Below are 72,089 nucleotides of genomic sequence, written 5' to 3'. Positions count from 1 at the left end.
AAATGGATCGTATTTAGGAAAAGAGAACACACTGTATGTGTAGTAAGCATAGTAATCAATGCATACGCGTTAATATTTGCTGAAAAAAATGCAGTCATTTATAGTCGTTGCTGTAAATATATTTTACGCTATAGGAGCTGCCCGATCTTCCCTCCAAAATCAAACACAAAAACTGATTAATGCCATGTTTCCGCCACTCCCCAGAAAATAATGCTATTATATGTATGTAATGCAAGTGTCAACGTAATAATCAATGTATATTATGCATCAATAATTACCGATAATTGCTGCAAATATAGTTGCAGCTGTCTGTCCTGCTTAAAACCATTCAAACTGGTTGACAGCGCGGAGTTGTTTGGAACTATGCTACATGAACCACGTGACAGCGTGGCGGCGAGATAAAAGAGTGTCGCAACCCATCATATTTAACGGCTCTGCTGGTTACTAGTGTGAAGCTTCCTTTAATTGTGCCAAAATAAAGCTTAAATCTGAATCCGGTCGGTTGCAACCATAAACTGTTAAAAAAATGTTAAAACAAAACCCACAAGCGTAGAACATAAATAAATAAATAAGTAAATAAATAAAGTTACAAGCACTTCCACACGCGTATGAGAGGTGGAGCCAGAGATGAGACCGCAAACTCTGCGTCAAATCGGGTAACTACATGAATGGCTGTCAAAACCACAGATATACAAATCTGTGTTCAAAACTGTCAGTCACCTTGGCAATATAATGATGGAAAATGAATTGTCTGTGTCATTAAATGAACCACATCTGTCCTATCAAAAATCATCCTGACTTTTAGAATTCACTAAGGAGTCATGTCATGCCAATGTAGTGGCAAGTTGTTTCCACACAAAATCGGCATGCTTGAAGTGTCTCTAATAGTGTTGTCACGGTACCAAAATTTCAGTATTCGGTACTGATACCAGTAAAAATCCACGGTTCTCGGTACCAATTTCGGTACCAAAGCAAAACACAAAAATATGCTAATTAAAAATAAAAATAACTTTTTAGCACTAAAAATAAAACCAATGCCATTCTTTATACTTATTTACAACTGTGTTTAAAGTTTTTCTACAAGTTATATAATTATGAAAAACAGTAAACAAGTTTCACCCAAATTTAATTTGTCTTTTATTTTTTTTAAATTTAAACACATTTTATTTTTGGTAAATAAAGGGGATTTTCTATTAAAATTAAAACATGGAAGAAATATTGTGATTTATTTCTTTAAAAAATAAAGTATTATAATTTTTTTCAACAGTAGTAGCAGTATCACATACATTTTACTAAATAATAGTAATATTTCTAGCACAATGCCTTGATGTAAAAATTTACTTTTAGGCCTAGCTAATGAATGCATATTTGTCATTTTAACTGAACTTAAGACTGGTGGTGATGCTTAAGATATTTTTGGTCATTGAGGGTTTCTGTAAAAAAAATAGTAATAGATCATATTAATTATTATTAAAAGACAATACTACTACTAATTCTACTATCATACCAATGTATATACAATGCACTATGAATTGATGAGCTGCTGGGTTCATGAATATTAATCACGTTGTCTGCGTTCGGTCAAAATGATTTGCTGAAATCAAAACAGGGACGGTAAGAAATCAGCGCCAGCCAATGAAATTGCCATTTGCGCATTTGCTCCGCCCACTACCGGAGAAACCGGTATGTCTTCTGCTTGTTCGAAAATAAATCTGAATAATTCTATATGAACCGCATTATTTTGACTGGAGAAGACAACAAAGAATAGTTTACATATAGCGTGTCGATTCAGCATGGTAAGACTCTCGCTCTCTCTCTCTTTGCATGTGTGAGAAACAGCGCTATCAGTAAAGCGACGGTGAGTCGTGCGTCTTCACAAAGAGTTTACAGAGCATCTAATACAGGTGCGCTGTGCGTCCATTGAGATGAACTGAAAAGTTCAGATCGCTTGATGGAGAGAGAACTCTGAAGCTCAGATGCTGAAATTAATGCAAGCGTCATGCGCTTCGGTCTATGTAGTAAACAAACCCGCACGTCTCTGCCATTCATTAATTCACACAGAGACGCGCAGAACACATAGCGCGGAAATCATAGCGCTGAACCGGGTTTGAACGGGACCTCGGTACTACCGGTACTTAAAGAAACCTGGTACCGTCACATAAATTTTTTTTAGTACCGACTTGGTACCGAAGTACCGGGTCTTTTGACAACACTAGTCTCTAATGTAAATTAATATTGAAAAGAAGCACATTCTAGTCTCCACTTTGGGATTCCGCCACGTTACGCGTGATCGCTAACATTGGGAGTTTTCCTTGTGGGAGGGGCTCTGGCGCAGGACCGTGCGGAAGGCGGGGCTTAGAGTCAGTATAGTGGAATACTATTGGCCAGTGAGTTTGCCTATCAACGCAGAAGCGGCGTACGCATAGCAATAATGGCTGATTCTCAGTAAGAACCTCTTACATTTTGACATTTTATCTTATTTTCTACTACTACTACATACACACATATATGTATATATTTAACAATTGTTGTTTCCAAAACCCGTACGCGTCTGTTTAATGTAATATCTGAGGTTGATAGCAGACTGTGTATTGACTGCAGGCGGGATGTTTTGTTTATGTTATAATGGAGCGTCTCTGACTCAGTGGCCAATATCTGCGTTATATATTTAGATGTGTTTTGAGGCTCTATTTGTACTAGTTTCTTTAAATCGCTCTCATCTAGCGTCTTTGACCCATTATTATTCCGTCGAGGTGTTAATATATTATTCTCGTCTCAGTGTCATGGCTCATCAGCGCTGTCAGGAGAAGACACCCGTCCAGATCCTGCACGAGTATGGCATTAAAATCGGCCGCGCGCCCGTGTACGCGCTCCTCCAGTCTGACGGAGACGCGCACCAGCAATCCTTCATCTTCAGTGTCACCATAGGAGAAATCACATGCAAAGGTCTGACACTCACACACACATGCTCATTTAAATACCACCTAGTCAGAAAGTAGAGTATTTAGTGCACACTAGGATTCTAAAACATACCATTTTGTTTTTAAAGGTCGGGGAGCCACTAAAAAGGCTGCAAAGCATGAAGCTGCAGAAGCCGCATTGAAGTTATTGAAACGAGACACCCGGCCAAAGTAAAGTAGACACTGTAGATAGTGATATGCGCTGTTATAGATCAGCTCCTTGAGTTAAGACTGTTTTCTGAATCTTCCACAGTGATCAGAGAGATGGTGTTTCTCCTGAAGCCGGAGACGCATCCAATCCTGTAGGAGTCCTGCAGGTACTGTACCTCGTCAAGCACCAGCCGATGATGATGTTGGCTCGGGAAAGTCAGGGAGCTGTTTAAAATTTACTAAAATTCTAAAAATGACAGTGTTCTATTTGGATGTACTTTCAAATATAATTAATTCTGTGAATTTTCAGCAGAGTCTCCAGTCTTCAGTGTCACATGGTCCTTCAGAAGTCACTCTAATATGCTAATTTATTATCAGTGTTGTTGTGCTTGATAGTTTTTTTGGAACATGTGATACATTTTTCAGTTCTGCCTGCGCTTCCTCAAGCCAATATAAAGTTGGTCTTAACTGAGTTTTTTTCAAATCTAGTTATTATTGTGGCAGAGAGTACAGTGGCATGCGAAAGGTTGGGAACCCCTTGAAGAATCTGTGAAAATGTGAATAATTTTTAAGAAATAAGAGAGATCATACTAAATGCATGTTATTTTTTTATTTAGTAGTTTCTTGGATAAGATATTTTGCATAAAAGATGTTTGCATATAGTCCACAACACAAAAAAATAGCTGAAATTATTAAAATAACCCCCTTCAAAAGTTTGGGTACCTTTGGTTGTTAATACTGTGTGCTGTTACCTGATGATCCACGACTGTCTTTCTGTTTTGTGATGGTTGTGCATGAGTCCCTTGTTTGTTCTGAACAGTTAAACTGAGAACTGTTCTTCAGAAAAATCCTTCAGGTCCTGCAGATTCTTCAGTTTTCCAGCTTCTTTGAATATTTGAACCCTTTCCAGCAGTGACTTTATGATTTTGAGATGCATCTTTTCACACTGAGGACAACTGAGGCACTCAAACACAACTATTAAAAAAGGTTCAAACGTTCACTGATGCTCCAGAAGGAAACAAGATGCATTAAGAGCTGGGGGTGAAAACTTTTGGAATTTGAAGAAATTGCACTTCATTTGTGTTCCGGGAAACATACAGTACAAGTATCTTCTGTTGCTTCCGAAGGGCAGAACTAAATTGGAAAAAAATATATTTCAACAAAAGAAAAATTTGGCCATCTTCATCGTGTTCAAAAGTTTTCACACCCCAACTCTTAATGAATCTTGTTTCCTTCTGGAGCATCAGTGAACATTTGAACCTTTTTTAATAGTTGTGTTGGAGTGCCTCAGTGTAATCAAAATCATCTCAAAATCATACAGTCACTGCTGGAAAGGGTTCAAATATTCAAAGATGCTGGAAAACTGAAGAATCTGCAGGACCTGAAGGATTTTTCTGAAGAACAGCTCTCAGTTTAACTGTTCAGAACAAAGAAGGGACTCATGCACATCCATCACAAAACAGAAAGACAGTAGTCATGCATATGTAAAAATAACATGCATTTAGTATGATCTCTCTTATTTTTTTTAAAAATTATTCAAATTTTCACAGATTCTGCAAGGGGTTCCCAAACTTTCGCATGCCACTGTATGCGTTTGTTTCGAGTGTGTTTGAATGCTACTGTGTGTTGTCAGGAGCTGGCCATGCAGAGAGTCTGGTGTCTGCCGGAGTATGTGGTGTCTTTGGAGACCGGGCCGGATCACATGAAGGAGTTCACTGTTACCTGTCGTCTGGAAGGCCTGGAGGAGTCAGGTGAGGTGACGTTAGCCGCTCTTCGTATTGTGATCGCAAGCTACACTCTAAGCGGAAATTAATTAATGATGTGCTTTTGCTCTTCAGGCACCGGCAGCTCCAAAAAGCAGGCCAGACGAGCAGCAGCCGAACGCATGCTGGGGAAACTACAGAGTCTGTCCGGATCGCCCGAGATCACATGGGTTAGTGACATCCATCTGTTCACTGATGCATTGGGAGTCTTTCACTAAAACCATCCAGGAAAGTTCACAATTAAACATTTAAGAAAGATGCATCTAGAGTGGATAAACCACCCAAAGATGCACTCATAAAGAGATAAGTGTGCACTTTAACATACCTGAGAGCCTTTAGATTCAAAGACAAGGACAAAAATAAAGAATATGCCTTATTTATGGACACTGGAGATTTTTTAATCTTTCTGTATATTGAAAATGAAATAAATAAAACAAAAATAAAAACCTTTGAGAAAATGTATCATGAGCAAATCATAACTGAAAAATATGTGCTGTTGAATTGTTTAAAAAAATCATAATTAATTATTAATCATGCCTTACATTTATTTTCTAATTATGCAGAAAATATACAAAATAACAAATATAAAGTATTTGTTTGATGTGATCTTTTTTACTAAGTAGCAAAACTATTATCACTGATACTAGTACTGATGCCCCTGTTAATTATTATTATTTTAATTTATTCATTTAAATAAAGACTAACTTTATGAAAACTGCCAAAAGATATTAATGCAAAGATATGTGCAAATAGATAAAATGTAATAAACTAAACATCAAATGTGTATTTTGGATGTTTTCTAAACACTAGTCATGTTATGGAAGCTAAATAACTCAAAATTGACCAGTGCTTGAAAAAAACTGGTTTACATAGCATTTCTATAACAAGTAAATGATGAAGCCATGGTACAAAGGCAGTTTTCACGTGACCTTTATGTGTAAAAACAAAGAATATAAAAGAAAAATCAGCCCCTGGAACATTTAAAGAGCCTGAAGGTGAAGGAAAGACTCTTAAATGGGATTTGATGTGTCACCTTGGCTCATAAATGATTTGTGCTCTTAAGCCGATTCCATTAATATTTCAGAACAAGGAATTGTTTTGGAATTGAATGAGTCACCATCAAATCATGAGGTGCTTCCACTCACAAACAGAAAATGATCAACAGGGGACAGTACTGTGGAGGAGCGGGGATTTAAAGGGATAGTTCAGCCAGAAATTAAAGTTCTGTCATGAATAACTCACCCTCATGTCGTTCCAAACCCGTAAGACCTTCGTTCATCTTCAGAACACAGTTTAAGATATTTTTGATGAAATCTGAGAGATTTCTGAACCTCCATAGACAGCAAGGTAACTACCACATTCAAGGCCCAGAAATGAAGTAAAGACATCATTAAAATAGTCCATGTGACATCACTGGTTCAACCATAATGTTATGAAACTATGATAATACTTCTTTGTGTACCACAAAAAAAAAAAAAAAAAGACTTTATTTAACAATTTCTTTCCCGTGAGTTCCCATCTACTGCCATTATAACACATGGACTATTTTAATAATGCCCTTACTACCTTTCTGGGCCTTGACTGTGGTAGTTACCTTGCTGTCTATGGAGGGTCAGAAAGATCTCAGATCTCATCAAAAATATATTGAGTTCCAAAGATGGTTTTGAATGACATGAGTGTGAGTAATTAATGAAAGAACTTTCATTATGGGTGAACTATCCCTTTAAATCAGATCAGATGCGCTCACATGTCCAGTTTTGACCCATTGTCTCTTGTGTGGTCCCCAGAGCCCTCCGTCTCGTGTGTATGTGGAAAGCTTACGGCAGGCCACAGGGGAGAAGATGTCCCTCCTGAGGAGGACGCCGCTCAGCATCCCAAACACAGACTACATTCAGATGCTGCTGGAGATCTCACTGGAGCTGGGCTTTCAGGTCACATACATAGACATCGGTCGGTTCTCGTTTCTCAGTTTGTGTCATTTTATGTCACCAGGGCTGGATATGTTTGAGATATACTGTATGTGTGTGTTTTGCAGATGAGCTGACAGTGAACGGCCAGTACCAGTGTTTGGTGGAGCTGTCCACCCGGCCGGTGACGGTGTGCCACGGGACAGGGATGACCAGCAGTAACGCCCACAACACCGCAGCACATAACGCCCTGCAGTACATCAGGATGGTCGCTAGTAAACTCTAACAGCAGGTCTGGGATCAGTGTGCACATGATTTCTGACCTGCACATCCTGACCCCGAGCCTGTTTCACACAGCACACACAAAACACATACTGACCGAGACCCGACTCGCTGATGAAAATAAATGAATTTCTGGATCACAACACTGAGTTTATTCTTGGATGTTGAAAACCGTTACATTGACATCTGAATATACAGTGAACCTCAAACTGGATGTACTTGTTTTTTTGATTGTCACTACATGAAACCTGACTGAAATACTCATATAGATTTTTTTTTTTAATTGCTTACACCCTCAAACCATTCACTCATATACCATAACTTCAGACCAAGTTACAATCAAAAACAATCTGACCACAAACAAAAAATTCCCCCTTGCATTTCTGCTTACAGTAATTTGTAAATCTATTCTGAATATGCACACAAGTCAAGTCACCTTTATCTCTAATGCTTTATACAGCGCAGAATGTTTCAAAGCAGTAGTAACAAATTCAAACAAGCCTATACTGTCATTATACAGATCAAGTTAGTTCAGTGTTGATTCAGTCCAGTTTTATAACTAATGCTCATCAGTTGTGCATATTGTATTTACAGTGTATTCTTACACACACGTGTGTGTGGGTGCTGTGACAAACACTTTACAATGAACAGGCAAAAGACACAAGATAGTACTTTACTTGCAAAAGAGTTGCTATGCAAAAACATTTTTTTAAAGGGACTGTAAGTAGGAATTACTCCCATCTAGTGGTGAAATTGTATTTTGCATTCAAACTAATTTTGCTCTCCAGCGCCTCGCTTTTTCAAATGCGCGTTGCATCTACGGTAGGCGATATGTACCAAAAAGCTTTGACAGGATGTCTTCTAATAGCACTTCGTTTTGGCGACGATGTTTTCTTCTCCTGTGGCGCGGCATATGTATGGTCCATAATAAGAATGCAATCCAGACTTAAACTTGCCAGTGCAGTTTCAAGCGCCTCTCACTGCTCTGCACCTGCGTTTCTTGCTCTGACCGAAAACGCATTGTGGAAACGAGTTGGCTTAGTACTTTTTGTCCCTCTCTGCTATTATAGTTTTGCAAGATGGCGGAACTACATGGAAGCCTCCGTCGACCTACCCATCCCATGTATATAAAGATAATAAATTCTTCATTTATGAGGATTAGTTTAAACATTGGCATAGGTATTTGTACACCATTGAGGGCATATTTATGAATAAAAATATTGATTTTAGATAATAAAATACCTAAAAAGTTACTTATTGTCCCTTTAAGTTAAAATAGTTTTGAAATAATTATTTTGATTTTGCATGATATGTTTTCTGTAGAGTGTGGCGAAAAGAAGCCATAGTTTCAATAATTGTGTAAGCAATTAAAAAAACATAAACTGTAAGGTTTACAGTGCGTTCCCGAGGCTCGGCATCTACTGCATGCCGCTCAGAGCGCAGTGAACGCTTTAAACCGGTATCTGTGATGGTTAAACGAAGCTTTGCGATGCATCGCTAAACGTTTTTCACTACGCTGCACGGTGTGTCCACCTACTGGTCATTACTGTGTATAGCACACAACAAACTTGCATCCGCTGGTTTCATCAGATTTGCTTCTTTAACTGATTTCTTTTATTTAGACAAGTAGAAGTGAATCTTTTATTTATTTTATTTTAGTTATTTGATTATAACTACAACAAAATTTGTTTGGGCTTAATATATTTGGGGAAACAATGTACTAAAGAAAACCACGATTAAGTGTGAATACTGTTACATGAATAAACGTCTTCTTCTTTTTTTTACACAACAAGCTTCACTACATGTTGATATGGGTGCCGCTGTGTGAAACAGGCCTTCACGGAAAAATACATGGACTGCACTCATTTGGCAAATAAAGATACATCAAACCTATGAGTCTTCAGTTATGGTTGCCAGTTGTTTTTTTTCCGTATTATAATCTCATATCTAATTTCATAGTCCCGCTGCAACAACCTTACTCGTATACGATTTTATCTTCCCTTTGTATTTTTTTCTGTATAAAAACTGTTTACTACATTGGCCGTGATGTCATTGTCATGTGACCTACCAGCATCTGTTGCATTGCTTCACTAAAATAAATAGTAAAACAAGAAAATATATATTTTTAATTAAATATATATTAGCTCTCTGAGGGCTACACCATGCCATAGAGGGCTAATATAAATAATAAAAATAATTTTATTTCGTATGCTCATTACTTTGGGCCAGTGGCAAAGCATGGGACCTTCAACATCAAAATCGTTTTAGCCTCTGTCCCACCAAATAAAGTTCACGTGGAGCCACAAAACCTGTTTGATCCCTAAAATGAAGGTTTTATAGTAAGTTATGTCACAGGTCAGGGGCTCAGCAATCATTTCATAAGTGAGGGGGACAGAAATTACAAATTCAATAATAATAATATTTAATAGTATTGACTTTGTCCAGTCATTAATCAATTATGTCAATAAATCCTAAAAATAAATCTTAAGCTAAGTGTCAGTTTTGGAGTAATGGCCCGGCCTCCTCGGGACGTCTCTTTAATCTGAGGTTCTGAGTTCTAGTTGCATACTGAGATTGATAATAAACAACAGACACAGGTCCTGACTTAGAACATAAATATGTATTTCTTGCAATGCATTTAAATGTGAAACAGCAGGTCTGGAGAGTGTCCTAATAACACGTCAGCAGTGGAGCACTGGAGCAGCTGTGAACAGAGAGAGATGTCACCGTACAATTGCACTTGTTCAGAGGAAAGCTGATCACATGAATAAAACTCCCACACACAGTGCAGGACGTCTCAGTGAGGATATCATGAGATTGAAATGAAACGTTCGTTTTAATAAGGCATCACAGATCATTGGCAGGCTTTGACAAGTGTTCATGCAATGTTGAGAAACTAACAGCAGATGTACTCACTACAGCGTCTTTCCCTACAAGAAACTCAACCTGCTATTTTTTTCCCATCATAGGTTTGATCTTCTCTATAAGCTTCAGAAACATTCAGTCAGATGAGCTCCAGATCAGCAATCATCTCATCTTAACAGAAAACAAAACAACAACAACCGTCACAGAGAATCTGCAATATAAGATGCACGCCTTCATTTCCAGCAGTCTGTGTTTTATGGTGTCTTTTGGGCTCTACAGGGTCTTACTGGGGGGAAAAAAGTGCATCAGTGTGCAAAAGATGATGTTTTGTGGATGGACTGTCCTCCAGTAGAGTGTGTTGATATGGTTTCATAAGTGTTAAGGCACAGTGAAGGACACTGACATACAGCACAACTAATGGGTTCTTTTCAATCTACTAAAAATCTTTACAACTATCTAAAAAATTAAAATCTGCTCAGTTGAATCAAATGCACCATATTACACAAGAATGCTTTCACGAATGACTTTGAATGTTTGTGTTTGATGAATGAGCTCCAGATCAAATGTAATAAACGATGGCCGCTCGCACTAGAATACTAGTGTACTACATACTGCATACTTCGCTGAAGACTACTGACCGTTTAAAAAAATTAGTATGGATAACAGCATGCATTGTGCAACACTAAACATTTAGAAATGTATTCTGCTACATCGATGTTGTCGCATGATTCATCTCAGCATGTTTACTTCAAGAAGTGATATCTAGGAAATAAAAATATTCTTTTTTTTTTTATGCAATCCCTGTAGAAATATCTTCCCTTTCTGTAGTTTGCATAACATGCGTGTTTTCAGTATGCGCTGAACATATGACCGATTCATCTGGAGTTTTGAATTCGTAACGCATACTAGAATACTACATTTACTACTTCTATATGTGAAAAAAAAAATTGTAATTTCCGTGTCAGATTAACCGCAGATATTAACATATTTATTAACCAGTATTTACTCAAGACTTCCAAAAGTCACATTTTTTATTCTAAATATTATCATTTATATCCAAGACTTCGTTGAATTAAACACATGGTGAGGTCACGTGAAAATGCAGTACATTACACGAAATGTTACAGCATACTGTGTAGTATGCACACTACTGACATCCATTTCCTATTTGTAGTTAGCAGAGATGTGGGGCACTGAAGTATGCAGTATGCAGTAGCACTGAGCGGCCTGCAGAGGCTGCTGTCGCTTTTGTCATGAAGTTCATGTTTAGAACAGAGAGTCAACAGAAAATACTGTGTAATGTCTGCTGGTCACTGGTGCAATCAAGGTATAAATCACTCCACATGTCTCCTAAACCCATATGACTTCAGTCAATCTTTGAAACACAGATGAAGATATTTATAATGAAACCTGAGAGGTTTTCTTCTTTCCACTGAATGTCCAGGTCACCAAAAGATCCAACAAACAAAACAAGCTCATAAAGGCATCACTTAAGCATATTAATAAGATAACGAAGATTGTTTTACAACAGCTTTGTAACCTTTTTGGTTACCTGTATTTATCAATGGAGGGACAGAAACCACACAGGTTTCATTAAAAATACTGTGTTTTGAATCTTTATGGGCATGCAACAAGGTGTGAGTTTGGAGTGAAAACTAGCTGAAATAATCTGTTTCGCAGGGCACTGACTAGTTTTTCTGAAGGTGGCGAGTGCTTGTAGAACCTGCTTGGAAAAAAATCATTTCTTGAATTTGATTTGGTGCCATTAGTGGTGCATAAATGTCCCGTTTGCTTTAAAAGAGCACTAACGATCCAGAGATCCAGGGGTCTGTGAGGGCTTCTGGGTCCAGGATCTCTCTTTCATGCTTGATTCTTTGGAAAGGTTTGAAAGGTGGCGCGCCACTGACTACGAGGAGGGACAGTTCGACTTCAGTCCCAGCTTTGACTTCCAAAACAATTCCCTTCTTTCGGTTGTTTACAAAAATAGAGCTAAAATTGTCAAAATGTAGTTTTGACGAGTTTACGTAACCTACTGCCGATGAAAGCTGCTATCTACACATGCAGAATGTAACCAAGAGCAAATTCAGTCCGTCTAAACCAAGAAGTTGAGGGAATTTCACTAAAAGCGTAAAACTTGTTGTTGAGAAGTGACTTCTTAAGGCAAGCACTTAAGAGGAAGCACGACCGGCTTCATCTGGACAGCACTGTCTCTCTTTTACTATGTAGAGGGAGACTATTGAGACAGAGCCTGCCGAAGTGATGAGGAGAGAGGCTTTTTATACATTTATTTTCAGTCCATTTCTGGAGATAAAATCCAAATCTAGAGGGAGGTCCTGTTCTGCATAGTAAGCGTCTGCAGTCAGCAGTGAAGACGTCTGGATCTACCACAGCTCAGGGTTTTCTAGTTTGAGGAAGCCGGGGTCCTTGCGCAGTTCCCAGTACTTGTTGTTAGACACCCATCTCTCCCTCTGGTGACTGTGCATAACCTTCCTGTTACACAGAGGAAGCACAGCTTAAACTCACATTTGGTTAAGTCTAAAATATTTTCTAAACCCTTGTGCTGTGCTGAAAATGCTTTACCTTATTTAGTGTTTTCCCGGTTGAAAAATGGCCATCCTTCGTGTAAATCTCTCATTATGCTATATTATCACCAAACCTTGGGTTCAATCTTTTCGTCAACTTGTTTTATTTGCATTAGCACAGGGTTTGTGTTTCTTTTTGGAACTGACTGATTTTTTATTTTTTTTAAACTCAAAACAGGCTTTTTCATATTTTTTAAAATGATGAGTTTTGCCCAAAGGCTCTAAATTGGGTGAATCCTGTAAAAGCTGAGCACATGAACACATCAATACATTGAGAAGGTCCTGTCTACATGACAGGAGTTCAATAGCAGAAGAAGAAGAGGTGAACGGATGAAGTGCACTCACTTAAAGAATCGCGGCTGGTGTCTGATGTTGTTCTCCTCCAGCCACTTCCTCCTGTTTCTCTGCTGCTCTTCGATTCTTTGTTTCTCAGCGGCTGCCATCTGGACATTTCCTTCCTCCAGACACCTGTGAGACACATTAAACCAGAGCTTCACCACAGATGATTACTCAGCGCAAGCTTTGCTCCACTGGTTTCTAGGAGTGTGGAAAGAGCTGAACTAAGCCAGAAACTCTCTCAGGGAGCAGAAAACTAAATGCGATACAGTTTAAAATTGAGTTTAATTACAAAGTGACATGAAAGACTAAGCATTTAATTAGTTCTCAATATAACTCAATATTTCAAATAGATCAAATGTAAGAAAAAAAGACCAGATTAAATTTTGGGATTATTTATATACTATCATAGTATTTAATAATATTTTGGTTTAGGTTTAAACTTTTTATTTTAAGTTTTTATACAGTTTTATTTTCAACAATTTTGACATTTTTATTATATATATATAAATATATATATATATATATATATATATATATATATATATATATATATATATATATATATATATATATATATATATATATATATATATATATATATATATATAATTTTAGTACTTCAACTCAAAGCCAACATTTCTATTTTCATTTAGGTTTTGAAAGTTTTTAATCTAAAATTTATATTCATCTAATATTTGTATTGTATTTTATTTCAGCTTTATTTAAATGAACAAAAAATATGCATATAGTTTAAGCTTTAGTTATAATAAACAACAAGTTTTTTTTGTGACTGTACTAAAGCATTAAAAATACCATTAGTTTTTGCAGAAAATTTGCATAAACATAAGTTCACACACTTATTTCTTTGAAAAAATATGGTTATTCTACTTTGAATGTGTGTTCTGTGTCAGAATGTCTGTTTTTGTTTTGCTCTGTGATTCTGTCCTCTGTCAGTTTAACCAATAGAACATCAACACCCGGGTTGCCAGATGGCACAAAACTCAGCGTATTGCAGCTATAGAAGCCAGCAAATGAACTAAGTGAGAGATCACAAATTCTGCTCAACCTAAAAAGTCTTCCATATAAATCGCTCTGTGACCAGAAGAATATTAAAACATGGATAAATAAACTCATCAGCTTACAGTTTAAGGCTCATTGCCTTCTACTGTCAATTGCGCTCGTTCTCGTTGAGTGTCATCAATCTGGCAACCCGAATGAGCATTGAGTCTGAGGAGGACTGGCAAGAGAATTGACTTTCTCAAATATTTTAAATTTGGACTGCAGTACCTATATCAACTTCTAGCTGTCAATATTACATACTGCACCTTTTAACTACAATTTCTGTCTCTTCTGGTACGCAAGATTTAAGTCACTCTTCCTAAAGCCACCTGCCAACCACTAGTATTAGCAAATAGTTTATAGCTTATAGTCATAATACCAAGTGGTTTTCTGGTCAATTTGTTACAAAGGAACTGACTGGAATTCATTCTTTTCATGAACCGTCTTGAAAAGCCACAGCTGTCAAAGCCTTTCAAAGATAAGTAAGGCTTTATGGAGTCCTTCAAAACTAGGTCCAAATCATTTCTAGAGTGACTTCTTCTTGTGAGGCAGTGGATCACTCTCCCGTGCCACTAAACTACAGCATATTTTTACAGTAAGAGTGTAATTTGAGACGATGCATGTACCTCTGGTCCGGCCTGTATCGAGCATCTGTTGGTGGTAGCAGCTCCTTCAGCTCAGGACAGAGCTCATTGAGCTCTATGGCAAACCTGCTGAAGCCGTAGTACAGCTCATAATCTGTAGGCATAGACCCTGAACACACAAACACAACATTGGTTTACACACCGAAGAGAGTCAACACTGTAAGTGGAACATCAGCATTAGCATTAGCATTAGCATCTCACTCGCAAGCATGCGACTGCCTTCACATCATCAGATCTTGTGTTGTGTAGTGTCTGCGAATGACTGCTAAATTTAGAGCATTTATCAACATGAATATTTCCAAATGGCCATTAAAGTGCAATTTATTAAATTACAACAGATCTGAGAGCAGTTTATGTACTTTCTACCACAGCGACTGGGTAGTTACTTCTCAGCCTAAGTCACTCAATCACTTTTTCTCCTTCACTAGACAATAATAATACACTACTGTTCAAAAGTTTGGGGTGACTTTGATTTAAACAGTAAAATAGAAATGTGAATATTGAATACTGCAGTATAAAATGACTTAATTTTCAGCATCATTACTCCAGTCTTCAGTGTCACATGCTCCTAATGCTGATTTGATGTTCAAGAAACAGTTCTTCTTATATAAAAAAACTCATAGGGATCTCAAACTTTTGGTAAATGTGAGATGTAGGTCCGAAAAATTTTACAGCCACTGATTTTTTTTAATCAGCAGACTTAACTTTAACTTAAGGAATTTTTATTACCATTTATATTTTATACATGAACATTGTGCCAGTCTATTTTTGCTAGCAGCTGGCGAATGTCGATGCTGGACCCGTGAGTGTATATACCTGGTCTCCAGATGCATTTGGCTGAAGGTGGGACTCCACAGTACAGACCCTCATGCCATTTCCCAAACAGTCTGTGAATGACTTTCCCCTCCTGCTCCATCACTGATCCATGCACTTCATACAAATTCGAGCTCCAGTAGTTTCCCTTGACCCAAACACACATACGCATATTCTTACCCACCCAACACTTCTTAAAGGTAGTGTACATTTAGTGAAGAGTTCATTACACTAGTTGGTTGTTTTCTTTAAAGATGATGTGTATAAATATATAGAGACAACTGTCAGTCAGTCATTAATAGGTCTGCTCACCAGGTAAAGCTTAACACAGTCAGTCTGTTGTGCTTTCAAAACATTGCTCTGTTCAACTGAGCATGCACATTGTGAGATTACATATTTTACATTACAAACTATGTAAAATAAAGACTGCTCATCCTTTTAAACTTATCTGAAAGCTTTAGTGTATGTGAGTTTGCACAAACACCAGCATCTAAACCACTGTTCTCAGTCGATTTCAAAGGCCCTACAATCTAAGCTGTTCTTTTGGCTCTTCTGCAGATCTGGTCCCAGCGCAGCACTACTGTATAATAGACAGGGCGTCAAAGGTAACGAAAGCGGTGACGCAACTCAAAGTATCCTCAGCTAGTGCACCATTCACATGTTCATTGTGGACATAAACAAACCAGTTCTTATTACAACTATTAAACTAAAATGGTACAAACCAGCATTCAGATGAATAATGAACTGAAAATACTAATTTTAGTGCTGTCAAAAGATTAATTGCGATTACTCGAATTAAAAATAAAACTTTTTGTTTACATAACATATGTGTGTATACTGTATACTGTGTATAATTATATATATATATATATATATATATATATATATATATATACACACAAACACATGCATGTATATAAGCATGTTATGTTTATATATTAAATATATTTATATATAAAATATAAGAATATAAATGTATATACCTGTACATGTAAATATTTTCTTAATATATACTCTATGTGTTTGTATTTATATATACATAATAAATAAACACACAGTACACATACATATGTAATGTTAACAACAACTTTTCATTTTGGATGCGATTTTAATATAAAATAAACTTAAAAATATAATGTTAGTATGTTGTACATCTTTTTGGGTTTTTTTTCAGCATTTTAATCACAATTATTTTAATATAGCTACATTTAAAAACAATTTAAAACTAGTGCCCCCCTAGTGGTTGAGAACCAGGACTTATTTGTGATATATATTTATATGCTGCTGCAGATGTGCATGTACCTTCACAAAGGTGAGTTTGCAGATGCAGGTAGTGTTGCGGGTGTTTCTGATCGTGACCTCCCCGTAATGTTCGATCCATCGCCTCCCGCTCAGAATGTTGTGGACACACGTCGTCACCTTGTTCCACTCGTAGTGATCACCATAACTACTGACACATGCACAAAGCATGATGCTAAGAGTCACACAGACAAAAGGACAGATGCAGGCCAAATAAATAGTGCAGAGAAACAGACCTGGGCAGCATGACATTCACTGTTCCGATGGGAAGAATCTCCATAGACTTCCCCCAAAACTTATTCTTCCATCTGACGTCTGGAGCACAAGCACACACATACTTAAGTGTGATAAAAAGTTTTGCATTTAAAATATGGGAGTGGAATCAGTCTTACCCTGCCAGAAGGTGAAGTTCTGTGACTCACAGTGACAAGCGGAGATGGGCGGATGGTGGCTTACCTGTAAACAGACAGGAAGACATAATCTCCCGCTAGAGTTTATTAATGAAGCACAGCAAGTAGCATTTCTACAGCAAAATGAGTTCACATAAATTAATATAAACTAGATTTGCACTTTGAGTACAGACAGATTTTTTTTAATTGCACATACTCTGTACGCTCAGCTCACACATGTGAACAAGGTAGTAACACTGGCCTGGCCTAATGTAGCTTTCTCTGTCAGCGCTGTGGGATTCACATGTGATAAATGTAGGTGGGGCGTGGGAGGCGTGGTTCAGCGAGGTCTGAGACAGGAGAGAGAGCTGGGAGACGAGTGGCGGTAAGTAGGTCAAGTGCCAAAATACTAACACCTGGGTCTTGTTGCAGTAATTGGTGTGGGGAGATGGTATATAAGCCAGTAGGATACCGGCAAGGAGGAGAGAGCGCTGAGGACTCGTGGGGGACTGCTAAACCGGAATCCAAAGGAATGTTGACGAGTATTGGCCAAGCAGCTCCGGGACTCGTGCCGCAAATGGCTGTTGGCCGGAGGAAGCGACGCCGGGGCAATCCTCAACAAGGTGGTACTGGAGCAGTTTGTTTCCCGTCTGCTGAGGAGGATGGCCCAGTGGGTCCAGTGCCAACGGCCGGCATCGCTGGATCTGGCCATCCAACTGGCGGAGGACCAGCTGGCGGCGTGCTCCAGGGTCGACAAACCTCTCCCCCATCTATCTCTCTCTTAACCTGTCCCTCTTTCTTCCTCTTCCACGAAACCCGTTCCCGTTTCCGTTCCCAGGACCCGGTTTGCTGGGCCACCGACGAGGCTCTTACCATCTCCCCACGCCAATTCTTTGACCCACTTCCTGCCACTAGGGCAGCGGGGGGGCTTGGGCCAGCTTGATGGCATTGCGGGGATCTGGGCCATTTCGTGGATAGATGGTGGAGGTGGGGACATTGGTCTGGATTCCGGACAACCCAAAGGCCCCCCTCGATCAAGCCAGGTTATACCAAATACTTGTAAGTATTAAGGGGGGGTAGTTATCGGGCTTTGGTAGATTAAGCTTGTAACCCGACCTCCATCCATCAAAGCCTATAACTACCCGGGGTATTGGATACGGGGCGCTTGGTTACCGTGAGGTGTGTGCACGGGGATATAGTGGAATACCCGTAAAAGCCATATCCATAAAATTTAGGGGTCAAAAGCATTGTGTGGAGGTGGCAGTTAGCCGCACCTCCGGCATCCACTAATTTTGGGAACCAATTGGCCGGCTTTTGAACAGTTATTGGGATGTTTAACAGCGGATGTCATTGGGAAAATGAGACGGTGGGAAAGGGGGCGAGCACTCAGGTTGGAGTGCCAGGATCAAGTGGGACGATTTCAGAGGAACCGAGCGGCTTGGCGAGGCTAAACCTATCCAGTCGCGATGACTTCCCTCTGGAACAATCCCAAGATGAGACGCTCAAACATGCATTCGAACAGGTCCATTCCATTGATGGGCAGATCCTCCAATCTGACCACGCGCTCTCCTATCCTTATTTTGCCATTATTAAAGACAGGTTGTATCGAGTGACCCAGGATGCTCAGACAAAGGAAGATACAACCCAATTGTTAGTACCACGGAGCTATCGGGAAATGCTTTTCCAGATGGCGCATTGTAATCCGATGGTGGGGCATCTAGTGATGGCAGCGATGTTAAACCGTCTAATGACCAGATTCTTTTGTCCAGGCATTCACGAGAACGTGCGCAGATGGTGTGCGTCTTGTTGGGAATGTCAGTTGGTGAAAAAAGTGCTCGTATTACTTCCAACCTCAAGCTCCAAATTGTTAGCAAAGTGGAAAGGACCCTTTGAGGTCACACAGCGAATAGGCGATCTCAATTATGAAGTAATACGAACAGACAGAGACAATTCACGTCAAATATATCACCTCAACCTCCTTAAAAAATGGAGGAAGGAGGAGTCAGTTTTGCTTGTAATGGCAGTGAGTGGAGAGGAGTATCTTGGGCCGGAAGCGATCGTCAAATCAATATCTCTCGTCCTGGCCCTGGGGGGATCACCTCTCGCCCTTGCAGCTCATTGACATCTCGCGTTTACAATCGGACTTTGCAGATGTGTTATTGAGACCGAACTGCCCGCTCCTGCACTCTCCAAGCTCACCCTTCGCTATTACCTCCCGGAGTGGGAGTTCACCCTCTGTTCGGACCATGCACCCCTGCAGTGGCTCCACCGCATGAAGGACACCAACACACGGAGAAGAGAAGATTTCAGAAATAGTGACACACATTCAAACACTGCTCTTTCGTTTCAATTAAAAGAATAAACAGGTTCTCCTCACTCAGTGACGCACCCACTGAGAAACATGTTGAAAGAGCCCTAGTTATTTGCGATTCTATTGTACGGAACGTGAAAATAGAGACACCAGACACCATAGTCAAATGTTTACATTTTAGCCAATCTGAAGCTGCACTGAAGCTGCAATTTGGACATTCAACCTGTTGGCCACCATTGAAGTCCATTATATGGAGAAAAATCCTGGAATGCTTTTCTCAAAAACCTTAATTTCTTTTCGACTGAAGAAAGAAAGACATTAACATCTTGGAAGACATGGGGGTGAGTAAATTATCAGGAAATTTTTATTATGGAAGTAAACTAATCCTTTAACCTGGCTCACACATAACATACAATCACTTTTCTATAATTCTAATCTGATTGTTAGGCTGCATTAATTAGGTCAACTGGAACCGGGAACACTTCCCATAACACCCATGTACTTGCTACATTGCAAGAAGAATGGCATCTACGCTAATACTAGTCTGTTTTATTCTTATTCCGAGGTCAATGTAACCATACGGATCCAGTCCATATCCAGATCAGATGGTGGATTAGCACCTAGACATGACCTCTACAGCTCTGAATGTCAGCGCAGACCATGTCAACTAGACAAACCCTAGAGACAGATCTGTGACACATTTTGTGAAGACCTCGTGGGCCATCAGCTCAAGATCACGAGAACCAGACGAGTCCCCTACTCAATCTGACATGTGTTATAGCCTGGAAATATACCAAACCATGCTGGTTTCATCTTGCCAGAGGAGAACTGGCCCCCTCGACTGAGCCTGGTTTCTCTCAAGGTTTATATTCTCCATTTTTGTCACAGATGGAGTTTTGGTTCCTTGCTGCTGTCACCTTTGGCTTGCTTAGGCTTACTTTAACTGATAAACTGACTGTTTTATATTGTTCACTTGCATTATCAGCACATGTTTTTCCTGGTTCACACAGTAAAGCTGTTTTGACACAATCTGTATTGTATAAAGCGCTTTATAAATAAAGGTGACTTGACTTGTCTTGTCAGTCACACACATTCTGTGGGAAAGTTCACTGCTGACAAAGACCTTTTTCAAGTCACACAGGAAGAACCTTCGCCAGAGGACTATTGATAGCCTTGCCTACCGCAAACACACACAATGAAAGTGGTGCAGTGCTACAGTGAAGGACAGGAACTCATCTGGAACAGATACTGCAGCTACTAGACGTGTGTGTGTGTTTGTGTGTGAGAGAGAGATGCATTAATTCGTACCTGTTCAGAAAAGAAGCAGAATCCTTTGTCCTCACGGATACATTCATACGTTTCCGCCAGAAGGGGGTTAAAGGGTTTGCTGCCTGCTCTATAATAGGTGGATGAATATCCTGAAACTGCAAACGCTGCAACGATTGCCTGCACACACAAACAAAGCAACCTGTCAATACACTCATTACTAGTGAAACCATGGAGTCCAGATAGACTGTGCTCTTTATACAGAGCAGTGCTTACTGAAACAATATAATGGGATAAATGTGCCTTAAGAGAGCATTATATCAACACAAACACAGTGTGTGCATGGTTTTGGGTCAAATCGAAATATTTTTGTGTGCACTGACATTATTTTCATGAAAATTAACCACATTACCCTCAAAAAAAGTCTCATTACTCTAATCATTAATAATAATAATAGTTATATGATGATGATGATGATGATGATAATGATGGCGGCGCGTACACATCGCGAGGCTCAGCATTTTTCCAGTTTTTTCAATTTTGCAGTATTTTTCCTGCTCATCTCTGGTCTGTTTGAACCGAATGCATTTTGAGACCCTTTTGTAGCTTTCGTTTAACATCTTACACCCGACAATATGCGCGCCACTGAGTGACGTCTGTACTTCCCGGTCAGGGAGCACCTGTCCATCAAAAGCTCACTATCCAATCAGAGAAAATCACTGTTAAGCCCACCCCCACGAGAAATTTGTGTCAAAACACCAAACGAAAAACTGCGAAGCGTAAGCAAAATCTGTGGCAATGCATCCAGAATCCACAATTAGCGAAAACGAATCTTTGAAAAACATTAACAAAGAATGAAGCATATTTCAATTTCATTGTGTTTTTCTTCTTTTGTAATGGCATATTTTTGATAGTTTCTGAAAAAGTTACGTTCGGTTTTATAAAGTTTCTTTCATTTTTATTGAAGCAAATGTAATTCTATATAAAACTAAATGCCCACCAGGTAAATGCCCACCTCCCTCTCCACAAGGGACATGTGTTCTTGCTTCAGGTCATGTTCGCCCTTGCACAAGCCACCTAACAGTTCCTCTTATTTCGCTATGAACTGTATGTAGGTGAGTTCATGAACATTTGTTCCCTGCTGGAAGATCAAGGTAAAACTATATGTAGCTGTATTTACTTGGCTGGTCTATGCTGGTTATTATCTGTGTCAATCTAACAGTATGGTCTTGATGGTTGACCAGCTAGTCTACTGACTAGTAAACTTGATTTGACATGGTGGACCATTGTAGTCAAGCTTGTTACAACGGACAGACTGTCTTGGACCATCAACTGGGTACATTCTTAAAAATAAAAGGTCTCAAAAGGTTTTTTTTTTCTTTTTCTTTTTCGCAGTGATGCCATAGAACATTTTTTAAACCTTAGTGTGTAGAACATTTTGAAAATTTAAAGAGCCTTTTTATGGAATTGAAAGATTCCATTGATGTAAAAAATTATTAATGGAAACATTGATGCCAATAAAGAACCTTTATTTTTAAGAGTGTAGTAACCAACACAGCTGCCATGTTGCCATTGCTCATCCAATAATGGAAATTCTGTAATTATTTACTCACCGTCATGTTGTTCCACTCAATTTTGTTCATCTTCAAAACTCAAAACGTTTGTTTGTTTTTTAATTGAGGGAGCGAAATCTCTCAGGTTCGTTTGTGATTTAAGGAAAAGTCTTATGGGTTTGGAGTCACGTGAAAGTGAGTAATTTAGTGTGAACTGTCGCTTTAAGTGCTGGAGCGTACCATGCGTTCATAGGGGTCGTCGGTGTGAGCTGCTTTATCCAGTAGCTCTGTGTACTCCAGCTCCTCACACATGTGCTGAAGTGTGTTCAGCGGCTCATTCAGCTCCACTGGCATGGACACTTTCGACAGGTCTTTCCCGATGTTGTTCTTCAGGATGTTCCACAGGTTAATGTTGGAAGTGTCAGGGGCGGGAGCAGGGAGACACGTACGCCTACCGTTACGAAACGCACCACTGGCCAGATCACCGTTAGGCACTGAGGGAGAAACACAAGGTTACTCATGGGATACTGGGGTTGCACGATTATAGTTTACTGATACTTAAGCTAAAACCATAAAAAACATTTTGATACTTGAAATAAATTAAACACTAACTGAAATAAAATTCTACAGTATCTTACGTAAATTAAATAAAATGTAACTACTGTAATGTGAATATATGTGAATGTGATTATATGTGAAATGTGATTTAATTTAGCTGAAAATAACATCAAAATACAAAATGTAAACAAAACAAAACAAAACAGAAAGGTAAAACAATCTATTGATTAAATATTTTAATTATTTTTATATATTTTATATTCACATTACAATAGTAATAATTGTACATGATTTACGTTGAATATTGTAGATAATATATACTGTATGAGCTTGTGAGAGGATTTGTCTTTCAGTTCATGTGTGTGGATGTGTGTGTGTGTGTATGTGTGTGTGTGTGTGTGTGTGTGTTGTGTGTGTGTGTAACGCAAAGGTCATGTGTTCCCGTCAGGACGACGTCCTGCTCAAATGAACGGAACAAAACGAGGAGGAGGGAGAGCAATCTTACTCTGTCTGGAAACATTATCTGTGACGCTGGCATTGTCCTCTGAAATGTTATCACTCACATCGCTGATGTAAGACTCATCATCAGAAGCCTGAGAGAGAGAGAGAGAGAGAGAGAGAGAGAGAGAGAGAGAGAGAGAGAGAGAGAGAGAGATGATGCTGCTCACTGTCTTTCATTTTGCGCAGTGCTGACTAACTGTAAAATGTGTGTGTGTGTGTGTGTGTGTGTATGACCTAATGCAGTACATTGTGCAAATAAACAACACTTAAACAAACAGATCATGCTTACACAGACGACACTTAGAGCTGATAAACCCTAACTGATAATTGCAATGATTCACTCGAGCTTGACTCTAATCTTGCTTTCTTATTATTATTTAAGTAATCAAAACTATGAAATAATACTTGTGAAAATATGGGAATAATGTATTTCAGATAAATGGTCTTCTTTTGAACTTTCGGGGAAAAAAAACTTGGTATAATGGTTTCCACAAAAATATTAAACAGCACATTTGTTTTCAACATTGCTAACAGTCGAATTCAACTTTGCCATTACAGTTATAAATTACATTTTAAAACAGATTCAAATAGAAAATTTCACAATAGTACTGTTTTACTGTACTTTCATCAAATAAATTCAGCCTTGGTGAGCAAAAGAGACTTATTTCAAAAACATTAAACAATCTGGATAAACCCACATTTTTGAATGTGGTTTTATTGTGTTTCACTTTCTGCATTCAGCAGCAACATGCATTTCATATCGTTAACATTGACACACAGTTCTCACCTCATTCTCTGATGAACTGGCAGACAGAAGCACCTCTTGGGCATCGAAGAACTCAGACACTGACTCTGACATGGAGAGTCTGCTCTCATTGGCCACCTGCTGAGAGATAGGGATGCCCACGTGGAGCAGCTCATCTTCCTACAAAACACACAAACATACACGATTAAAGGATTTCACGCTTACTTCAATATGTTCCTTGCAGATTTGCATTTTTAGAGCTAAAATGTACCAAAGGCAGTCACTTGTTCCAAAGTCCACTGCACAAAGATATACATCCTGATGTGAGGAGCACAAAAAGCGGAAGGATTTAAATCTTATAGTAAGTGAAAGCCTTGAAACACAAAGTCTGCTGCCAATAGTTAAACACATGGTTGATCAGTACGAGCAGCCTTCTCGTGGGATTCATGATGTCTAATGATTGCTCTGTTTAGTTGTTTTGCAGCCAAAGTGTATGAGGCCAGAGTACTGAGTGTCGCTTTCTATCTGAATCATCCTTTAAAGACCCAAACAAGAGCAAGTGTACAAGAGTAAGAAGTGAGATTTCAAGCTCTAACAGTGAATGGGTGATCAACCCTGTAGCTCCATGCCTTTTTATGGTATTCTCAACTGTATAATAGCATATACTGACCAGCCTATTTTCCAAACAATTTCCAAGCCACAGTGTCATTCACATGAAACAAGTTTCATCATAAAGAACTCAAATTATTGAGAGCAGAGGAATGTCAGACCTCATCCGGACTGCTGATGATGTTCACACTGACGACCGGTTCAGACAGAACTGACTCAGAGTTAATCCGGTTCAGATGGGTCTTGAGCTCAGCATTCTGGGACAAGGCCTACACAAACAGAATCATCCATAACAAGTGAGCAGACGAGTGTGTGAAGGGTCATCTGATTATGATCACATTTTTTCATGTTTTTAAAAAAAATAATTTTCTTCTGCTCTCCAAGGCAGCATTTATTTGATCAAAATACAGTAAGAACAGTAATACTGTTAAAATAACAGTTTCTATTTAAATACATTTTAAAATGGGTGCTGTCAGATGATTAATCGTGATTAATCGCATCCGAAATAAACGTTTTTGTTTATATAATAAATGTGTGTGCACTGTGTATATTTATTATGTATAGATAAATACTCAAACATATATGTATATATAAAAAATGTTTTTTGCATGTATTGTATATATTATATTATATAAACAAAAACGTTTATTTTGGATGCGATTAATCACGATTAATTGTTTGAAGGCACTATTTAAAATGTAATTTATTTCTTTGATGCACAGCTGAATTTTCAACATCATTACTCACTTACTGAATTAAAGTATTAATTTTCTTTAAAAAATGTATATATCTTACTGACTCCAAACTTTTGAACAGTAGTGTAAAAGTCTGTTAAATGTCATGACGTAAAGTCTTACCAAAAACATAAAGCAATGAATGAAGTCATATGCATACTGTAAAAATCGACACAAATAAAAGGTGAACTGTTTTTGTTTATTATAATAGTAACAGTGTATCATGGGCGGAGCTGACCTGTGACAGGGAGCGACGGAGGGTTATAATCAGATTTGATTGGCCGGTCTGCTCCTGTTCCAACAACACCTGTTTAATCTTCTCTTTCTCTATGGCCACCGTGTTGAAGGCAGACTTCAGAAGAGCGTGCACTGCAACAAACACACAAGTTCATGCTGAGTACTGTATGACACCGCCAGGCTTTGTTTGAGTGTCAGTGCCTGTGGCCTGGACCTGTAGCACACTATCACTCAAGAACAGCTGTGCACCTTTTGTTTTTCAGCAGTGTTTCCAACATATCTCAGTGAACCTCTGTGAACAAAAGAATTGGTCCTGACTACATACTTATCAAAATGATGCTCGTTTATGGTTTGTAATACTTGTACAACAAACTTAAACATACATAACACTGTAACAGTAACAATAACAGATTCATAAAGTTCCCAAAATTGCAGATTTTGTGAGAAGATAACTTAAAAACAACTATTTTTATTTTTTACCATGGCAATGTAGATCCAGTGACAATGCTTTTTTCACCTTTTTGTGCAATTATGCAGAAATCTTCCTGCAGTTTGATGTAGTCACTGGCGCTGTCGATACTGTCAGTCAGACGTGTGACTGGGGTTTGAAAATCAGCCAACTCTGCACATAGGTTAGGATTGGAGGAGTGGAGACGCACTTGAGACATGCTTGCACTCAGGGGAACCTGAAACACACACACAAACTACAGTGAGATAGAAGTGATCCCAGACAAATTCTTGGGATAACCAGCAACATGGGCCTCCGAACGCAAGAAGGGCAAACAGTCTAGAGCCGAGTGATTCCATCGGCTGAGGAAAAACCCAACTGGGGACATCTGAAGTCTAGAGTGGATGAGTGTAGTTTAGTTAGATTGCAGTAAAGAGTTTACAGACACACAAAAACACACATTAGTGCAAATCGGTGAAAAAGTTAAGCACACATGTCAACAGTGAAATGAAGTTAATTCATACATCAGCACATGATAGTCATACTAGGTCAACACAGGCTGTGTTAAGTCTTAAAGTGCTTAGCTGAATGTAGAGGTAGTCTGAGTCAGAACAGAACCCCATCATTCAGAGCCGAAGACATCCAGTTTTTTTTTTATAAATTGCTTTTATTATTGTTGCAGCTGTATGCTTCAGATTTAAGATAACATTCTGTTCTCTTTTGGTCTACTTGCTTAACATCTCATTATGGTACAGTACATGCAACTGTGTGGCCTTTCATGAAGCCTTACACTAGCATGCCTTTAGGCCACTGGTTCCCAACCCTGGTCATGGAGTACCCACAACTCTGCACATTCTGTATGGTTATCTAATCAAGCACACCTGAATCATCTCATCAGCTCATTAGTGGAGACTCCAAAACCTGAAATGGGTAAATGTTGCAAAATGCACAGGCTCAGCATTCGATTTAACATTTCCCACTTGTGCAATCTACACGTTATCCAAGTTATTAATTGGTCCCAAGTTTGTCCTGGTCAGTGTGATTCTAAGTGGCAACTCTATCAAGAAGGAATGAATTACTCTGTTCTGGATCTGGAGCTCTGAACAGTTATCTCAGAATTCAAATGGTAAGAATTTGTATATCAATATTCTTAATCTTTGAATTCTGTACATAGAAAAAATTATTTACCTCTACAGATATCAAGGATGGATATTTACACATCCTCCTTCATCTCTGACAAAATATTTCTACATAATTGTATACTTACAAGAAGTGTGGTTGGTCATAATCCTAGAAAAAAAGTTATCTTATGCACAAAGTTTGTGTGCATGGGGCTCCAAGGATCAAGCATCCATGTTGTAACAGAAGAGGATAAGATTTCAAAATAGCTTGAACCAGTTCAGTTTTAGGACATTGGTGGCCTTTTGTCTTTGAGTCTGTTAAGCATTTGCCATACCGTTAGGACTACTTTTAGTCTTTTAGTCGTTCAGAGATTGGTGACTTCTGTGAAGTTGACTCCCTGCAGAAATTTATGCAGAAGACTGTCAGCTCGATGCCTAGAGCATTGTACATTTGGAGGAACAAGAGTCTGGTTCAATGATAGGATGAACCACAAAGTTCACCATGACAGACACATTTCTGCATGAAGTGTGCATATCAACTATCTAAAACTCTGCACTGTTTATTGTGCTTCTGCACTATGGCCAGGGAATCCATAGTAGGAAAAATTGTGAATGTTAAAATAGATTTAATTTCTCTGGTACAATGCAAGTTATTTCAAAAACATCCACAGTACCTAAATATTTGTACTTCGGATTCCAATCCAAACTCATTTGCCATGTTTCTGAATGTCACTGACACAATTCTGAGGGCTTTAGCTAATTTTATTAGGTTGTTACTTGACTGTACAACCTTGTTGACACCAGATGTAAGCCTAGGGGCATCATGGTACACAGAATTCACAGTTCAGTAAATACCTCGGTTTGATACGAGTTCGGTACAACAGGAACTTTTTTTTTTCATTTATTTTGAACAGACAGTAGTGCTACATACATGTAAGCATGAGCAGTTGTTTTTGATTTGTTAATTAGATTGTGTGATTTAATGCAAAAACAGGACTTCAGATTTGTGAAATTATGCTACAGAAGACACCTCCACAAAACAAACAGGGCAGACGTTCTGAATGAAACTGTAGATTCACTCTTTGACAGCAGGTGGCACACAGGGAACAGCAATGATAGAGCATTTCCTGGGTTACTGTTGTAAACAAAACACTACTTATAAACACTACTTTAATATGCATTTTATGGAGGTTAGAGGAAAAGAAAATGCCATCAAAACATTTCTGAAGATGTGAACAGTGAGCTTGATCTGCCTGGTACAGTATTTTCTCCTCTTTACAGAGTTCATTTTGGGAAATGATAGCAATGCGGTTTGTGTGCAATTCTGGAACAGAGATTGGCCAAAATAAAACTAAAAACTTGTCTAGATTTATAGTCGATCGGGCAGAGCATCTCTAGAACCTGAAACTTTCCCACACTACTGATTTAAAACCTGCAGATGGTTCTTCGAGCTCTTGCGTGGCGTCTGAACTCGCCATTCTTGTTTTGGGTTGGTGCGTAGATCGTCTCTTTTTCAGCTCTCTCCAGTTGTGACAGTTAGCATTGCAGTACCGCGCATGTCCCTTCTGGATTGATTGCTTGTGACTGACTGTATTCGTCAACTGACTGCATGAAATGAACTGTGACGTTCAGGACGAATACATGTACCATTACACCCCTAATGTAAGCGGATCAACAAATGTGGTGTGACACAATGTGATGAAGCACTGACAGAAAACTGATGCCCAGTTCTATTTTTGACCTTCACATGAATTTTGGGATTTCCGTTTTATGCTTTCGTTGTAGACAGCCTCAAGCAGTCATGTAGACCACATTAATATATTTCTGTTCTTATGCTCTATAAGAAATTCTTGGATGTCATCACATTCAGGCTTTGAATCAAGGGTGTACCATTCCTGTCTGGCTATCAAGCAGATGATTTCATCATGGAATTTCAAGAGGGTGGATATCAAGACTGTCTGATATAAGATTACTACTCCCATTCACCACAGCGATGCATGAAGGGGCTGAAGAGGCTTTCTATTAACCCTGCATGCCTCAGGTTCACATCTTATCTGAGATAACTTTACACCCCAATCTGGCATTTGTCCCTAATGCATCAAATAATGCATGTTTTCTTGTCTGGAATTTGAAATCCCAGCGTTTCATCCACCCCCATTCTGGTCTGGGCAGGATAAGAGATATACTGTTTGTATCTGGTGGACGGTGAGCAGTTTTTGTAAATCCAGTAGGAGGTACAGCAATCTTGTCAACAATTGTCTCACTGGTTAAGGCAAGACATCAAGATGCATTATTTATTAAGAGGCCTCCAGGAGTTAAGAGTTCATTCTGCTGGTGGAATGACTACCTCTTTAGTCTTGTTTAGAGGCTTCTCAATAGAAGTTATGTTTACTGGTAGACTGGGCTTCCCACTTTACATATTGGTGAAATTTTATAGCCTAGAACTAAAAGCCAGAAGCAGGGTCTTGAAGGGAAGGGACAGTTCACCCTAACAAGGATGGCTTTTACTCATTATTTACTCAATGTCTTGTTGTTCCATACCTGCATATCTTTTTGTGGGTTGGACATGTGCAGTTGGCCTTATTTTAAGATCTTAACAAGTGGGAGTTTGCCATATCCAACAGTAAGATGTCAAGCGAGTGGACTAAAAGAGAACTACTGGTTATAACTGTAACCCCAGTTCACTAAGGAAGACCTTACTCATCGGCTTACAGAAGAGCTGGACTTGAATGAGTTGAGTCTGTGCAGTAGTTTATGTGGAAAGAGGCGGGGCCAGTGATCTAAACGTGTGATGGCATAGAGATTCAAGGACTGCCATACAGATGTGTGTCAAAGTCACACATAGTCCCATATCGCTTTCAGTGAACTTGGGTTACAACAATAACCTAAAGTTATTTCTAAAAAGGTCACACTGACATTTGCAGAGAAGATGTAAAGCAGCACTGCATGCAAGCGGTTGAGAGACTACAGCATGGTGATGTCATGGTGTAACACAAAGATAACATCACAGTGAAGGTTCTGCTTACTTTAGAACTGTGTGACTGGGGAAGTGACTGGACCTGGGGGTGAACACAAGAGCCAGATACACATCTCAAGAGTTACTCATACACACACCCCATTAACATGTCAACACCACAGAAAGCCTTTCTGATTCATTACAGATGACCTTATTTAGGGAATGAAAACAAGTAACAGCACAGCATATGTGGATCTGTCGAATAACTGAGTGCTTTGACAGCAAAAATTGGTTTTACAGTAGTGCACTTAAGATGAAAGTCTATGGGGAAGACATTCTTATGAACAACATAATTTCACACATTTTGCAACTTTAGTATCAAATTACTTATCTCACATATAACCTTCATTTGTTTTCTGAGTTGGCTGAGTTGTGTTTGTTCATTCTTAATTACAGTGGCATGCAAAAGCTTGGGAACCTCTGGCAGAATATGTGAATCATTTTAACAAAATAAGAGAGGTCATACAAAACCTGTGGCATTTTTTATTTAGTACTGTCCTAAGATATTTTACATAAAATGTTTACATTTTAGTCCAAAAGAAAAAAAAAATTAAAAAAAAAAAATTAAAATAAACCCATTCAAAAGTCTGGGAAACCTTGGTTCTTTATACTGTGTGCTGTTACCTGGATGATCCACAGCTGTTTTTTTATTTTGTGATGGTTGTTCATGAATCCCTTGTTTGTTCTGAACAGTTAAACTGAGCAGAGTTCTTCAGAAAAATCCTTCATGTCCTGCAGATTCTTCGGTTTTCCAGCATCTTTTGCATATTTGAACCCTTTCCAGCAGTAACTATGATTTTGAGATCCATCTTTTCACACTGAGGACAATTGAAGGACTCAAAAACAATGCATTAAGAGCCAGGAGGTGAAAACTTTTTAAATTTGAAGATTAAGGTCAATTGTACTTAATTTGTCTTCTGGGAAACATATCGAAGGTACTATAATATTTTAACAAAAATAAGAAAAACTTGGACAGCTTCATCCTGTTCAAAGGTTTTCTTCCCCTGGCTCTTAAAGGTAACGTTTTTCATGTTTTTTTTTAAGCTTTGATTGTGTTTACAGTGTGCAATATAACATGTGTTCATGTTTCGCGTGTAAAAAAACACAGTATTTTTCACACAATTCACCTATCTGTATACCGCGGTTTTCACTGTCATAAAAACGGGCTGATGACTTCCTTTTTCTATAAAGCCCCTCCTACTGAAATATTTAACGAGTTCTGATTGTGCCAGCGGTTCCTGTGTTGTGATTCGACACCAGCTTAACGCACGCTGCCCTCCTGGAAACGCGATTGGACTAGTTTTGGAGTAGTTTTGAGAAGCAAGTGGGCAGGATTTGTTTTGAAAACCTGGCATCCTGATCTGAACGCACGTGCTGGAGATGTAGCCTACTTCTAATCACAGAACGCCTTTACTGACAAGATGCGCATGAAAATCGCATTTGATTTTTTGCACAGCCCTACCATCTAGTTAACAAAGCTAAACAACTTTTGCCCTTTGTGTAATAAGTTACAGAAACTGTTAAACGCACCAACTTAAATAATAAAATACACTTACCTTTTGTGGTCCATAAATAACGCCTTCTCCAGACAAAGAGGGAACTGTGCGAATCCGGCATTAAACTGATTGAGATTGAGGAAGCTGTCCTCAGCAAAATGTGCTGCACATAGTTTTACATGTGGATTATAATTTTCGGGAACCGACTTAAAAATAAATTGTAACCATTAATCTCCAAGTACAGCGTCCTGGGAAGCCCAAACAAAGGTGATTGGACTCCGAGATGAAAATAACAGCGTTTCGACGACATGGCGACAAACACACTCTTCAAACGCAACTCTTCCTCTTCTCCGTCGGAGCGCAACAAGACCACGCCCCCTTTGTTGTGTATTCATGTGGACGGAGGTTAGTCAAAAAACTGTTCTAGTGACGTCATTACTGCAGGAAGTAGAGTGATGTAGTCCAAACTGGTCGTTTGTTGTAGGCGAATTCTGTTAAATAAAATATCTCGCTTGGCATTGAACTCTGAGCTTTAGAATTTTACAGATATTATTTATACTCTAACAACAACATTACACACTAACTAAAGTTTGAAACATGGGATCACGAAGAACGGGACCTTTAATGTATTGTGTTTCCTTCTGGAGCATCAGTGAATGTTTATGAGGGAATAAAACCGAAATGGCCAGTCCCATTCACTCGCACTCTCTTGTCTCTAAATCCATGATAAATGGAAAAAGTCTTTTAAACTATGTCCGATATGCTGTTAAAGGTCCAGAAACGGTTTAAATGGTTTATAATGGATGCACTGAATCAAATGTCAGTGCTTCAGAGTTAGACCGCAGCAGGCGGTGTCCTCTGATGCTATTGCTGAGGTTAAGGACTGCAATAATGAGGTTGTTCAGAGGGTAAGTGGTCATGCATGTGTGAGTGAATGTAAAGGAAACTGACACACACTAAACTCTCTCAGCTGTGGTTGCTGCAGCATTAAGACTGTGTGGCTAAATCACTAAACACTTGAGCCTCTTCTGCATGCAGGCACACTTTTGAAATTTTAAACTGATGCAGATGCCTGAATTACAATGCTTGATCAATTCTGTAAAGTATCTGTAAAGTATACCAGATTGTGGTAGTCAGCTAGGGCCTCTATAAAACATAATCCTTCTTTAAGTATACTAACTGCAGCATGCAAACTGGATTCAGCACAGTTTCAGATGTGCATAATTTCAGTAATTCAGATGCTAATATGATGCAGACAGTGCAATAAATAATATATAGCTAGTAGTAAATTCCTCTCACTGTTGATTTTGGGTGTTTTGAAGATGTACCTGCTGTTGCAATTTTGCATCTTTGCTGACACTTCTAGTCCTCCATCTTCTGCTGACTCGCTTCTCTTTCTTTGTCAAATCTACACAGTTACTCTAAATTACATGGACACATACACACATGCAAATCAAAGTGGTGAGAGGGTTAATAGCAGAAAACTGAAGCACTAAATCCATTGGCTGTGACGACAACAACAACAAAAAAAAGATGTAAATGTGTGAGGAGTGGCCTGAGTTATTATTTCATAAGAATGACATCAGTGAAATACTGAAGGAAGAATCATGTAGTGTTGCAGGGGTTGAAATTAGTTTGGGGGTTAGGGATGTCTGAATTATTTAAACCTGCTGTATATATTATAGAGCTGCATTACACTCTCAACCAATTCCCATTATAGCTACGCCAAGTGATTTGTTTTAATGCATTGACAATGTGCAATGAAAAGTTTGGCCTGCATTATGCAAAATTGTCTGGCGGGATATTAATATAAACACATGTGAATGTAAACAGACAGGACAAAACATCAGACAGGTGCCAGAATCTGTGAATTAGGTTTGCAGTGTAAGTGCAGCCAAGGAGAAACACAATCTGTCTGCAACACAATCTGTACAAATAAACTAGACACCTAGAAATTGCTGCTTGTGTGTGTGTGTGTGTGTGGATATACCTGCATGTCGGTGAAGTTGGGGGCTGACTGTGTCCTATGTAAGCTCTCCAGACTTTGCAGCAGTTGACTCAATTCTAAAAGACTAGACTGGCAGTAGGCAAGTTCTGAAATACAAACACACGTCGACTTCTATAGGTTTGTGTGAGACTCAAATGTAGTTTTTTTTTTAATACAAGTCCCTAATAATATATTCACACACACACACAACCAGTCAGTTTTTGAACAGTAAGATTTTTCATGTTTATTAAAGAAGTCTTTTCTGCTCACCAAGGCTGCATTTATTTGATCCAAAATACAGCAAAAGCAGCAATATTGTGAAATATTTGTACTATTTAAAATAACTGCTTTCTATTTAAATTTATTCAGTGCCTATAAAAAGTATTCAAAAAGTATTCATTTTTTGTCAAGTTTTTTCTTATGTTACAGCCTTATGTTAAACTGCTGTATTAAATTAAAATTAAATAAAAAATGTATGCATTTAGCAGACGCTTTTATCCAAAGCGACTTCCAGTGCATTCAGGCTATCAATTTTTACCTATCATGTGTTCCCAGGGAATCGAACCCCCAACCTTGCGCTTGATAGTGCAAAGCTCTACCAATTGAGCTACAGGAACACCTATATACAACTTTTCTTTTTTTTTTCAGTGGCGGGTATTGAGGGACTCGTCAGAGTAGAAGAAAAGCTCGGCACACAAAAATGTTAAGAAAGCCTTCATGAAAACCCTTCTAGAGCATTCAGAACTGTAGACTGTTTACTTTCCAACAGGTCTATGACCCCAAGCACACAGCAAGAGTGGTTTATAGACAACTCTGTGACTGCCCTTGAGTGGCCCAGCCACTGCCTGAGCTTGAACCCAATCAAACATTTCTGGAGAAACCTGAAAATGTGCATCTGCTCCCATCCGACCTGACAGAGCTTGAGAGGTATAGAGATGAGGAGAAGAATGGCAGATAATTGCCAAATGCTGATGTGCAAAGCTTGTCGCATCAAACAAAAAAGGCTTGAGACTTTATAGGCTCTTCAACTAAGTACTGCGTTAAGGGTATGAATACTTATGCAATGTACTTATTTCAGTTTTTTAATTTTATTACATTTGCAAAGTTGTCACAAATCTGACATGAGATAGATTGATGTGGAAAAAAGTTTAACATAAGTCTGCAACATACATTTTTTTGGGGGAAAAAAATTAAGGGGTATGAATACTTTTTTATAGGCACTGGATTTTAGAATGTTATTTATTCCTGTGATTTTTTTTTTTTTTCAGCATCATTCCTCCAGTCTTTAGTGTCACGTGATCCTTCAGAAATCATTCTTATATGCTGATTTGCTCCTCAAAAAATGTATTATTATTATTATTATGTTGAAAACACAAGTAGAATTTTTTCAGGTTTCTTAGAATATAAAGTTCAGAAAAACAGCATATATCTAAAATATAAATATTTTTTAACACTATAAATGTATCTGCTTTCACTTTTGAACAATTTAATGCATCCTTGCTGATTAAAAGTTTTCACAAAAAAAAAAAAAAAAAAATATATATATATATATATATATATATATATATATATATATATATATATATATATATATATGTATATATATACACACAGGCGCAGGTCATATAATTAGAATATCATAAAAAAGTTGATTTATTTCACTAATTCCATTCAAAAGTGAAACTTGTATATTATATTCATTCATTACACACAGACTGATATATGTCAAATGTTTATTTCTTTTAATTTTAATGATTATAACTGACAACTAAGGAAAATCCCAAATTCAGTATCTCAGAAAATTTGAAAATTGTGAAAAGGTTCAATATTGAAGACACCTGGTGCCACACTCTAATCAGCTAATTAACTCAAAACACCTGCAAAGGCCTTGAAATAGTCTCTCAGTCTAGTTCGGGAGGCTACACAATCATGGGGAAGACTGCTTACTTGACAGTTGTCCAAAAGACAATTGACAACTTGCACAAGGAGGGCGAGACACAAAAGCTCATTGCAAAAATGGGTGGCTGTTCACAGAGCTAATTAAAAGGAAAAGATATGGTAGAAAAAAAGTGTACAAGTTTTACATTGTGAAACAAAGCCTATTCAAAAATGTGGGGGAGATTCACAAAGAGTGAACTGCAGCTGGAGTCAGTGCTTCAAGAACCACTACGCACAGACGTATGCAAGACATGGGTTTCAGCTGTTGCATTCCTTGTGTTAAGCCACTCTTGAACAACAGACAGCGTCAGAAGTGTCTCGCTACAAAAAGGACTGGACTGCTGCTGAGTGGTCCAAAGTTATGTTCTCTGGTGAAAGTTAGGTTAGCATTTCCTTTGGATATCAGGGATCCCCGTGTCTGGAGGAAGAGAGGAGAGGCACACAATCCACGTTGCTTGAGGTCCAGTGTAAAGTTTCCACAGTCTGTGATGGTTTGGGGTGCCATGTCATCTGCTGGTGTTGGTCAACTGTGTTTTCTGAGGTCCAAGGTCAACGCAGCCATATACCAGTAAGTTATAGAGCACTTCATGTTTCCTGCTGCTAACCAACTTTATGGAGATTTCATTTTCCAACAGGACTTGGCACCTGCACACAGTGCCAAAGCTACCAGTACCTGGTTTAGGGACCATGGTATCCCTGTTCTTAATTGGCCAGCAAACTTTTCTGACTTTAACCCCATAGAAAATCTAAAGAGGAAGATGTGATATGTCAGACCCAACAATGCAGAAGAGCTGAAGGCCACTATCAGAGCAACCTGTGCTCTCATAACACCTGAGCAGTGCCACAGAATGATCGACTCCATGCCACGCCGCATTGCTGCAGAAATTCAGGCAAAAGGAGCCCCAACTAAGTATTGAGTGCTCTGCATGCTCATACATTTCATTTTCATACTTCTCAGTTGGCCAAGACTTCTAAAAATCCTTTCTTTGTATTGGTCTTAAGTAATATTATAATTTTCTGAGATACTGAATTTGGGATTTTCCTTAGTTGTCAGTTATAATCATCAAAATTAAAAGAAATAAACATTTGAAATATATCAATCTGTGTGTAATGAATGAATATAATACACAAGTTTCACTTTTTGAATGGAATTAGTGAAATAAATAAACTTTTTGATTATATTCTTATTATCTGACCAGCACCTGCATATATTGCCTCCAAGCTTTTGAATGGTATAGTGTATAATGTTACAAAAGCTTTTTATTTCAGTTAAATGCTGGATCTTTGGATCTTTCTTTTTTTATCACAGAATGCTGACAAAAATATACTCAACTGTTTTAAATATTATTATTCAGAATAATTATAATAATAAATGTTTTTTTTCGAGCAGCAGTCAGTCCATTAGAATGATTTCTGAAGGATCATGTGACACTGAAGACTGGAGTAATGATGCTGAAAATACAGCTTTGAAATCACAGGATTAAATTACATTTCAAAATATATTCAAATAGAAAGCAGTTATTTTAAATAGTATAAAATATTACCACTTTTGCTGTATTTTGGATCAAAATTATTGCAGGCTTGGTGAGCAGAAGAAACTTCTTTAAAAAAATATTAAAAATCTTGCTGTTCAAAAACTTTTGACTGTCAGTATATATATACATATAGATATACACAATTTTATTTATTTGTGGTAAAATGTGGCACTGTGGTATCTTCTTGACAAGTTTTGTGACCTATGAAATAAAATCTTAGTTATTACGAATGAATTGGGGTTACCTTCTGAACACTTGTCCATCTCCTCAGATTCCTGTAACCAGGCTGCCACTTTACTCTGTCCATTACTACAGGATGCCGTCAGCTGCCAGGGTAGAGTACTGGGTTTACCCTGCTGAAAGGGCACATACACACACACACACACACACACACACACACACGTTTACACAGCTGTCTGAAAGAAGCTTGACGTTGATTATGTTGTTGTTGTTATAGTCAACGTGAAACTGCATTCGCGACCCATAATGCTTCCATTGGAAACTGGAGGTTGAAAAATGTCTGTTACATGCCAGAATGGAGCTAGCTTGTGCACAATAAGCTGAATTTGAATTAATTTATAATAAATACAGACAAAAACATAAACACACAAACAGGAGTCAGGAATGACCTTGTTTTGGTGTGCGCTGGAAGAGGTGTTCTGGGGTGACTCTGCGCTGGCCGACGGAGGGAAGGTCCGTAACGTAGCATCACGAGGAGAGCGAACAATCTCGTTCTGACGGAACAAACGATGGTGACGCAGCTTGCACACCCAGATGTCAAAAACATCTGGAGACTTCACCTTCAAGGAGAAAGAGATAGACAGAGACAGAGTTAGGTGACAGCCAGTTCACAGCATGCATCAAAAACAAACTGATGGAGAAATGAAAAGAGTTTCCAAGACAGATGTAATGTGACCTTTAAATAACAAAAAGATTAAAAAGATATTAAAATAAACCCCTGAGACATGAAAATGCCTGAAGATGAAGAAACACTGCTTCTCTCTACATCATTTCAATGAATGCTCAAACAGATCAAGCATCTCACAGACCTTCAGATGGTAAATGTGCTCTTCTGTGTCCAGATCTATGCGGCGAGCTCTTTTCTTGATGGACATCACAGACAGACCCACATCTATATTGCCATGAAGCTTTCCTTTCTGAATCTGAAACAAACAAACACACAGTATCATAGTTTCATCCCCATGTTCTGCTCAATGAGGTTTCTTCTCTCCTGCTTAACATAAAATAATATATTTTGAAGAATGTTGGAAACCAAACAGTTGTTTATCCTCACTGACTTTCATAGCATGAAAAAAATACTATGGAAGTCAAGGATGACCAACAACTTTCTCCATATATCTTCTTTTGTTCAGCAGAAGAAAAAAAACATCATACAGGTTTGGAACAACTTGAGGGTGAATAAATGAAGACAGAAATTTTCCTTTCCTTTTTGGGTGAACTTTCTCTTCAATGTGCATTTCTATGTAAAATGATGGAATAATGAAGCAGAGCAGGATTTACCATGTTGTTTTGACCTCACTGATTGGAGTGTTTTTGAAGCTGCTGCCACCGATCTGGATGAACTCACAGAGACCGTAACATCATATATCAGTTTCTGTGAGGATATGTGTATTCCTACCAAGACTCAACTAAATTACAACAATGACAAACCGTGGTTCACTGCAAAAGTCAGACAGCTCCGTCAGGCCAAAGAAGATGCTTACAGGAAGGGGGACAATGTCTTGTATAAACAGGCTAAATACACACTGGAAAAGGAGATCAGAGTGGCAAAGAGGAATTATTCTGAAAAAATAAGTTCACTTCGAACGGCTCAGCATCAGTGTGGAAAAGTCTGAAAGAGATTACCAACTACAAGACACCACCCCCCAGCACTGTGGAGAATCAACAACTGGCAGACGATCTGAACGAGTTTTACTGCAGGTTTGAAAGAACACCCATCACCTGCCCTGAACACCTCTCCACACAACCGTTCACACCAATAACAACTCCTGCAACCAACCCTGAATGCCTCTCCACACAACCGTTCACACCATTAACAACTCCTGCAACCCATCCTGAACACCTCTCCAATCAAGCACTCTCACCATTCACACCTCCTGCATCCCCCCTCTCCCCCACACCTGCAATACAAATCAGCGAGGATGCGGTGCGCCAGGTCTTCCGGAAGCAGAAAAGGAAAAAAGCACCAGGCCCAGATTGCGTTACACCAGCCTGTCTGAAATCCTGTGCTGACCAGCTGGCCCCCATCTTCACAAAGATCTTCAACAGATCGCTGGAGCTGTGCGAAGTCCCTTCATGCTTCAAACGCTCCACCATCATCCCCATCCCAAAGAAATCCAAAATTACAGGACTAAATGACTACAGGCCTGTGGCTTTAACATCCGTAGTCATGAAGTCATTTGAAAAACTGGTGCTGGCCCACCTGAAGGACATCACTGGACCCTTGCTGGATCCTCTTCAGTTTGCCTGACAGTTGCCTGTCAAGCTCCTGAAGTTTGCAGATGACACCACACTCATCGGCCTCATTCAGGACAGTGACGAGTCTACTTACAGACAGGAGGTTAAAGAGCTGGCTGTCTGGTGCAGTCTCAACAACCTGGAGCTTAACACCCTCAAAACAGTCGAGATGATTGTGGACTTCAGGAGAAACCCCCCTGCACTCCCCCCACTCACCATCATGAACAGCACTGTGACTGCAGTGGAGTCATTCAGATTCCTGGGAACCACCATCTCTCAGGGTTTGAAGTGGGACAATCACATCGACTCCATTGTGAAAAAGGCCCAGCAGAGGTTGTACTTCCTTCGCCAGCTGAGGAAGTTTAACCTGCCACAGGAGCTGCTGAAACAGTTCTACTCCACCATCATCGAATCCGTCCTCTGCACTTCAGTAACTGTCTGGTTCAGCTCAGCTTCTAAATCTAGGGTAGTCCGGACTGCTGAGCGAATCATCGGTTCAACCCTCCCGTCTATTCAAGAACTGTATTTATCCAGAGTGAGCAAAAGGGCTGGCAAAATCACTCTGGACCCCTCACATCCAGCACACTCCCTCTTTGAACTGTTGCCATCTGGTCGACGCTACAGAGCACTGAGCACCAGAACGACCAGACACAGGAACAGTTTCTTCCCTCAGGCAATCCATCTAATGAACAATTGATAATGACCGTGGAACACACTAAACTTTATATTTATATACACATACACTTATTTATCTAACACACATACTTAGTATACACTTAAATTTTGCACATAATATACCTGTACATACATAACTGCATTTTATAATATACCTGCCTACAATTTGTATATTGTCATTCCTTATCTACTTATCTGTATTTTTTGTATTTTTTATTCTTTTATTATGTGTTTTATGTTCTGTCGCTGTCATTCTGTTGTACTGCGGAGCTTCTGTCACGAAAACAAATTCCTCTTATGTGTAAACATACCTGGCAATAAAGCTCATTCTGATTCTGATTTTGATTCTGAAAAGGTGTGTTTCCACACACACACACATTTACTTTGTCCTTGTTGCGTCAGTGCTGTGATGTTTCTGCTCCTGAGTCTGAGCTCATCTGAGTCACGCTACAGCGAGAGCAGACAGCCAATCACAGCTCACCATCTCTCTCTGACCAACCTACAGAACTCATCATTATTATTCACAGAGCAGCGCTGGAAGCACTCTACAGGAAGCCATTTGAAAGCAACTCACATCTACAGGAGATTTGGAGTACTTCAGGATCCCGTTGTCTAAAACGAAAAATCGCTGTATAGAAGACAAGAGAGAGAAAAAAAGAGTATTTATCTAATTAATATTAAATGTAAATACATTAAGGAATAAAGCATGAAATACAAGTAAAACATTGTTTATTAGCAGCCAGATTAATAAAATGGTTGGACTTTAAGCTGGTCTCCAAGCCTAGCAAAGCTGGTTTTCAGTTGGTTTATCAGCTGTCAAGCTCCAAAAACAGCTCTGAAAGCAGCCTGAACAGTGGAAACCAGCTGGTGGAAGTAATTTCAAACCTTGTGCCAGCCCTTTAGAGGCCATTTCCTCTTCTTCAGCATGAAACCTTCATGTTTCTCCGGCTTCTGGACATGCGTTTGCCCGATCCTTAGCCCCTCGATGATTTCCCAACTATCCGACTCCTACAAAGGGAGGAAATTGAGATGAAAACAGTATGAATATGAATAAATTAATATACACAATGAAGTGCTGTAGTAGCCACATTAGTTTCTGTGAAGAAAAAAAAAAGATTTTAGTTTGAAAGTGTTTTCGGCTAACTGATTAAAATGCCAAACAAATAAGTATACTTACACTTGATTTATACACAGATTTTTGTATACATAAACTTCACTTCAGTTTACTTAAATGAACTTGATGGCTAATTGGTTAACGTTAATGACAACTAAACATTCTGCTCCCACTGTCACCATGGTAATAGCTGACAGAGAGGTGAGGTTAATTTGCCCCTTGCTGAAGTGTATTAATCAGTATTCATCTGTATTGATCAGTCAGTGCGAGTGAAGCTCTCTCACGTGAGCTGGGTTACATTTTGTAGCTGCCAATATTTCTATCAATTCAAAACTAATTATTAAATATGTTATTCTGTTAGCAAAAATACTGGATAATAGGGGAGTAAGATATAATAAATTGTGCATTATTCAGCTGGTTATGTGATTTCAAGATGTTGGCTAGCTCTTATTAGGCTACAGACAGGGCATCATCATCATAAACATATCAGAACATAAGTACTATTAATTTCTTTAGGTCTAAAACTTTTAATTAAAACAAAACAAAACAATGTATGTATACACTTCACTTTATTGGCTTTAAGATATGTGAGATAATCCCTGCTTGGACAGAAAGAAACTACAAAGTCTATACAAAAATATGTATTAATTTCTTCAGTAGTGCGTGTATTTTTTGTGGAGAGTGCCGTGTCATTATTTAAATAAGCTCACACTTTGTTGAATGTAATGTTATGTCCAGCAGTCCCTTCTTTCCCAAGTGGGCAGTTCTTAGCTGGAATTGGCTGTGGATCATCAGACTGTATGATTATGCCTTGCTTTGATCAACCAGGTCAACTTAGAGGAATGTGATCACTCTGTCTCTGCGCCATCACATGGTCCTGAAACTGAATGCAGTACTAACCTACTGCTTATTGAATACTTAACACTACTTTATACACCAAATACAAATACTACATTATGTCTACATTATTGTTGTTTTTAATTGTTTTATGCTTCTAAATCCAAATAATCACTATATATCAGTGTGAATCAAACTATTTGCAGATTTGCAGTCCCTAGCTGAATTGTTAATTCCCACTTGAAAGCGTTGAAGTTCTGTTTCATTCTTACTGACCACTAGAGGCAGTGTAAACACTATGGATTATCGCAGCACCAGCTAGATAGGTCGAGAGAATATACCAACAAAGTCACGTGGCATGACGTATGCTGAGCCCTGGAGGTTATAGGCTACAGTAGCTCAGCAATCTTCCTCTTTCGCTTTCTCGCCTGGTTGAGATAGGTTGTATTGATTGATTATTCGCGCTGTCAAGTGTAGCTTACTGAGCAACGAGATTCGTCCTCACAAGTTGTGACGGCGCGCGTCTATGCCATTCCAAGGATTTGGATTAAATTACAGCACTTGGTGAGTTATATTACTTTGTCGATAACACTTGTGCCTCCCGGTGCAATCCGGTGGCTTGTGTTTTTTTCCCGCACCTAGTTGATGGTCTTAGTTGATCTACTCGGAGTGTTTGTTCCTCGGTTCAATCCGCCAGACATTTTAGACACTTTTTTATCTTTTTCGTGAGATATTTGTGTTATTACCTGTCGGTTCACCCGAGGTAATTGTTTTATTTTATTTGTATTATTTTTTCATCCCGCTTAATTTAACTTTACGGTGCTATCCGAGGGTGTTATTAGCAAGTAACTATGGCTCACAGCTCGATTGCCACTGGTTTTCCACTGGGTTGTAAGCTTTGCCCTAATCATCTTCTCCCTGACGATGGTCATGACATCTGTCCATCGTGTTTGGGTATTCAACATCTGCGAGAGGCTCTCACAGACCCGTGCATGCACTGCATCCTTTTGTCGGAACGGAAGTTAGACCCTTGCCGAGTTAGACCTTAATTCAACGGTGAAACTCGGGCAGTTAGATGTAGCCCCTTTGCGCACTCGGAAACGCAGGGCGTCGGCGGCAGCTGGTGCTCCCCTCCCGTCTAAGAAGGCCAAATCGCGACGTGATGTACAGTCACATGTTGAGAAAGGTTTACTGTCTATGATGGTATCGGCGCTTTCTTCAGAGATGGCAGAGCTGAAACGCTCGCTTCAGCCTGTCACATCTGCTACACCTGTAAAGATGACGCAGAAGAATGAGAATTAGAGATCGACCGATATGGGTTTTTCTATAGCCGATGCCGATGTTTAGAGGTCAGGGTCAGCCGATGGCCGATATGTGCTGCCGATTTTTAGGGCCGATATCTTGAAGTTTTCCCCTTCATTTGCATGCAAAAATGTCACACTAATAATAAGTGGATGCACAACATTTCTAAACTTATCATCATTTATTGAGCACTGACTTGAACCATCTCTCGAATCTTAATTTTGTGCACTGCACGGTATTAAAATAAAAAATGTATCCAAAGTTAACCAAACAAAATCAATAAACTGACCAAGTATTAAATATATAAAACAGGTAATATATATATATATATATATGGTAATATATATATATAAATAAAAGTCAATCATTTACATAAAAGTTTTAGAGCATTTATCAAGTAGAATTTTTCAAGTTTGTTGGAACATAAATGTAAACTTAAATATACATTTAAATAAATACAATTTTAAAAATAAAAATCTGAAAAATATAAAAAAATAAATATATAAAAAATAAATAACAGTAGTGCTGCAAACACACTAGCAACCAGCAACATTTGTGTTTGGTATAAATGACACAGAACATCTAAAGTGCATTCTAATTTCAAACTTACATCGCAGTCTGTTCATTATTAAAATAAAGTACAGTCAACCAAACATTTAAAAGGTTACACTGGTCAGTTTAAATAGACCGTAGTATACCGGTCCACTCAAGGACGTTTTTGCTCATGTGAAGAGGATGATCTTTATCGTCTAGTTTACATTAAATAAATAAAGAATATTATAGTTTAACATTCAGATACATTGCGAATATGGAAACATTTGGATATGTGCAGAACGAGACGTGAGCAATAACCTCCAAATACATCTAGTCAAACCCGCGCTCGCTCGTCCTCGTATGGATCGCATCATTTTTCGGATCAGCAAAAAAAAAAAAAAAAAAGGCCAAGACAATTAAACATACGTTTTGTCTTTTTTTATTAACATTAAATTATTAAATTAAAATATATGAAATCAACTTAAAGTGCACATAATATCTTCTTTTTAACATAATAGCCCGACTTCTCATCTTCCAGTGTGCTGTGATGAAGTGAGCAGTTATCGTCACAGAGCTCTCTGTCCCCCTGGACGTCCACCCGTCTGTCGTGAGCGCAACAGAGGATGCTCGGGATAGTTCATCCACAACTGTTTTCTTCTCCTGTTCATAAAGATCTGGCACAATATTTTCACTCTAACCTCTTTCCTCATCATTATATCTGACAAGGAATACAAAATGCGCGGGCCGTTCAAGCTCCTCCGTTCCTCCGTTCGCCATGACCACTGAGTGTGGACTAAACATGTGCAACCTTTTTTTTTCATAAATCAATCCGCGGGTCACGTGTGCCGAACCGAAGATATTGATCCGAACGGATCACGGATCAATGATGATCCGTTGCACCACTACTATAGTGTGTCATTTGAAAAAATTGCAGATGCGTTTTAAAATACAACAACGAGCACCACGAAACCATTTAAAGAGGCACATTCAGCGGTCTCATTGACGAGAAACAGTCAACAAAGTAAAATGATCTCCAACGTATGGCGCGCTCTCTTCATTTTATCAAATGATCATAATCACATCTATTCATTTTACAGTCCTGCTACTAGCATTTTATTCAGACTAAAACCCCTTTAATTCGGGTGAAAAAGCTTTTTTTCCAAGTGGCTTTTGCACATAATAATAATACCGCTGCAGACGCATTTTGCAGCATTAAAGTAATTAATTGATCATTAATTTAAACGACAATCGATCATGGAAATTATCGAATATTGACATCCCTAAATACAAATGAGTTGGATGGAAAACTGGTTATTGTCTGCATCAAACCATGCCTCCGAACAAATGTGATTCACCGTTCTGGGCAGCTCCAGGACAGCTGTCTCTCCGAGCACGCTGCTGCCTGTGAGCGGGGCGGAGTAACGTCAGAGACAGTTTACTTTGGTAACGTCACGCTGCAGTGTTTGTTAGAGCTGCCAACTTCTCCACCGCATTTACAGAGTGAAATTCTCTGACTACCTTTATCTCCCAGGACTGCTGTTGAATCTTCCAAAAGTTTTGGCTTGGGGTGCTTCACATGCAGTGGCAGCAGCAGCACTTTCCACCGCACCAATAACACGGGGCTGCCCGCCGACGTGCCTGACTTTAAATCGGCGCTACTAAACACGGATATCGGCCGATGCCGATATATTAAAAAATGACAAATATCGGCCCGATATATCGGCCGACCGATATATCGGTCGACCTCTAATGAGAATGTTCAGAACCAATGAGCCAGGGAACAGTCTTTTGATTACCCTTATTTTTCTCATCATTCAGAGTTTGATGCACTTTCTACAAGGGCTTCAGATTCCTGTTTTCACAATCATGGGGATACTATGGATGTTCCTGCACAACCATCAATTCAGGCTGTCTTCACTGGTCAACCAGCGGCAGGGGTCTAGTGGGGGGTCAGTTCAGTCATCTGGACAAACCCAGTCCTCATCCGATGATACTTTGGCTGTGCTTCGAATGGCAGTTGCTCGTCTAGGACTTGATGAGTCACCTGTACAATCTGCCCAAACAAATGTGTTTTTCAGACAGGCCACTGCTGCAACTTCTTTTGCCATGCCACCATGTAAGGATTTTGTGCCTGAATTCTCTAATGCTCTCACTGGTTCTGGTCCGCCTAAGCCGCGCTCAAAGATTACTCTAACGCTAGCATATATGGCTGAAGCAGATGCTATCAGACTGGGTCGTGTGCCGGAAATAGAGCAGCCCAATGGCAGCTTTGGTGGTGTCCCCTGATAAGGCCCTACGAGGAAATGTGCAATGTCCCAGTGCGCAATGCAGTTGTACGGATTCCTTGCTAAAAAAGGCATATGAGTCTGTTGCCTACATTACTCGAGCAGAAAACACATTCTGCCAGTTACTTACAAATGCGGATCCCTCTGTTTCACATTTTCTGCAAACTGCTCTGCTGACAACAGGCCTTGTGTCCCGCGAGCTGGGTAGTCTTACAACCACGCTTCTGGCAGCCCGACGCCAAGTGTGGCTTGCCCAAGCACAACTGCCAGGGGACTGTAAGAAGACCTTGAGAGATCTTCCATTTGTTCCCGGGCATCTTTTTGGTCCAAATGTTCCGGAACTGTTGGAGAAGAGGGTAAAGCTGTCTGAAGCCACTCGTCAACTGACACAGGTGCAGCGCAATCCTGCATTTCACATGCCAGTGGTTCAGACCCGACATCATTATGTCACACTGGAGCTACGTTTCCGCCGGCACGCTGCACCTCAGCCACAGCCCTCTCAAAGACCTCGTGTTCTTGAAGATTCGAGAGTTTTTTGCCCACCACATCGACAGCCTCCAGGAGGACCCCGTCAGCGTCCCCACGCGAACACTAAAAATCGCACACATAAAGCCTGAAACAGTCAGGTCGATGGTCGATCGTTTTTCAATAGATCAGTTGGAATACTGGAGATCCAACAAAGCAGACCACTGGGTTTTGATGACTCTGAACAGGGGATATACTCTACAGTTTCGATGCCGACCTCCCAGATTTTCAAGAATTGTTCCTACAGTTGTCAGAGACACAGTTCGCGCAGAGGCTCTCTCTCTGGAAATTTGTTCACTGTTAGAGAAGGGAGCCATAGAAACCATCTCCTTCTTGAGCTTTTGCCATCTGGTTGGCGTTAGAGAGCACCGAACACCAGGAAAATGTTCATCATCTCGTTCAGGAAAACGGGTTCTATTCAACATATTTTCTTGTTCTGAAGAAGGACGGTGGCTTCCGCCCAATTTTCGATTTGAGGCTTCTGAATTTGTTCCTGAGGGTCCTTCCTTTTCGAATGCTGCACACAGCCAACGTTCTTTGGTCTGTGACTGCAGATGATTGGTTCGTAAGTGTCAACCTGAAAGATGCATACTTTCACGTCCCAATTGCTATACATCACAGAAAGTTTCTCCGTTTCAGTTTTCTGAACCAAGCTTACCAGTTCAAAGTGCTACCCTTCGGCCTTTCCCTTGCTCCTCACGTCTTCGCAAGTTGTGTGAGCGCAGCTCTGTCTCCTCTTTGGATGAGAGTTATGCGCATTCTTCCTTATTTGGACGACTGGCTTCTCTATGCCCCAACACAGCGACAGGCTGTACAAGACTCCAGAATGCTTATGAGACATGTGCAGAAGCTGGGGTTTTCTGTGAACGAGAAAAAGCGCCGTCTGGTCCCATCACAGACCACTACGTTCATAGGAATGACACTGAATTCTTGTCTAATGTCTGCCTCCCTGTCTCAGGAACGTGTGACGAACATTCTGCAACTTTTGGCTCGCTTTCGCCCGGGGGAGTCTTTACAGTACGACGTGGTCCTATGACTGATAGGGATGTTAACAGCAGCTACAGTGGTGATCCCCTTGGGTTTACGCCACCTCAGACCACTCCAGTTATGGAACAACAGTTTACGGCTATATCCTACCAGCATTGCCATCGAATGGTTATAATTTCTCACCTTTGCATATGTGCGTTGAGACGGTGGAGACAGTTAAGAGTTTCTGAAGGCAGGATTGCCCCAGGGTGTTGTTCCCTCTCGTCGGGAGTTGGTCATGACAGATGCTTTCCTCACAGGATGGGGGGCAACGTGGAATCGGAGGGGTATTTGTGGGCACTGGACACCGATCCAGGCCACAGAGCATATCAACCTGCTAGAACTAAGGGCAGTGTTCTTGGCCCTAAAGTACTTCATGCCGGTTCTGGCAGGCCGCCTTGTTCTCATTTGGTCCGACAATACCTCAACCGTGTTCCATCTGAACCACCAGGGCGGCACAAGATCCCGCAGGTCTCTACGGTTGACTCACGAAAACCTGACATGGTGTCAGCCACGACTCGGTTTACTGGGGGCAGCTCATATACCAGGAGTGTGCAACCAGCTAGCGGATGCTCTTTCCCGGGATCAAGTACATCCAGGAGAATGGAGGCTTCATCCAGTTGGTGGATATTTTTGCTTCAGAGAGGACCACCCACTGCCAATTATGGTTCACAAGGACAGAGGTGTCCAGTCCACTAGGCCAGTATGCACTGTCTCACGAATGGCCGGACTGCCTGCTATATGCGTTTCCACCTATCCCTCTGTTATGGGAGACGTTGCACAGGATCTCGCTGTGCAAGCACAGAGTGTTACTTGTGGCACCACGGTGGCCAGCCAGACCATGTTTTCCTTTGTTGCTGAGACTTCTGACAGGAAATCCATGGAAGCTTCCTCCCAGGAAGGACCTCCTCTCCCAGCTGAAGGGCAGTGTTTGGCACCCGGACCCGGCTCATCTGCAGCTTTGGGTCAGGCCATTGGGCTAAATCCTTCCCTGGAGCATTGTGATCCTGCTGTTATTCACACCATCTCTAATGCTAAGGCTTCTTCCACATGACAGATTTATGCCTCCCATTGTCATGTTCATCATGTTCCAGTTGGTGGGTCTTCTCTTGGCTCTCACAGTCTTGTCTGCAGTTTTTTGAAGGGAGCGCGCTGTCTGAGCCCTGCTCGGAATCCTCATTTCCTTGTGTGGGATTTGTCTCTCGTGCTTGGATTCCTGTGCTCACCCCAATTTAAGCCTTTGCAAAGCATTGACATTAAATGGGTGTCCTTGAAGACTTGTTAGAACACTTAGAAGATAGAAGACTTATCTGTTAGCGAACATTGCTTGCGCTGGTTACCAGATGACTCGGGGGTGGTTCAACGACCCAATCCTTCTTTTCTTCCGAAGGTCCTTCTTCCTCAGTTCATAAATCAGCACATTGAACTGTCCTCTTTTCAGACTTATTCAGAGTCTGACTCAAGTGCCCAACTTTTGTGTCCTGTTTGTGCCTTGAGGTGTTATGTGAACTCCACTGTTCAGTTTAGACAGTCAGACCAGTTATTTGTCTGCTATGATGGTGTGAAGAAAGGTGCTCCAGTATCGAAGCAGAGGTTGTCAAACTGGTTAGTAGAGACCATTATGCTGGCTTACAAGGCAGCAGGGAGACCATTGCCCTGGGGGCTAACTTGCCATTCCAATAGGGCCATCTCATCTTCATGGGCTGTTTTTAGAGGAGTTTCCCTGGTGGGTATCTGCACGGCTGCTACCTGGGCTTCTCCATTCACGTTTGCCCGGTTTTATAAGGTCAACATTGCTGTTCATCACGCCGTTAGTTCTGCGGTTCTTCTGGAGCGGCCTTAATTTTTTCAGGTGGGTGGTATTCCTCATGACTATGTTGGTATGTGTCATCCATAATGTTTACACTGCCTCTGGCGGTCATTAAGAATGAAACAGAATGGTAGATACGTATGTTACTGTGGTTCTGTGAATTCTGGATGACCGCCAGAGTTCTCAGTCACTCGGAATGCGCGAGAAAGGCGTACCGAGGAAGATTGCTGTGCTACTGTAGCCTATAACCTCCAGGGCTCAGCATACGTCACACGACGTGACTTTGTTGGTATATTCTCTCGACCTATCTAGCTGGCGGTGCGATAATCTATAGTGTTTACACTGCCTCTGGCAGTCATCCAGAATTCAAAGAACCACAGTGTGATGAGTGGAGCGGGGCCGAGAGACGTGGGAACAGGAGCGAGGCCGGTTGAGTGATTGGAAATGAGCGACACCTGCTCGACCCACCGGTCTCGAGTCCCACGGAGGAGATGGAGGGATATAAAACCGGAGCGACAACAGTGATGGACGAGAGAGGACCAGGCCTGGGTTTTAGTTTGTGTTTGGTTTTTATTTGTGTTTTGTCTTTATTTTTTAATAAAAGTTTATATTTGATTGTCCGCCGGTTCTCGCCTCCTTCTTCCCGTGATCATGGAGTTTAATTTGTTACACACAGTTACATACGTAACTAGCGTTTTGTATGTCCTGATTCTTCTTGGATCTTGTTGGTTTGATTTCACAGCTTATAACTCTTCTTTGATGCGTTTTTAATTATCATGGACAAAATTAATATGAAAAATATGGTAACACAAAAGAATGAACACATATTCATTAAGATTAATTTAGATTTTCCCTGAACAAATTCCTAATTTGCTGCTTAATGGTTAGTTAGGTAGGTAGTTGTTAAGCTTAGGTGTAGTCAGTGATCTAGAATATGGTCATGCAAAATAAGGCGATAATATGTAGGGGTGCACGATAAATATCGGCCAATAATTAATGTGCATCTTGTCAGTAAAGTAATCAGCGGTAAATTCCATCACGTGCGTGATTTCACATAGAGCAGCAGTTAATACACAGAACTGTTGTTAACTGAAGAGCTGCACCAATCCACGCTGATAATGAACGTAATTAATTATTTGCCAATATTTATCAGCACCCGTTATAATATGTGCTTTACAAATACTAATAATCCAATCAATATGCTAGTAATATGAATGCTAATAAGCAACTACTTAATATTGAGAATTGTTTCTTAAAATAAAGTGGGTAACACTTTATTTTAGGTTCCTTAACTAGTTGCTTATTAGCTTGCATATTAATAGAATATTAGCCATTTATTAGTAGTAATTAAGCACATATTAATGCCTTATTCTACATGACCTTATACTACATCGCTAATCCTGCCCAACACCTAAACCTCACAACTACCTTACTCACTATAAATAAGCAGCAAATTAGGAGTTTATTGAGTGAAAAGTTGCTGTTAACAGTAGGTAGTTGTTGTTAATAGTAGGTTCTAAAGTGTTAAGTGAAAGTGACTTGACATACAACAAAGTTTGGTGACGATACTCGGAATTCGTGCTCTGCATTTAACCCATTCAAAGTACACACACACAGCAGTGAACACACACACACACACCGTGAACACACACCTTGCTCAAGGGCACCTCAGTCGTGGTATTGAAGGTGGAGAGAGCACTGTGCAGTATATTCACCCCCCCTACATTTCCTGCCTTGAACTCGCAACCTTTGGATTATGAGTCCGAATCTCTAACCATTAGGCCATGACTTCCCAAAAGTTTACCATAAAGTGCTAACAACTACCTTACTAACTATTAATAAGCAGCAAATTAGGAGTTTCTTAAGGGAAAAGTCGTTGTTAATAGTAAACATGTGTTCCCTATTTTAAAGTGTTACCAAAATATTTTTTAACCACTCTGAAAATGTGTGCGTGCACTTCCACACAACCACAACTTTTCCTTTCTAGTGCTGCATTTCCACCAAAATTACCCGGAACAATTGTACCAGGAACTTTTTTCCCCAGGAACTATTTTCCCCCAGACCTGTTGCTTTCTGCGTTTCCACCGTGGTCTAAAGTACCGGGAAGATTAGGCAAATAGACTGGTGACGTAGGTCTGTGCACTTTTACTCAATACAAAGTACGCACATTTTGGACTTGCATCCTCGATAGTTCGGACTTAGTGCATTGGACTCGTGCATTCGATGATCCAAATAAATGGTGGTTGAACTCAACCAATCAGGATGTTTAGCGCCCAAGTCCCGCCCCCGAAATTTCCGGGACTTTGAAAAAGTATTACCTCGCCAGCAGGGACTTTCTGGGGGGCATTTTTTTATCCGTAACTTTATTTAGTTCATGGTTCGTGCAGTGGAAATACACAGAGTACCGGCCCAAAGTCCCTAGTTCCTGGGTAAAGTTTCTGCGTTGGAAACGTGGCTTCTGTTTCAAAAGTAAGTCCGTTTTACCTGTCGACTGTCTCTCTGAGATGAAGAGGAAGAAGATGCGCTCTTGTGAGTGGGGGTGGAGCTCTTGTGTGAGGGGGTGGAGCTCTTGTGGATGGGTGTGGCTCCCTTCTCCTCCAGGCTGGCGGCTCGGCTTTGATGACGAGACATGATAGCAGCTGCTGTCTACCTTCTCTGTCGACTCTCCCGTTCTTTCTTATTAAGAGTCTTTTCTCGTCCCTCCAAAGCACAGCATGACCAGTGACTCCTTGTGCAGCCAAACTATTGAGCTATTTCACCTGAAACACAAATTGTGGAGGAAATGAAAATTAGAAACTTGATGACACAGAGGTCATAAGCAGTGTAAAGATTTCAGATTTCTTACAGTTCACTTGTATATTGTCTCTGTGGTCATGGTTTCAGTATGAACTTACTTTTTGTCGCAATCACTGATATGAATATGAGGCAATTATTGAAAACACTGTATTCAATCTACTGTATTTAGCTACAATGATATTATACAATTGTAAAATTTATATAAAATGAAATACTTTTAACAGGGCTTGGTGATATCAATTACTTTTATTTCCTGTAAATTATATATATATATATATATATAAAGCCAAATGTTAAACGTAAAGCCAAATGTTTTTTTCAAGTGTTTCTTCTTGAATATTAAACAACTAATGTTCATTTTATGATGACATTTCCAGCAACAAACTATTTAAAAAGGATTCTTTATGTGAATCAGCAGTTTTTCTTATATACTGTATGCTTTTTTCCTTCCAGCTCATTGGCCTCTTATTTCTTTTTATTGACAAATTAAGCAGCAAGAAGCATATGGCCACAGCAATAAAAAAGCAAGGGAAACTTTCCATTGAGCACTGAGCAGGGCTCATTATGTTTTTCGTCCTGTCAGTGTCATTAAGCAACACTCTATGGACCGTATGACAGTCCTCGAGCCACAGGCTTCACTAGACTTGGGAATCACAAGGAATTTAATGATTCTGGTTCAGGTTCCATTTCAACTTAACAATTCCATCAACGATTGCTTTAGCAGACTTGTGCCCCAATTTAAACAAAAACAATGACACTTTTGTAGAATGTTTTATTGCTTCTTTCTTTTTTTTCTTTTTTCAAATTAAAGCATAATTTATTATAACAAAACTTTGTTACAAATTGTATCTTTAAATAACATATTCACATGAAAGTCAGTTTACACTCATTTCAATCCCACCTAACACAAACTGGCATTCATAAAAACAAAAAAAGTTCCAGACATATTTATAAGGCTATGTTTACACTAGTGTGCTTTAATACAAAAGAAAAAAAAAAAAAATCAGTGTTTAGCAAGTGAAAATATGTGCTAATCTTATAAAAGCCTCGAACACACACAATGGTAAGTAAAATCTAAGAATTTATTAGCCAATGGCTAACGATAGACATAATTTAGTCACCCAGAGTGAAATTTTGTCACATATGTGAGTGATTTACTCGCAATGTAGAGGGTTGCTGTCATACTTATGTTTAACAGATACTGTAATCCATAATGACTAATAAATCAGAATATAACTGTTCTTAACAGCCTAAATTTCAATGACATAGGCAGTGCAAAGCATTTTTTACTAAACAATTATATCAATAACAGATATACATATATAAAATATTGAAATTTTACATATTAATCCATGTAGCCTAGCTCACTAAAATAGGCTACCACTTTTAATGCTCATGTGCAAAGTAAACCACAGTTTCTTTTGAATAATATAACACATAATTCATATAATATAAATAATACTGCACACCTTTTAAATGTATCAGATCTAAAATATGGTTTAATACCATGTAGTTTAGAGAAAATATAAGCACAGGCACAGGCTTGACATTTATCCAGCTTGAATTCGTTCTAAGAAATGCACATAACTTCATAAGTACCAAACTTTCATCCGTGAATATTACATATTAAATATATTACATATTTTAACTATAGTGTTTTACTTTCATTTTCCCTGACTGAAGAGGTCAAATGTAACACATCAGTGAGGCAAAACTGATGTCTATGTGCGAAAATGTTAAAGCGCCACTCAGCGGTCAAAAGCTGCAAATGCACTTTATAGATGCCGCAGCGGCGGTACCCGTGGCAGTAAAAGGGGCATTTTCCATGTCTACCTACTGTAACATACTTTAAAAGAACATACTGAATGTATTGCTTTGGGAGACAACTGAATGTTAAAGATTTCTTATAGTTTAAATTTATATTAAATCCAGTTACATAAAGTTTTTTTTTTTGACACTTTTGGTTAAAGTGTGCTGCCAAATGTATTGACAAGCATTTACAGTACTAAAATATAACTTAAATATACTTTAATGTCATTTATACTGAAACTTGCATGTCATTATTTAATATATTTGTAATTACACATTTGTAATGATGAAATAGAATTTAAGTATAACAACTTTGTGTAATATAAAATAACTCACTTCAGTTAAAATAATAATCAAGTACTTCACATGTCCTTTTGTATGTTAGTCAGTACATCAAAATAAGTGTACCTCAAACCAAAACAAAAGATTATTAAAATACAAAGATTTAAAATGCAATTTCAAGTAAAACTTTTAATTTGACATTATTACTTACATAAAAGTGAACTCCCTTTAAGCACACTTAGGTGGCCTTTTATTTCATTGATATTATCTGTAAGTACATTTGTGTAAATTAACATTTACATTTAGGAATTTGAAGTACACTTCAAGTGCACATTAAATACAATGAAGACTTCTTGTCACAATGATAGGTAGTCAAGTGCTCCTGGAAAAGTGTTTCAGTTGTTATAATTGGAACAGGTGACCCTAGGCTTGTGCTGTACATGAGATGCACTGTAGTGTTTTGAGTAGAAAGTATAATGGTATGTTATGTTGTTTTTGACATCCTGTGAGTACAACGTATTCAAAAGTGTGAATGTGCTACAGTATCTGCAAGTATCTTCCTGCTAGGGATTACCAATATTAGATTTTGCAGATATCCGATATTTTTCAACACATTTTGGCCGATAGCCGATACCTTTATATTTCCATTTGTTTGGAAACAACACCAAGTCTATATATATATATACACACATTAATGAATAAATCTGCATATATATTATAAAATTAACTAACAAGTGTCATGTTTGTGATTTTTATTCATGCTATAGCTTCTGACCGTTAAACCTAAACATACTTGTGATCTTATGACATCAATAACTGCTTTATTTATTAAAAAACACATTTAGTATCTTGATTGTGTATTTTACTTTCCTTTTATTATAAATAGGCAAACGGCACCCACTAAATAAATAAAAGGACTTACCGAACAGGCATTAGGACCTGGGGAGGGTTAGGGTTATGAATTCAGGCAAAATATTGACCACACCACTGACGTGATCTTATCTCTACACCCTGAGTACATGTCAGATACTTGTCTTATGGGATTGCAAGGCATATCGGAATAATTTGTTGGCATAATGCTTGTACAATGTTTATATTTTAAGCTATTATCTGTCAATGCCGATAACGTTTCCGATAATATAATAGTGGATCCCTACTTCCTGCAGCAGTATTGATTGGTCATACAGTATGGAGAAACTCTGACCAGCTTTATTAGACCCAAAGGACACACACACACATCCTGATGGTCTGGCGCTACAGCTGTGTCACACCAGCTTTTCTTAAACTGTCTCACACAGTTTGAGACAGTTTAAGAAAAGCTGGTTCAAGAGTGGGCACAGTTACAAGTGAGATAACAGGATACATCTGTACTGGCTTTCTCAACACAAACATGCTTAGCAATCACTCTGGGGAAAACACAAACACTGCATGAACACACACATCCAGTATTATTTAAGGGCTTCCACCAGCACATTAACTGAGCCGTGGAAGCCCGGGGAGAGACGCAGGGAAACACCCATCAGAAGCTTAAATCTCCACGAGCTTCACACACTGATAAATAAAACCTGCACTAAGCTCAGCTAACATCTCAATGATTTGACTGATACACTGAACTCAAAGCACAAACTCATTTATTGATCTTTTTTTTCTCTCTGCTTTAAATTCTCCATCAGCTACACACACACACACACACACACACACACACACACACACACACACACACACACACACACACACACAGAGTCAGTGTGAAAGTGTGAAACACATCTGATATTGTAGCAGCAGCAGACTCTCTGGAGACGGTCCAGTAAGGTTGCCAGCAGTTAATGAAGCAGGTCTAGGTGTTTATTTATACTCTTTCTCACCTTCACAGCTCGAACTCCTCTAGATTGAAAGTGAAGGTGGGCAAATGTGAAAAAGTCTGAGAGATTACATTTACACGATATACAATCAATGCATCAATACAATAAAGTGATATCTGCTGGCTCTCAAATATACAAAGCTTAGCACATGACGTGCAAAAGAAAAAGTATATATTGTGGCCACAAATAAAAAATTAGTTCTAAGGTTGGTTGATATGGCCAAAATAAAATGATCACGATGAGATTTTTTGGTCAATATCGATAATTATCATGTTAAATGTCATTACCTTTATTTTCTTTCAAAATTTAAAGCAGATTTTTACTGAAAGCTGTTCAGAAACCAGCCAGTTAATTGTGGTTTTAAAACTACTATTTTCAGAACATGACAAAGAGGTGAATTAAAAATATAGTATACATACTGTAATATAGTATAATTAAATATATATACTAAATAAGTATAATTAATATAGTATCATACTTAAATATAGTATCATTTCTCTAGCTGTATAAATACAACAGCACAAATGACAACTTTTACTCCTTTAATAGATGTAAATACCATGGAGTTCAGTTAATGTTACAGTAAATCCATGGGAAAGCCTTCTTACAGGAGAGTTCATGGCTACGTGTTTCTAGTGTCTGTCAGTGCTGTTGAGAACATCAGTGATGTTTCGTCTGCCTTAAACTAAATCACAGAAACATTTTTGTTCAAGTGCTTTTCTCTGGATCTCACAGCAACATTTGAAAAGAAAATGCTACACAGATCAGGAATATTTCGGAAAGATAAAGCAAGCAAATCTTTGTTTTGAACTGTTTCACTGAAATGGGTATAAGAACTGTATAAATCAATGTCCTAATCTGAGGTTTACACTGAATCTCTCTCTCTCATCTACACTGTCCTACTGTTCTCATACTCATGAATGTGACAAAAGTGAGCAAAAACTGGCCTACACACAGGCTTCAGGAAACTTTATGAGCAAATAAAAAGGTGCAATAAAATCATAATGCTATTCACAATTTTGGGTATATATATATATAACCCCCCCAAAAATATCAAAATATATATCTTGTCACTTAAAAAAGTCGCTTCACATTTGCTTATGCATCATTAAAGTGATAAACTATTATTTAAACTATAAAAGCGTGAACAATTATCTCCATTTAAAATGTGAAATGTCAAGATTTTAACTACATGTTACAGGTTGCTGGTATGTGATGAAGGGCGCACGAGGAAGACGATATACAAAAGGGTACTTTTAATAATCGCAGGAGAATAAGGGCACATCAAACAATACAATATACAAACGTGATCATGGACGAGGAGGAACTAAACAGACAGGGTACTTAAGAACACGGGAGGTAATCAGGGAAGTGGAGACAGGTGGGGATTAATCAAATCAACCAAACAGGAGCAGGAAAAAGACCAAATAAGGAAACTCAAAGTCCATGTACGTAACAGTTCGCCCCCTCCCGAAACGGTGCATCCTCGCACCGCAAGAGGATAACCAGCGGAGGGAGGGTGGGGATTCTGGAGGCAGGCAAGGGGCAGGCAAAGGAGAAGACCCAGGATGAAGTAGGAGGGAGGAGCCATGGAGGAGCCCGGAGCGGGAAGAGCCAGATGGTGCTCCAGAGACCAGCCAGGATGATGACCCACGGGGGAGTCGACGACGGGAGGAGCCACGGTGGAGGAGGAGCCGATGAAACCAGGGGGTTAACAGAGGGAGACTGCGCCGATGGGTGAGGAGCCCATGATGGAGCAGAGCAGTCGCAGAGCCAGGGTGATGCCGAGGGTCCGAAGGTCCAAGGCAGTGATGAAGGCACCAGAGACCGAAGCGGAGGCGGGGCTCCGGAAGCCCGCTGCGGAGTCGGAGCGATGGAGGACGGAGGTGGAGTCAGAAAGAAGGAGGAGCCTGACAGAGCCGGGGGGATGGAATGACGAGGAGAAGACCATAGGAGTGGAGTCCTGAGGCGGCGGATGGTCGACGACTGACCAATGTGGAGCCGGAGGGACAAGGGAGCCCGGTGGAGCAGGTGGGATGACGGGCCACGGTGAAGATGAGGGAGCAGGGTGCCAAGGCAGATCCGCTGGGTCGAAGGACCAAGGTGGAGTCCAGGGCTCGGAGGCTGGAGGCGGAGACAGGAATCCACACGCCAAGGCGGAGCTGGAGACTGGAAGTCCCGCGGCGAACCATCGAGCCCAGATGGCGCTGACTGAGGGTGAGCTGCGGGACTGACTGGCACCAGCGGAGATGAGGTCGAGGAACTGGCTGGTCTAGGAGGAGATGAGAGAGGGAGGCCGGGAGGAAACACAGGAGGAGCAGGGCTGGACGGAACCAGCGGAGAAACAGAAAATTCAGGGCTGGGGGGAACCAGCGTAGGAACAGGAGATTCAGGATTTACCCTCCACAAACCAGTCTATAAGGTCCTCCATATAATTCCCAGAAACCGAATGCAGCTCACCCTCAGTCGCAGAAGTGTGGGCAGGGCTTTCCTCCACGCCCTCGATCTCCGCCAAAACTCCCACGACGCACGGTGTTGCCGGCTCACACACCTTGTCAGTCGCGCTCTCGAGTCCTTGTTCTCCGACAGTGACAGGCTAGGGCTCTGCGGCTGCGGTGGGCTCTAGCTCCATGCGGCGGGATGGCGGATGGCTGGTCTCTGGGTCGGGAGTGGGGTTGGAGATATCCTCTTCAGCGGTGCAGATGGTAAATGAAGATCCATTTTTCTCCAGCACCCAATCCACGAAAGCGGCGAAATCCTCTCTGGGACCATTCACTGGCAGGCATGCCTTACACCGAGCAAGAGAGCGAGCGGTCGGGGAAGTGGGTAAGGCACACCAGATCTAGAAAGTCCCTGGTATGTCCTCCAGCGAACGATCCAGTTGCTCCAGGCACAGGAGTTGGACTGCTGGTAATGCCATTCCAGGAGCGTGAGGAAAACAAAACAAAAAGAAAGACAAACGCAGCTAAACAAACTGTTTTTGTCTGTGATTCTGTTACAGGTTGCTGGTATGTGATGAAGGGCGCACGAGGAAGACGATATACAAAAGGGTACTTTTAATAATCGCAGGAGAATAAGGGCACATCCAACATAATACAATATATAAACGTAATCACGGACGAGGAGGAACTAAACAGACAGGGTATTTAAGAACACGGGAGGTAATCAGGGAAGTGGAGACAGGTGGGGATTAATCAAATCAATCAAACAGGAGCAGGAAAAATACCAAATAAGGAAACTCAAAGTCCATGTACGTAACACTACACATCTGTACAAACTCCTTTGATAGTTTTTTTGGAATCAAAGTAATGAAAAATACTGTACCATGATAATGATGTGATAAATTTCAAATTTTTGAGCCATTTAGTTGCAAAGTAGCAAACGCTAGATCTAAGGCCAGAATGCTTCATTATCTCAGAGAGGACCAGCCCCACTGGAACATTCCACTGTGAATCAGAAGAGCAGTGAGTGATGGAGGTCAGCAGGAATGTTTTATGATGTAGATTATGCTAAACAAGGACACAGCATGCATTAGCTCAGAACAATGTCAGCAGCTTTTCAGCAGCTGATGACAAATGAAGAAGTTCCTCACACAAAGCTCCAGCTGTCACTGTACATCCGCACAATTGAAAGTACTCAGATCCTCTTCACAAGGGTCCCTGACGAAGCCACACAAAACACGAATAGGAAGAAACAAAAATTGATACTGTAGTATGGAAAGTGGATGAGAGAAAAGAGAAGTGGCACATTTATATTTTTGTTAGAGGTAGATAATCTTGCACACTTACAGAAATAAACATTTGAAGTTGGAGGGTGTCATTTTTTGCACCAATATCATCACCATGAGCTGCAAAAATCATTACTGTTTTCAAACAGGTTTCCTGAATGTTTTCCATTTGTTAGACCTGCTTCATACTTCGCTCCGGGCCCTACTTAAGCTAAGGACGGCCCTGCTTCCGACCCACTCTACTGTATACTAGTGCCTTAAGAAATCTGAATCATTTTTATGATACAATATAACAATTTATTAAAAGTTAAATTAACAATTACATTATGAAATCAGTTTTTTTTTCTGGGTTAAATTTTAATGGTTTAATTGCTTTTTTTGGTCCATTCAAGCAATTGTCACCGAATTGCCAATTGCCGCTAATTCAAAAGTGAAAGTACAACGTGCACGCATTCATAATGTAGTCTATTTAAAAAACGAGGAAAAGAGGACATTTATAAAAATTAACCTAAAATAATCCCTAAACATTAATGTAAATTATAATTGAGTCATATTTATGCTTTATTTTCCAAGAGTAGTTCAGGTAGAGTAACTGACTGGTTTCACAGTAAACGTTAAATATGAATGTCCCAGGACTGTCCTGTGAATTAGGTATGGTGTAACTCAGGATTGTATGTTTGGTTTTGCTTTGAGTTTGGTTTATATCAGGTACACTATTCAGAAGCGCTTGTTTTCCACTCGTTCCTCAGTCTGTAATAAGATCGACATCTCACAATCCTTTACAACATTACACAGTAATGGCTCTTGGTCTCAGATCGGATATGCCCGAAGGTAATGACAGTTTACTGAAGGAGTCAGATGTTAATTCAATGAGAGCTTAGACTGTGAGCCATTTGTGACTGATGAGTCTGAGACTTTGATATTGAGTGGTTTGTATTAATCTGCTAAAATAAATTAGCCCACATGTCATTAATTCATGAATCCAACTGGAACCAGTTCTGAATACCATTTTAAACATGTTAAAGCAAGTGGAACTTGTAAATTTGAATAAATGTATTATTATAAGAGAGAGTCGTATCACTGTTGTTATGCAACTGCACATAAAAAAAAAACTATATATATAAAAAATTTTTTTTTTTTTTTTTTTTTTTTTTACTAATAATGGGATAATGGGGAAAAACCTCCCCTCTGACTGGCACTGTTAAGGTAAAGGACTTCATTCTTCCATACTTATCTCACATTCAACTATCACTCAGCAACAATGGAGACTGATGAAGACCTTTAGAGAATGTTGTACTCAGCCGTGTCTGCTAGATTATTGCACTGAGCAAACCCCCACACAATGACTTGGTCAAATTTGGTGTGAGGTCTGTGAGGGGCCCATGTACTGTGCCCAGATCAGTTGTACTGCGAGTTCAAGACATTTAAAACCACACAAATATCACTGTGAGTCCGCGCTTGCTACAATCATCAGTACAGGACTCAATATGCATGCCAGTCACAAGCCTCTATTTCCTATGCAGTTCAACAGAACAAAAAATACCAACAGATTTAAGCTGCAAAAATAGTTTGAAATATTAAGGAACTTGTAAAATCAAGAAATTACCTCCCAACATCTGAAATAATTACACAATAAAGTGCAACAGTGACATTTCCTCCATAGGGATTACAACTCCAATAAATGTGTTAAATCAAAATGAATAAGCTTTAAGACATCACAACTTTATACAAAATCTTGCGAAAGTACAGTCTGTTAGTAGTAAAAATCTTGATTTAACAGAATAGAATCAAAAACAACGGCTCAATGCAAAACTACTGATATATTAAAGTAATTGGTAATGACATTAGGGTAACACTTAGATTAGGGAACACATATTCACTATTATGAGTCGTCCTTCATCAAACTCATAGTATTCTGCTTATTGGTAGCAAGTAGTTGTTATAATTATTTTTAGGGTTCAGGGATCTAGAATATGGTCGTGCAGAATAGGGCATTAATATGAGCTTCATAAGTATTAATAAACAGATAACATGTTATTAATATGCATTCTTCTAATGTCTAATGGTTTCATGGGTATGTTTTGGGTTTTCATTTCCACAGAAACAGTATCTGGTATAATTCTCCTCAGGATTATGGGTAGTGTAGTTATTTTGTACTTTGGCAATTAAACTCAGTCTAAATATATATATATATATATATATATATATATATATATATACATAATCTTAAAAAATTAAGTCTTATGTGGCTTGTATGATGTACAAACACTACTCATGTCCACATAAAAAAATTAATAAATAAATGCCATTTTGCCACATGCACTTCATTCAGCTGTGACTACATTCCCAATATTTGAAAGCATTAAAATAATTAAATGGCGTTTGTTTCAGATGCGGAATGTCAATCTGCTGAAGAATTTTGCTCTTCAGTAGTTATGTAGTTCAGTGGTTCGCAGGGGCCACTGCCTGGGGACAAAACTGTTTTTGTGCCTGCTTCTTTTTTTACTGTTCCCAATTGCTTCTTGGAGGGTAAAGACCTGGAAAACCATAGACTGTAGCCAATGCCTGAACGTGTAATAAAGTTTGTTAAAGGAACGGTACAAACAGTACACACACACAAATCATCCTTTCCTAATGTCACTTTAATCTTATATTATAATTTTTTTCTTGAAAGAAAATAGATGTTTTGCTCATTAAGATGTGTGATGCAAGGCTTGCCATCATTTCTGTCACTAGGTTTGGCATCATCAATTTTAAAAGCCATTTTATCTACCTAAAAGAACAAGACAGGAGGCAATTTATCGTGCTAGGAGTAGCTCACAACACTAAAAGTTGTCAACATATGAAAGCATGAATGTGAAAACTTTCAACCAAACATCATTCTGTTCATCACAGATTTTATGACTTAAAACACTGTGCACAATTTATGGACCACTTATATAATTCTCTCATGGTGTTTTCTGGTTCGTAAAAAAATCCACTTAAGTCGATGATGTTGAGGGGAGCTGTGGGTTTAAGCGCCTTCTGAAGTCTATTATCTCCACCATCTTGTGATCAGTTCCAGGCTGTTATGTTTGCTTTAGCTTACCAGCTGTTCCACCTCCTGTCTGCAAGCAGATTAGACATCGTAACTTATGAGGCCAATCAGCGTAGCGTCATCTGCAAACTACACAAGCTTTACAGAGGGGGTCAACTGAGGTGCAGTCATTAATGTCGAGAGATAAAACAAGTTCCAGTGCTGTCGTGTGCCATCTCAGCCTCACACGGTTTCCTGTCAGTTAGGAAGTCTGTTTTCGTGAAGTAGTGAACTGCTCTGTGGTCCTCTGAGAATAATTAGCTGAAATTCTTTCTTTTTTTTAAGATTCTCATAACAGCCCCCTATGATACCCATCTTCAGTTTGCACATAGCTGACTGCTTGAGGAACTTCACTGCTGTAGGGGTCCTCCAAACTTGTGGGTTAGATCACCCAAAAATGAAAATTCTGTCTTCATATACTCACCTTCACAAGCTTCAAATATGACAAAAATATCATCACAAAAGAGGCCCATAAAATGTTGTCATAGCAGAGATAGCTCTGTGTGAGGACCTGACTGATATGTCATTATTTCTCACAAATAGCTGTCATACGACTTCAAAAAGATTTTTGTTATGCTGGTTGAAAATCTCTTCACATCCTGATAACATTCACTAGGATAAGTGGTCTAAATGTATGCATTTATATCATCTGCCGAAAGTGTAGGACCAAAAATGGTTCATCCAGTCATACCTCTCGAAACCTCCGCACACCCTGTTCATGCAGACACGATGTGTCATCAGCACGCTGCAGACCGAGTGAGAATGGAAGGCGTTATTATTGTCATTTTATGCGCTCTGTACTGTAAGGTTTTCTCATCTGTGAATGAGAAATGAGGTTCTGTCTCTGGCTAGCCACTGGTCTGTCTGTGCATACTGTTTTTCCATTGGTTTTTTTGTTTACTGAAAAAAAAAAGTACGCTGTGACCAACAAAAGTTTATGATTCTTACAAGCTTTGTTCTTCATCATTACCTTTACAAATGAAAACATCTTTTATGATTTTTGGAGTGCAAAAACAATCACCAGAAGTAAAAAACTAAATGAAGGCTATAAACGACCAACACCATTGAGTTTAGTTGGACAGCGAATGCTCCATGAATGATCACGTGAAGAGAGTGAGAGAGGCAATGGCGAAGAAACAGAAGCGGGTAAAGGTTTGTAAAAGACCGCTTTTGAAACCATAGAAGGTGAACATGTTGTTTTTGGCAAAAAAAAACAAAAAAAAAACACGATCATCGACAGGCAATTTAGTTTTAATTTTCTTTTTGCTGTAATTTTGAAAAGCCTGCTTGTCCTTGCTGTTTAACTGACGTTACACTGAGGCTTTTTATTTATTTGATTCCATAGTGTTTGGTGAACTTTCTGTAATTTCTTCTGTATTAATCTGCGTTTTAATATGCGTCCAGTCATGGATGTACTGTAGAATCTGTGAACTCTGACCTAGTTCATCTGTTGGCTTCTATGGCTGCAATATGCTATGTTTTCCACCCTCTGGCAACCCGGGCTGTCAAATACCATTGGGTAAACTGGCAGTGGACCAGTTTGTGGCAAAACAAAAACAGACATTCTGACACAGGCTAAAGAGAACAGAGCTTTTCTTATCGCACTTCTTCAACCTGTATGAGGAGAAAACACAAAGGCTGACAGTGAACAGATGGACACACTTATCAACCTGCTGAACCTGACTCAGTCCAGCCCTCTGTAAAGCAGGATAACGTCCCGTGAAAGACACCAGCCAAGATATGGGAAGAATCAAGCGGTTCTATGAAAAACTCTTGATTACAGCGAGGCAGCACACACTCAGACAAGCACACAACACACTGGAGATTAAACTCATTGCTTTTATTGATCAGGACTTAGCTTTTGTTCTTTTAAGTGAAACACCCCCACCCCACCATAGAGCATGGGTCGGCCAGAGTACTAGAGTAAGCCCAATTATAAAACCACTGCTGCTCAGCTCAAAAACACACACGTGCTGGGAAACTCCAACACAGCACACCAATTAGTGATGTTTGCTAAAACAACCACTACTATTATTATTGCTAATACTTATGTGTAGGGGTGTGTTGAGACCCCCAACTGTAAGTATTGAAGGCAAAATTCACTTTTTAAATTATTCTCTTTTTTTCAAACCTGAATGCAGTTACACTAGACAAAAATGTAAAATCCTGAAATGCTGGTGCAATTTCACAGACAAAAAAGGTCTGCTGTCCGTTATCAACAGACATGTAAGAGCAGGTCGCACAAAAGTAACTTTCAAACCAAGCAACTTTCTGTTTAACAGTCCAGTGAACTGCTGTGTCCAGCTTGATACATACAAAATTTCACCCACTGAAATTTGCAAATGGTAAATGGACTGCATTTATATAGTGCTTTCAACAGACCACATGGCTAGGGCTGGGTACCGAACTTCGATGCCTTTATGGTATCGAACGAAAAACTTCGATACTATGAGTAGCGAAAAATTATTTATCTTCCGGTGCCAAATTTCAGTTCCAAAAGCCAAGCGGCCGGTGTTTTTTTTTTTTTTTGCCAAGCGGCTGTGTCTGTGTGAGCTTGTAGCATACGTGCATGTAAGGACCTAAATTCGCCGTGATTGGATGTCCACCAACATGTGACGTGACGGGGAGGATTTCTGAAGATACTCGCACTCACACAACACAACTGTAGTTGTTTTTTCTCAAAACGTTTCCGTTTTACAATGCCAAAGAGGTCTAAAGTGTGGCTACACTTTATAAAAGTGGATGCCGAGTCAGCAAAGTGCAACATATGCGATAAGAGTATTGCAACCAAAGCCGGTGTTAATGAAGCATTTGTTTGGATGAGTGTTTTGCCCTCCCTCCCTGTTTAGTTTGGTCTACTCCATTGCGTATCTTGAAACACGCCCCCTTTCACGTCGTCTAAAAAACAGAGAGAAAGAGACAGATTTATCCGGTACAGCGAATTTCTCTAAGCAGCAGGCCACTGTATACGTTCACCTAAAACATAACCGACTGTGTTTACGAGAATACTTGCAGAGACAAATTATTTTGATATAATTGTGTGTGTACGTGTTCATTCAGAAGTTACGATACGCGAAAGATGAATTAATTCTCTGTACGCGCATTGTCTGAAATGCAGGTTGCAAAGCGCATGCTTTCAATGAGTGAGCACAAGCTCCGAACGCATGCAAATTGTTTAAAATGCTTGAATCAGCAAGATTTAGAAACAAATGCAAACGATCAGCTACGATCCGTTTCACCCCTTCAAGCGAGTTAACAACGCTAATCAAGTTAGGAATTTTACATCACTATTCACGATAGCCCATCGGACTGGAAAACACAATAGCCCTGGGACGTCAGGATAGCGATTTTGCGAGCCCTGCACCTCAGATCTATCCAGTTTGTGAAACACTGGTTTCCACACTGGTTTCGTTAAACAAAATAAATTATTATTTTAAAAGATTGACTCAAAAGAATCATCGGTTCACTAATCGGATCATGAACTTGTATTACCGAGCCTCTATTATTGATTATTTATCTCGGATGAATAAAGACTTCAAGTTCATCTGTAAAGCACATAAAGCTATCTTTGGGTTTATAAACTTCTATTTCATGCATAATTCGTATGGATCTGCTAACTGAATGCAAAGTGTGAGTTCTAGAAGAATGTTTGTGTCTTGATGAGCATGTATCGCTAAATGAACAGCTGCTGTTCTTTTTTTTTTTTTTTTTCAACGGAGGATCAGTTGCCTTATTGGTTAAAATCCCCAAACTGTTTACTTAAATATTAAATTAATAAATGACATCAAAAAGGGGCGTTTGCGTTATGATGTGGTGGGCTGCTGTGGGCCAGAAAGTCCAGGGCAACTTTTTTGTCCCAGTCCGCCCCTGAATGGCGCACCTCAACCAGTTGTATTAATAATGTTATCCTGAGTGAGAAGTGTTACCAGAATTTGTTTTAATTAAGGTGAAAAATAAAAGTTTTGTGTTTAATGTATTTGTGTTGATGTTGAAATGGATTTTAAAACATATGGTATCGAAAAAAGTATCGTTAGGAACCGGTATCGAAACTGAGGTATCGAAATTGGCACCGGATCGAAAGATTTTGAACAATACCCAGCCCTACACATGGCCATCCAAAACGCTTTACAAGTTGCCTCACATTCACTCACTCATTCAAACCCCGACTCGGTGTCAGCCATTCAAGGCGCCATCCAGCTCGTCGGGAGCAGCTTTGGTTAAGTGTCTTGCTCAAGGACACCTCGACACTTGGTCAGGTGGAGCCGGGGATTGAACCACCAACCTTCCGGTTTGTAGACAACCTACATGGACCACTGAGCCACTGCCGCCCCTAAATGCATTAAACAATAAAGGACATTTAAAAAACATAAAAATACTAAAACTAATAAGAGGTTGTTTAAAATACTATGGAACACGTTACAGTAAAAAGTGACTCGGTGACAGCGACTACATAAATCTCGATAAGAGGGAGTTGTTATGGAGAGGAATTGCAGATCAAATAGGATTCGATGTGTACTGGGGTTTTTCATTAGCGCCATCTAATGTCAGGGAGTGAATTTTCACGTTCACTCAGCTCATCGCCACCCTGAAAATCACTTGGGTATGAACACAAAAGACGTCAAAAAACGTTGCTGATAAGCGCGCACAATTATTGTCCCAGTGTGTATAAGGCTCAAGGTTAGATAAGAAGGTAAAAGAGAGAACATTTAAGATCAACATGAATATTAAAATATAAGAAAGCAGAAGTCGTTGACAGTGAACGCATATTTGGTGCGTAACCCATCCTGCACCGCTTGTGCGACATAAATGTCTGAAATTATGTGCCATGTTGAGGTGTGAGATTATTTCTCCAAACAATTAGAATTACAGCTCTCCACACTTTTGCACCGTCACCATTACTGGTGCTTCTGACCCTACAAACACTCATAGCGATTGGCCACTCAGTCTTTCCTGTCCAGGGTCATGCATAAATAATTAAAAGAATTCTGCAATTGGCAGAATCAATCACTGGGTCAGTTCACAAACGTTGGAGGGTCTTTTTATAGTCTAGTGGCACATCGTCAACACGTATCTACTGTACTAGTGCAGATGACTGAGGAACAACAGTGTTTCCTGAATGAGGTCCACCTACATACACACGTCCAAAATGAGCCTTAATTACATAATTATAACGACATTATGCACTTAAGAAATAAAAGACTTGCAAAAGGCAAATTACATTAAAATTCTTAACTAACAATATTGTAACAACTCGCAATGCAACCTGACCACACACAGTTTTACACCATTGCCTTGCCATCAAACCGAAATGAGGCTGAAACAGTGCTGTTATTGTTAACTAACATTAAAAAATATGTATATAAAGCTCACTAAAAATCTTTTTCGGTAACTGAAATAAAATATAAGCTGAATAGAAATATTAAAACAACTAATAAAAAATAAAACCACATCAAAATACAAAAAAATATATATACTGTATGAGAGCTGACTCAAAATATCAGTTCTACAATAGTATATAAAAAATAAAATGACACTGCATGTAAAATTTTATAAGAAAGCGAAACCTGAAAATAATGTTTGCTTGTCGTTAAATGTGTTCCCATCATTGAAGCTGTGCATGACCATAGATTCACATGGGCCATTTTTATCTGTGTTATTTATGATATTTGTGGATCCTAACAGTCCCCATTTACTCTCATTATATAGAGCAGTCTGGACATTCTACTAAGTATCTCCTTTTGTGTTCCCCAGAGGAAACATACTGGTTTGGAAAGACATGGGGTTAAGTATACAATAACAGTTTTTAAATATCAGGATAATAGTACTAATTACCAAATAAACTAACATAGATTCCACCAAAAGTGCAGGTGTGTTGAGTTTTTGCTGCTGCTGCTGGACTGTGGATCACACAGAGTTAAAGTAGAGGACTCACCAAACCTCACTGACTGTGAAGTCAAACTAGCCATCTATTAACTTAGCAATTGCTCAAAGCGTCAATTTTATCACGTCTTGGAAATACCGGTGTCTCTGAAAGACACACCTCCTGACCTTGGGTTTTTGATCCCTAAAAAGTCAAAAGTGGACAGCAGGGTCCTGGTTGACCGGGCCAGACGCCCATCCTTACCTCATCAGGTGTTAACGTGAGCAGCCTGCTGTTCTCCTCTACTAAAGCCTGAAGCATTAAAACTCAAGCAGACAGGTGTTTATTACACGCAGCATAACAGCACGATCAGATAAACAAGGGTTTGTGTTACTCCCGGATCAATGAGCTCCTGTGGGGTCCGACTCTTAACAAACGCATGTATGAGAGGCATACAGTAATAAGGAATAACTAACTCTAGAGGAGACTTCCCCATCTGCCGTTCAACCATTATAATCAGCTTACCGATATCTAGAGGACACCGGACCTCTCGGTAATGACGGAAATTAGCCGTCGGTGGGTGAAAACGTAATAAAAACCCAGGAACGGAGGCAGTACGTACCAGCGGTTCGGTGTCCACATCATCTCTTGGCGCAGAAGAAACCCGACGCCGAGAATAACGCGGAGCTGTAACGTGAGTCGCGGTTAAAGGGTTTACATCCCGCTCGCTCCACACAGATAAATCACAGATACATCGGAGGAGAATGTCACGGCTAGGTGAAGAAAGTGAGGAAAAGTGCTGTGCACGGCTGGATTTGAAGGCAGTTTATACGGATTCTGCGGTAACGGTGAACTGAGGTCTGCGGTAAAGACCGGACCGGATCTCATCCCGAGACACCGGAAGCTTGTGAGACGCAACACCAGGAGCCTGGAGTCCGGGACGGAGTCCGTCTGGAACCGTTTAATAATGCAATTAGTGCTGCCAAACTATTAAACCTAATTATTCGCATATAAAGACGCACACATACAGAATATATTTAGAAAATATTTGCATGTATATACATTTATATATTTATATTATATAGCTACTAATATGTTTAATGTATAACCATCACATATTTTTCTTAAATTTGTATTTATATATGCATAATAAATATACACAGTATACACACATATATATTATGTATACACAATCTTCTTTTGGCTGCGATTAATCGTTTGGCAGCACTGACTGGGTTTGTTCTACAACACAATCAGATAAACAAACCTCAGACCTTATTTTACTCATATTTATATCTGCCAGTCTGAATCTCTTCGCAAAGGACTGCAAATCAAAAAGCTCATTAAATTAGCAAACATGCTTTGTAAAAATTACGTGCGCAAGTCACATATGTTCTAATGGTTACTTTTTATCAAAAAAGTATAAAAAACTGTTTTGTTTTTTCCTTTGCTGAGTCTTTAACAATTATGATCTTAATTTTTTTTAAATTAGTTAACAAAGCTTATTAAACGCATTACATTACGTAAAAAAGAGAGTGAATTATAAAAGGCTATTAAGACCTGAACCTGAAATTGCAAATGAACCCTGATAAATTATCATAATAAAGATCTGTGGCAATCTTGAACTGAATGTTATTTGGTATGAACATACGATACCATGTGACATTTTTAAAAATAGTACGATATTTGAAAAGCGATGCAATATTCAGTGTTGCAGTGTGCATTGTGGTCATATGACCCTGCTGCTGTAGTTTCAGAAATAAATACCATGCTTTATTTTGTGTCCAATTATTATTATTATTTGTTACACGTTAATGTTCAGCAGTCAAGCCATAAGGCAATAAACAGAAACACAAATGAATTGCACTGTGTACTTTATAAATCAAGTGAGCTCTCTAGGACGCTGTACATAAACAAATTCCATCTTCAGAGAATGCAGATTCATACTGCAGTCTGTGGAAACATTAGGAGTAATATGGTACTGTAACAAGCTACTCTGAAAAGCCAACATTGTTTAATATAAATAGCATCTATTACAAACCCGATTCCAAAAAAGTTCGGACACTGTACAAATTGTGAGTAAAAAGGAATGGAATAATTTACAAATCTCATAAACATATTTTATTCACAATAGAATATAGATATCAAATGTTGAAAGTGAGACATTTTGTAAAGTCACGCCAAATATTGGCTCATTTTGGATTTCATGAGAGCATTCCAAAAAAGTTGACAGGTTGCAATAAGAGGCCGGAAAAGTTAAATGTTCATTTAAGGAACAGCTGGAGGACCAATTTGCAACTTATTAGGTCAATTGGCAACATGATTGGGTATAAAAAGAGCCTCTCAGAGTGGCAGTGTCTCTCAGAAGTCAAGATGGGCAGAGGATCACCAATTCCCCCAATGCTGCGGTGAAAAATAGTGGAGCAATATCAGAAAGGAGTTTCTCAGAGAAAAATTGCAAAGAGTTTGAAGTTATCATCATCTACAGTCGTGGCCAAAAGTTTTGAGAATTACATAAATATTGGAAATTGGAAAAGTTGCTGCTTAAGTTTTTATAATAGCAATTTGCATATACTCCAGAATGTTATGAAGAGTGATCAGATGAATTGCATAGTCCTTCTTTGCCATGAAAATTAACTTAATCCCCAAAAAACCTTTCCACTGCATTTCATTGCTGTCATTACAGGACCTGCTGAGATCATTTCAGTAATCGTCTTGTTAACTCAGGTGAGAATGTTGACGAGCACAAGGCTGGAGATCATTATGTCAGGCTGATTGGGTTAGAATGGCAGACTTGACATGTTAAAAGGAGGGTGATGCTTGAAATCATTGTTCTTCCATTGTTAATCATGGTGACCTGCAAAGAAACGCGTGCAGCCATCATTGCGTTGCATAAAAATGGCTTCACAGGCAAGGATATTGTGGCTACTAAGATTGCACTTAAATCAACAATTTATAGGATCATCAAGAACTTCAAGTAAAGA

General features: G+C 39.4%; 2 protein-coding genes across 11 annotated transcripts; one reads left to right on the top strand and one right to left on the bottom strand.

Moving 5' to 3' along the window:
- The first annotated feature begins 2,385 nt into the window (after nt 1–2,385).
- Nucleotides 2,386–7,205, top strand: LOC132152671 (interferon-inducible double-stranded RNA-dependent protein kinase activator A homolog). The gene is made up of 8 exons (XM_059561459.1): nt 2,386–2,445; nt 2,780–2,946; nt 3,050–3,131; nt 3,214–3,277; nt 4,744–4,861; nt 4,949–5,043; nt 6,661–6,823; nt 6,909–7,205. The coding sequence occupies exons 1-8, from the start codon at nt 2,432–2,434 to the stop codon at nt 7,064–7,066; spliced, it is 861 nt and encodes a 286-aa protein (XP_059417442.1). The 5' UTR covers nt 2,386–2,431; the 3' UTR covers nt 7,067–7,205.
- A 4,362-nt stretch (nt 7,206–11,567) lies between these two features.
- Nucleotides 11,568–70,006, bottom strand: LOC132152674 (oxysterol-binding protein-related protein 6-like). 10 transcript variants are annotated; one of them, XM_059561465.1, is made up of 24 exons: nt 69,728–70,006; nt 52,178–52,452; nt 41,146–41,268; nt 40,835–40,888; nt 38,157–38,270; nt 37,737–37,907; nt 37,352–37,463; nt 33,638–33,741; nt 32,976–33,068; nt 30,162–30,194; nt 26,084–26,252; nt 25,568–25,698; nt 24,757–24,864; nt 24,029–24,166; nt 23,246–23,333; nt 22,423–22,676; nt 20,672–20,809; nt 17,056–17,119; nt 16,900–16,978; nt 16,667–16,814; nt 15,368–15,512; nt 14,534–14,660; nt 12,855–12,977; nt 11,568–12,417 (listed from the first exon to the last, which is right to left on the bottom strand). In XM_059561465.1, exons 2-24 carry the CDS (start codon nt 52,322–52,324, stop codon nt 12,309–12,311), a joined length of 2,772 nt encoding a protein of 923 aa, XP_059417448.1. In that variant the 5' UTR covers nt 52,325–52,452; nt 69,728–70,006; the 3' UTR covers nt 11,568–12,308. The 10 variants fall into 10 exon arrangements, with proteins under 10 accessions (XP_059417448.1, XP_059417450.1, XP_059417449.1 ...); XM_059561467.1 differs by having other exon boundaries at nt 37,352–37,460; XM_059561466.1 differs by having other exon boundaries at nt 16,667–16,811; nt 69,728–70,005.
- Between the last annotated feature and the right edge of the window lie 2,083 nt (nt 70,007–72,089).

This window comes from Carassius carassius, chromosome 11 (genome assembly GCF_963082965.1).
Source record: "Carassius carassius chromosome 11, fCarCar2.1, whole genome shotgun sequence".
Classification (NCBI taxonomy): Eukaryota; Metazoa; Chordata; class Actinopteri; order Cypriniformes; family Cyprinidae; genus Carassius; species Carassius carassius.
This window is presented reverse-complemented; position numbering and strand designations above follow the sequence as displayed.

Coding starts and splice junctions, on each gene's coding strand:
- LOC132152674 (XM_059561465.1), bottom strand. CDS start 52,324: ATGTCTCGTCATCAAAGCCGAGCCGCCAGCCTGGAGGAGAAGGGAGCC. Junction 20,810..22,422: donor ACGACCCCTATGAACGCATG/GTACGCTCCAGC, acceptor TTGTGTGTGCAG/GCAATCGTTGCAGCGTTTGC. Junction 15,513..16,666: donor GCAAACTCACCTTTGTGAAG/GTACATGCACAT, acceptor GTTTGGGTCAAG/GGAAACTACTGGAGCTCGAA.
- LOC132152671 (XM_059561459.1), top strand. Junction 2,947..3,049: donor AGGAGAAATCACATGCAAAG/GTCTGACACTCA, acceptor TTGTTTTTAAAG/GTCGGGGAGCCACTAAAAAG. Junction 4,862..4,948: donor GGAAGGCCTGGAGGAGTCAG/GTGAGGTGACGT, acceptor TTTGCTCTTCAG/GCACCGGCAGCTCCAAAAAG.